Source organism: Vipera berus (assembly GCF_964194415.1).
Source record: "Vipera berus genome assembly, chromosome: 2".
Taxonomy (NCBI): Eukaryota; Metazoa; Chordata; class Lepidosauria; order Squamata; family Viperidae; genus Vipera; species Vipera berus.
In genome coordinates, this window is record NC_138203.1 from 238,515,075 (window position 1) to 238,587,163 (window position 72,089).

Below are 72,089 nucleotides of genomic sequence, written 5' to 3' on the forward strand. Positions count from 1 at the left end.
TATCTTAGGGTTCTCTGTCCCCTTCAAAATACAATTGTGGAGCACTCAAAATTCCCCATTTGGAAGACTCTACTGGATGGCTGAGTTCCACCCTGAGTCTAGGAGGTGAGATGCATTTCATGATTGCACTATAGCAATTCAAGGAATGCAATTTGCTAAAATGGAACAGAAGCAAAAGAAAAAGAGTTGCCAGCAATCTAAAGAAGTGAGTTTGATGAGAGAGCGCCAGAGCTAAAATATACACTGTTTTAGATATAGAGCTAAAACAGTACTGTTGTTGGTGTCTAATTTTGCCGCCTCACCCAACAACACAACCAATGCAGTATTCCAGTTTTTGAGGGGTTGCCACAAAGAAACTTAACATTAAGAAAACCAAGATCATGGCATCTGGCCCTCTCAATTCCTGGCAAATAGATGGGGAAGAAATGGAGGTAGTGACAGATTTTATTTTCCTGGGCTCCAAGATCACCGCAGACGGGGAGTACAGCCAAGAAATTAAAAGATGCTTGCTCCTGGGGAAGAAAGCAATGGCAAATCTAGACAGCACACTAAAAAGCAGAGACATCACCCTGTCAACAAAAGTGTGTATAGTCAAGGCCATGGTCTTCCCAGTTGCAATGTATGGCTGTGAAAGTTGGACCATAAGAAAGGCTGAGCGCCAAAGAATCGAGGCCTTTGAACTATGGTGCTGGAGAAGACTCCTGCGAGTCCCTTGGACTGCAAGGTGTTCAAACTGGTCAGTCCAAGAGGAGATGAACCCTGACTGCTCTTTAGAAGGCCAGATCCTGAAGCGGAAACTCAAATACTTTGGCCACTTAATGAGAAGGAAGGACTCACTGGAGAAGAGCCTAATGCTGGGAAAGATTGAGGGCAAGAGAAGAAGGAGACGACAGAGAATGAGTTGGCTGGATGGAGTCACTGAAGCAGTAGGCGTGAGCTTAAATGGACTCCAGAAGATGGTAGAGGACAGGAAGGCCTGGAGGAACGTTGTCCATGGGGTTGCGATGGGTAGGACACGGCTTCGCAGCTAACAACAACAAAAACACAAAGAAGAGGGGGCCAAATTATTCTCCGAAGCACCAGAGGGCAGGACAAGAAACAATGGATGGAAACTAATCAAGGAGAGAAGCAACCTGGAATTACGGAGAAACTTCCTGACAGTGAGGACAATTAACCAGTGGAAAAGCTTGCCTTCAGAAATCATGGGTGCTCCATCACTGGAGGTTTAAACCAGTCACCTAGAGATAGGGAGCACTTCCTTTCACTGGGTGAGTCTAACCAGAAATGGATTCTTATGTTCAGCGGAAAGTGGGACTCAGCCTAAAGCAGGGGTAGGCAACCTCGGCTCTTTTATGACTCATGGACTTCCTGGGAGTTGAAGTCCATGAGTCATAAAAGAGCCGAGGTTGCCTACCCCTGGTCTAAAGGCTCCCTTCTAGCTTTTTGAAACTTTTTTTTAAAAAAACACCAAATTTGGCAAGCTAAAAATTAGAACATTTATACTACTGGAAGACAGAATGCTTGGAAATATATTTGCTTATCTAGAGTCAGTTAAATGTTCATCTGTGGGGGAAAAATACCCCTCTCTTCAATTTGTGTTTTATTCATCCCTATGGTAGCTACCCAATCACTTTGAGAATATTAGTTTTCGAGACAGAGAACTGGATATACTGCCAACCACTATGGGATGGAAAGTTTTAAGGATCCTTAGTGAGTTCTTAGTAAGAACTTTCAAAGTAATGCCCATTCATGACTTAGAACATTTTTGTGGGGAAACGTGCTCCAACTAATTATTCTTTGCACCACTTGTTTTTCCTGCCTGTTTTAAATGAGTTGGAATTACCTAAGAGCAAAGATAAAACATGACCAGATGTTCTCTAGGGACTCCGCCCAAAGTAGAAATAAACAACAGTGTTTTTAAATAAAAGCCACATCTTGCTTCAAACTACAACCAGGACTCTTGTTTGGGAAGAGAAGCTATGCTACTTAAACCAAAATAAAGTCAATGGAATATAATCATTTACAGATTCTTTGACTATTCCATTTTCTTCCTTCATAATGTATATTCATTCAGATCCTATTACTTATTTATGGTAATGTTACATTAGCCAGGAGACTACAGTGTGATATAAAGTAGTTGTTTGCAAACTGTTAAGTGTTAGTCCTTTCAGTTCAGAGTGCACCAGAAGGGGGCGGGCTAGTTCCACATTGGGAAAGATTCAACAGCATTTTGCAGCAACATTTGGGACTTCTCTCCCACCAAAGTCACCTCACGCTCATGCGTTGGGGAAGGTCTGGCACCGGCTGGATTCACCGTTTTTCTCATTGAATGGGTACCTATTTATCTACTCACATGTAACATGCTTTCAAACTGCTAGGTTGGCAGAAGCTGAGGCAAATGACAGGAGCTCACTCCGCCACATGATGCTAGGGCTCAAACAGTTGGAGTACAGACCTTCTCTAGTGTCATTAAGCCATCTCGCTCTGTTCAGATCCTATAATAACATTTTAAAAATATTTCAGTGAGTGACTGCAAATTCATTTCATTTCATTTATTATATTTGTATAAATTGAAGGTATCTCATGTTTTGGAGAGAGCCATTAGAGCAGGGGTGTCAAACTGCCGGCCCACAGGCCGGACGCGTCATCCGGAAGCTGCACCCACCCCATTGCCGGCAATGGCAAAACCGTCCCGATACGTTGTGTGACATCACGTGACATCGCGAGTTTGATAAGTCTGCATTAGAGTCATAAAATAAGGAAGCATTAAGAGGCCTTCTAATGTATATTTTAGAGTTCCACTTGCATGTTTACTTGTTCTACCATCCCTACTTTCCCTTGTGGGTCAAGGTGATGTAGTGATAGGCAGACTGAGGTTCAGGTTTTTCTTCAGTCAAAGAAAATCCCCCCTCCCCCCCAAGCTATTTCTCAGGGTAGTTGTGACAAAAGTGGGAGGCAGGAATAGTATGGATGTAATCTTGAGTTGAATGAGGATGTATGACTTTTAAAAAAAAAAGAATCGCTCTTTCAACTGTGTTCAATGCAATTGTCTACACCAGACTGATTCTTATAATTCTTATAACTGATAAAGCTGATACGTCTTACTTGCTGGATCTTAGAAATTATTAGCTTAATAACTAGTCCTGGACCACATAATGAAGCCATCCAAGTACTAGCCATTATTTATATTTTATTTTGTATGTGTACATTTCTGTCACCCCATAAAAACAATAATCTGTCTTGAACATGTAAAACAAAACAAAAAAGAGAAGAGTGTAAAAAAAAAGAAGATGGAAATTTGATTAAGCCTGACACTTGTACTGGAGGCGTACGGAAATTCAACCTCCATTTTTCTATTATAAAAATTCCTTTGAGTTAAAAACTCAGTTATCATGGGTCTCTCCGCCAGAAATAAATGAGTTCATTTCCCTGCCTTTGGAACAGCTAAGAGGTCACACAAAGGTTTGTCCCTGACCCAGAATTCACGAAGGTCTGTTCTTCCCAGCACAAAGCTACTACAGAAAGTAAAATTTATCCATCAAACTTCCTCCTCTGACTACTTCTAGGGGAGCCTTCAGAATTTGGCTTTTAAATTTAAGCTGGTCCTTATTTTCAGATTTCCCTACAGTAGCGGGTATACTCAGCAAAAAGCTTTGGCCCAGGAAAGTAGCATAATAAGATGGGAAAGATAGGGATGCTGATTACCCTTCCATCACTGACTGGGGCTTTCTTCTAAATTTTTTTCTCTCCAAAGCACATATTTTATTTTCATTCCTATATACAATCAGGTGTTGGAAGTTTCAATATTTAGGTTCTCTCCCCCCCCCCATTATGTTCCCTGTCAAAGTGCAAGAAAATACACATAAACACAGAGACACATATCCCATCCCCCAAGTTGAACATTAGTGGACAGATTAAAAAATTTAATGCAAAGTAATTTTCGCTGAGCAGGTTGCCATAATGCATGAGGTGTCATGAAGCAGATTTTGCACTTTGTTTCTCTTTTTATGTTTAGGAGTTCAGTGAAAACAGTCCTGGACATAATTTTCCCTCTTTCTTTGTGGGAACATATAGCAGACAGAAAGCAAAATGCCTTCTTTGAAGGGTAGTGGAGACAATGTGGCATCTCATCAAGGACACAAGCTCAACCCTACTGAAAACGGGGGTTAGCTTTCTGGTAGCATCAAGAGACTGTTCAAACCAAGCCACTTTAGTAAGATTCCTTGACTGGTTGAAAAACTGATCAGAATGCTTCACAATCCTTTCCTTGCTGACACTTCAAACGCTGTGATACATGATTATGCTACGTCATTTGTCGCTCTTTTCCAACTTTCAGCTATGCAGTGTTGAGATCAAAAGGGAGGACAATCTATTCCAGTTCAGGAACCTGGATGCCCTCTTTTCAGCATCCTGTTGAAGATTGTGAGAGATTCGCAGGCAGTTTGACACTACGGCTGAAACGCTTTAGTTGCCTAGTTTTGGCTCCAAGCCACTGAGCAACCAAAGCAAGTAGAAGCAAACTGCCAGGAAGCCAGTGCCCAGGAGATCTCCTAGGGCAGTGAGGTAGGGGATGGAATAATTGTCAGGATCCAGACCCTTTCTCCACATTAGTCGCACAATGATGTCAGCCACGTAGAGCAGAATTCCCACCTGCAAGTGAGAAAACAAACAAACAAGTGCAGCAGTCACCAGCATGATATCGTAGTGCTGCCATCTATTCCATCAGCTGTGATAGCTGAAAGTGCACACATTCTACAGCTGAGACAAAATCTTTCCCTTCTCATTTCTTTCCCCTATTTAGAAAGCGTAAAGTATGTATCTGTGTAATTTGGTCAATTGGGATATTGTAATGCGGGGGTCCCCAACCCCACAGATCACGACCACTACCGGGCCTTAAGGCCCTCAGCACCGGGCCGCAGAAGTGGCAGATGGGTGTGTGTGCCCACTGCTTGCACAAATGGAGCTGTGCACACACTTGCCCGTGGCTCACACGGAACCATCGCCTCTCCCCACCACCCCCTCACCCGATCCGCAAAGCCAGAAAAGTTGGGGAATTCTGCTGTAATAGTATGTGGAAAGCTTTTGGGAATCAGGGAGAAGAGATGCTGCTTAAGGAATGGTCAGGTAAGAGACAGCATAATCTGCAGCCGGATCATGGGTACAAGAGGATCACAAGGGACGTTCTCTAGTTTCTTGGTCTCTAAAAGAAATAGGAGAATTCTCCTTCAGACTTGCAAGATCATGTTAATGTAACTTTACAATAAAGCAGAATTAGCTGATCTGGTTATGTTTCTTGTCTAATCTATTTGGTAAGGCTGACAGATATGTCAGTCCAGATGCTGTCTTGACCAGAATCCCCACATCTTGGGCTGCTACTCTTTTGCACCCACCCACACTATCTCCCAAATTCTTGCTGCACCAGTAACCATAGCAGCAATCAGACCAAGACTGGAATCATGGCTTTCTGTATTAGATAGCATTGCCCTGAAGTCAAAGGAAGAGCAATCATCGTACAGTTTACAGATCTGACTGTCAAGCAGGAGAACAGACGATTGGGTACTGGGAGACAGTAGCGGTCATCAGGACTGAAAAGAACAGCCATGATACAATAACAAGAGAGTGGGAAAAATTTAGCAATCAGATTTCTCATTTTAAGAGAAAAGTCACTGCAAAATTTAGGTATTGTTTTCCTTTGGGTTGGCATGGATGTAAAAGAGATCCTCTGGGGGATGAAATGTGGGCAAAGAGTGATTTTGGGATGATGTTAATGGATGGAAAATAACAATAAGCTATGGCCATATCCAAAGCTGAATCCCAAATTCTAAAAGTCAGTTTCTGGTTACCTGCAGGACAGCAGCTGTCAGATAAAGCGCCACAAAAGTGAATGTGATTGCTGTGTGGCCCCCCTGAAAGAGATGTATAGCATAGAGGAACACCAGGTGTCCTGGGATCACTAGCAAGATCAGGACACGAGCTGATTTAGAATTGATACCTGCAAGAAAGAATAAAGATTGTAATTATGATCACAAAGGAAATAAGAGCTGAGTTCTTTGAAAAACATAGTAGGGACTAGCATTAGCAATAGCACTTAAGACTTATATACCGCTTCACAATGCTTTACAGCCTTCTCTAAGCAGTTTACAGAGTCAGCATATTGCCCCCAACAAGCTGGGTCCTCATTTTACCGATCTCAGAAGGATGGAAGGCTGAGTCAACCTTAAGCTGGTCAGGATCGAACTGCTGGCAGTGGAATGCAGAAGTAGCCTGCTATACTGCATTCTAACTACTGCGCCAACACAGCTCTTAATACCTAGTATCCATTATATTTTATTGGTCTAGGCAAAGAAGCAGAAAGTTCCAAAATCATCATTATCACCAACATGTGCATTTATTATATAAATGTAACAAATAGTGCTAGAAGTCCACCATAATAATAACATGGTCGACAACAAACCAACAAACAGAAGCTGTCATGGAATGGAGTGGAATGAGAAATTGTGAAGGTGAAAAATCTATTGTGAAATGGGAACAAAAGGAGAAAGCAGAATCAGAAGAGAATAACAGGCAACAGTAAGAGAAAAGGCGATGGTTAAAAGACTTGGAGGGAGGGATGGAGGGAGAGAGAGAGAGGGAGGGAGAGAGAGAGAGAGAGAAAGAGAGGGAGAGATGTGTTAGGGCTTCTATTCATAAGGAAGGAGATTTATTTTCAAAAAAATCTAACCATTGTCCTTCATATATCATCTTACCTTCAACTCATTCTGTTTCAACATAAAACTGAATATTCTTTAACACAGAGAACTCTCTGCATGTTGTTTTTCAATTAATATTTGCTAATAAGCCTTTTGTACAACCTTTTCATCGTTAGACAATGCATATAATTTTCTGACTGTGGGAAACAAGAATAGTTTTCTGTATCACTGAATGGAGACCCAAGCATTACATGTGGTTAATGGGTACATATTCCCAGTACAGTACTTTCTGAAATTCTAGAGTCCGGGTATGCAAATAGCAAGGGACCAATGGCCTTCTACCTGAAGCGAAGAAGGTGGTACACGGATTAGGCCAATGCTGCCTCATTTTGTGTGGCAGGACTCCAGGCATGCTCCAGAAATGCAGAAATGTGGAGATGCGACTGGCCTGGATAGCCACCAAATTGCCACCAACACCTGCAGAGCCAAAGGACAGAACACAAGCATTATCCCTCTGTACAAGAAAGACAGAAGCTTTGCCGAACGCCACGGAAACATCAGTACGAGTCATGTGGGAGCTTCTCCTTACAGGGGTGGGCAACCTTTGGATCTCCATAGCCCACTATTAACATTTTGTAGCCAAGGACTGCAAGGCCTCGTGGGTGTTTGTTGAGGATATAAATCGGACAGATAGGCTTATAGAAGAATTCTCTTTTTTTCATCTTGGGTTTTTGCAGGATCATAGGCAGTTCTTTCTTTTAGAGGCTTACAATGTATTTTCTGGGTGATTCCTACCACACCATGGCAGCAAACTGTAACTTTTGGTAACTGAAGGCAGAAATAATTCTGAGGCCACTCAGTTCACTCATTCCTGTTCTGGAAGGAAGCTCCTAGTGAAAGCATTTAAATACTGTCACGCTGTTATATTGTCCCTTTCTCCTAATGATTTTACGATAAGAATACACATACGTACATATAATAAAGAAAGTAGAAAGCAAGGTCATCTGAGCCCCACTTTAAAATTCCATAAATAAGGTAGAGGGATCATACGATAAAAGCCTCACCTGGAAGTAACCTCAGTACAACTTAGTTGATATAGAAAAGGAGATGCATCGATCTAGTATTGGTGGTAGTCAATATTTGGCCCTAATCAATACATTTTCAATGTAAGATGAAATTGAGAATTCAGCAGACTCAGAGGGATTTTTCCTCCTTTAGAAACGGACAGGGCTTTTTTATTTTCATTTATTATCAAATTTATTGGCCTCTCACCTTATCATAGGGTAACTCCTGCCTCTTTCCAAGAGGTTAAAAACAACTGCAACAAATTTGGAGGGGGGAGGGGGAAGATGCCACTTTTCTTTTACTTCTGTTGACAAATGTAGATGAAGTAAATTTGACATCTGTTCCACTCAAAATATTGAGGGGGGAGGGGCTGTCCTCTACTTTTCATTGTTTCTCAGAGAGAAACATCTCATCCCCATCCCAGATTCCATACAGAATGCTCTTCTTGCATTCAGAGTCATTAACTTCCCGGCCTTCACAAACACTTAAACTTTGAAGGAAAGATTGGCCCAAGCGCTAGTATTTTTACATCAGCATTCTGCAGAAATTCAGCTTGTGAAAAGTCTTCAAGAACAAGAGCTAATTCTTGTGTGATCTAATATCCTTATTATCTGTCCACGCTTTCACTTCCTTATGCAGAAACAGAAGAAAGGGGGTCTCCCCCTTTTTTTTCTCAGCTAGTAAAGCAGGTTTTATATCTTCTTTCTCCCTGCCTACACTATGTCTGGCAGCACGCTGTACACTGTGAATAACAGCCCCAATCCAAAATCATAGTTCAAATGCCAAGGCACTATTCATAATGTGATTTACACAAGGAAGACCGTCCCTTCCCCAGCATGATCCTCAGCATTTTAGAGGATTCCAGGGTCTCCTTCTCCTGGTGATGTGAGGAGCTGCCACATAACTTTGGCAAGAGTAGCCCTCTCCTCTAGAACCTATTTGGCACAGCCTGTTTGCTGAAGCACTGACGCCTGCTTTTAATTTCATTTCCTCAGAAATGAACACAGCCAGAAGGCTTTTGCATTCTTAATCCACTTCAAAAAGATAAACTAAAAAATAAAAATAAATTGAAGAAGTCACGTCCTTCATTCAGCTGATCAACTGATGTCATGGAAGCTTTACATTTATACACGTGGCCTTTCCCATTCATTTTTTTCCAACTCAAATTGTGCAGTATCCACTGCATATTGATGGAGCTTTCTTTACATAGATCCTGCTCTGAGTTTAGACTGATCAAACTTCTGTTTCATTCTTTTATTTTCTTCAAATTGTTAAATATATCTCTAGGGCAATTACAGTGAAGTTTAAACTGGTATCTAAATCTCAGCATGCAATGCAACTTATCCATTACAAACTCCATGCCTTCATTATATGAATAAGTTGATTTTCTGGACCCATACATAAGTGCTAAGAATACACATAGCATTTGAAGAATTTAATATTCCAGTAAAAATCAATATATTCTTGGCATAGAAACTAAGCCAATGGTGTGTTTAGAGAGTGTTTCTTCACACTGGCAAGTCTAAGATGTGTGAATATCCACTCCTAGAATTCCCCAGCTAGCATGCATGGTTAGAGCAATACAATTCTTCTGTCCAGCAACGTTTCATCATCTGAGTTTTGAATTTAGAATTATTTTAATAAAATGAAGATGTTCCACTGCAGAATTACAACTCTTCTCGTTTACAACCTGCTGATAATCATTAAATTACTCAACTGAGAAGAATTTTAATTACTGAATGTCCTAATACATCCCCAGAGTAAAAATGCTAAATAATATACTGTAATGTACTTTTGTGAGAGAATCAGGGTTTGTTTATCTTTCCTATCAAACCTTGGAACTCCAGTCTTAAAACAATAAAGCAGAAATTATATTTCATTTCATTTGCAATCCTTTATTTTTTTAAAAAAACAACCTTACCGTTGATCACTGGAACGAAAACAGCAATGCCTACAAAGTTTGGTTGTGTTACAGTTTTGTCCAAAATCACTCCACCAAGGCTGTTTCAAAACATACACATTCATTCATTAGTCTAATTTACCAATAGTCTGCATGCAAACTACTATCATCTATTCAAGCATAAATACAACTATACATCATTAGCATAAACTAGCAACACATTCGCAAGTAAGAATTCAAACTTTATGAAAGTTAAGTCAGGAAGTTAAGAAATTTTACAAACAGAACAAGAATTTTAAATTTGCCTTCAGGAAAGAGAGCAGTAAAAGAAAAAGGACCCCCCACACAGACACATGAAAAGATTTGATGTCAGTATATCTGTGTTTGATGAGATCTAAATTCTATCTCTTTCAACCGATAGTGGAAAGCCAATGTAGGGCTTGACCACAAAAGCACCTCCCACTCAGGTTTCTCAGAAACTGTCAGTGGGAAATGTAATAATAATAATAATAATAATAATAATAATAATAATAATAATAATAATAATAATAATAATAATAATAATAATAATAATAATAATAATAATAATAACAACAACAAAACAACAACAACAACAACAACAACAACAACAACAACAACAATAATAATAATAATAATAATAATAATAATAATAATAATAATAATAATAATAATAAAAGTTGGAAGGGACCTTGGAGGTCATCTAGTCCAACCCCCTGCTCAGGCAGGAAACCCTATACCATTTCAGACAAATGGTTGGCCAGTCTCTTCTTAAAAACCTCCAGTGTTGTTCCACTGGTTAATTGTTCTAACTGTCAGGAAGTTTCTCCTTAGTTCTAGGTTGCTTCTCTAATAATTATTATTTATTACTATAGGCCCAAATGAAAACATTACAGGATGAAAACTTATTTATTGAAGATAACAGTTTATAATCTACCATGCTGGTCCAACATAGGTTAGTAGATAGGTTTTTATTTTATTTATCGGTCTTGGGTTGAGAGTGAGTGATCAGCCCAAAGTTACCCAGCTGGCTATTCATATGTTTTACTTATTTGGGGGGGGGGGCAATCATCACCACTCAAAGCTTCAAAATTATTTTCTAGAAGCTAAATCCATGTTTTGAAGCTGATGTTTTTAAATAATGTGTTAGACGATTGGACAAACTGAGGGAAATTAAAAGCTGGAACATTTTTAGTACACTAATTTCAAGACAGAAAGAACTGTGCCTTCTAAGTAATTCTCCTTTTATTTATTTCAAATACCATAAAAAACCCACCTACTTTGGCTTCTTAAAGATTCAAATCTAGATGCTTATTAGTAAAGATTTCACTAACATATTCCAGATAGGCAGAGACAATCCCCAACAAAAAGCCATAATTTAACAAAACTGATTATTATACTGATTTTTCCACATAGCCAGTTAGCAAAGCTCTGTCTTCAGTGATGATTACCTGCTGATGATCATTGCGATTATAATTGGCTGCCATCCAGTCTTCAAGAGTTCAGCAATGGGAGGACTCTGCCGAGCAATAGCAATCCACAAAGGAATCAAAACAATGAAAATGGTGCAGACCATGGGGGACAGATATGTTACATCTGTCAAAAAAAGAAAGAAAAAGAAAAACAGAAAATCCCAGATTTACATTTGAATTTTCAGTTCTGAAAGATTAAATCACATCTTTATTTTGGTAAAATGATTCAATGGTTTTCAACTAAAAACATAGTTGCAGCAATAGGACACCCAAGTCCTATCGCCCTCGGAACTGTATTTGATGGGCATCCTTTTTCAATCACCTGCTATATGAAAAATAACTGGAAAATATATTGGACATGAAAATGAAGATTGTTAAACTTCAATAATAAGAAGAGAAGTGCCTGAAAATGTAAAATAATAGTTCAAATATTTATGTTTTAATGTTTCATTCAAAGAATCTGCAAGATGGATTAAAATTTAGTAATATAAAAGATATCATACATGTAATATTCTGTACTGTAACTGGATTTTGCAGCACTAGATATAGTAAACAATGACATCAATCAAGGTCATAATGGCAATAATTCATCAATAGTAATTCAAAATCCATAGGTTCATGTGGGAGGTAGTTCCTCAGATGTACACTGGAAGTTTAGCATGAATACCTTCATCTTAATTAAGATAAAAATGCTACATTTTTATATAAATGTCATCCTAAAGTATAGTAACTCAGCCTTAATCTTTCAAAGCACTGAATTTGTTCTTCATTTTTTCATAGACTTGGTTTCGAGGAAACAACAACTTATTTTGTGAATTAGTTTAACAAATGGTGTCATACTTTCCTGTAGAATTCCCCGTTACAAAGAGAATTTCAGATTTTCTTCAATTATGACAAATAGTCCAATTTGAAGCAGAAAGCTTCAACCTATGATACCTGATCTGAGGCTCTTACTGTGAAATGTAGTTTCTGCCACACATAATATCCTCATAGCCTGAAAAGTTCCACTAGTGATCCATCTATCCATAGCTATGTCTCTGTTTGCTGCTGAGCAAACCTGGAACTCCTTAGGGAGAAATGGCTTGCACATTGCTGCTCTTCTGGGATTCCCATTTTTAGCCAATGCTTTTCTGATGATAGATTCATGGACATTGATTTTAGCTAAGTCAGGTTTACAGATTTCCAGATGTGGTTTTTGAATTTTTTATGACTCCCCAGTCAATGTTATGCTCTGCTCTTGGGAATAATTGTGACAGGATGGCCACTTTGGAAAAGATTCACTTTTATCTCCAATAATATTTCAATATTTTATAAGTGTCTCACTATTAACCAGTGAGACCCCAGGATTTTGTAGTCCTTTCCAATGGGGATGGGGATTGATGATTTTTTTAAAAATAGAGATCTTTGAACATTTATATTCAGCTGGGAATTATGTGCTGCTGAGAACTTTACTGTTAAATTCAGCCACAATTCTTTAATTAATTCTTTAATTAAGTTTTCATAAAACTGATCTTGCCAATTATACTTTAACTGAACTGACTGAACTAGAGGAACAATTTTTTTCATACCGGCACATTACATGTTGAAAGATTTTGCTTATTAAACAAGTAAAACATGCATCAAATGATGGTGATATTTATTGACTTAGGCTTTCTTTATGTCAATAGAATTACATCATTCTAATAAAACTCAGTGGGGAAGATTTTTATTTTGAAAACCTGAATAAAAGGGCAGATACTTATTTGCACATCAAATACTGTGGTATTTTTATTTGTAATGGCTTAATTCCTGTGGATTAATTTGTCATATTATTTGAACTGGAATTTAAAAAATGGCACAAGTCCAAACAGAAAACCTGAAAACCAGCCATTTAAAATATTATATTTTAATATAATATTTATGCTTTTTAACCAACAGATCTTTACATGCACAAACCTTTAAACAAAACAGGATTTATTGAAGTAATATTATTAGTTTTACGTCAGCCTAACATTTTGCTGGCATCTGCTCTTCAAGGGCAGAGTGACCTTCTTTGTAACTTCTCAGCAGCTCACAGGCAAAAAAACAACAACACCCAAGTATTGGTTCGGCTTTTGTATTCATGGCTGATGATGTCTGATTGGTTCACGTCACAAGAGTCCAAGAAAGCTGGTTCCTGAGTGGTTCCTTGTCTAAGTAAACTTCACTGCCAATGAAATGTCAGAACATTAGATCATGATGATTCAGTATTTAAAGTTCACCATGGCTTGATTGATGCTCACCATGAAAGTTTACACCACTATAATATTGAGAAAATTATCAGAAGGAGGGGAAGATTGTAAAAAAAGATTTTTTTTTAAAAAAAGAAGATTTTTCTTCGTAGGTTGTCCCACTCAAATGGTAATAGAAGTGACTTCCGGATGGCAAGGCGTCGCAGGAGGCAGCCATTTCTCGGCTGTCAGCCTCGCGGCTCCGTAGAGCCGCCGAAAACAGCGCCGATCAGCTGTTCGGCGGCTCAGAAGCCTCCACCTCGGGAGAAGAGGAGGGGGTGAGCGTCCAGGTAGGGGTAGAGCTCTCCGGGGCCGCCAGAACTTAGAGTTTTGGCGGCGGAAGGATTGAGCCCCCCCCGAAGCCTGGGCATGCTCCGGACTGCGAGGCGCCTCTGCTCCGGGTTTTTTTTGGAGCAGAACAGGGCGTTCGCAACCATCCCTGCTAGCAAGGAAGAGTTTTTGAGAACGAGGACGCAGGCAAAGCGATGCAGGAGATTTTGGTGAAGATGATGTTTTGATCTTTAACTCAATGGACTTTGCTGAATCTGTAAGTGAAAGTGCGTAGCTAACAATAGTGGGTGAAAATGGCGGCTATATCTTCTAAAGTTCCTGCTTTGATGCAGCAGTCTTCGGTGAAAACTTCATTGTCCTCTGCATCACCGCCCTGAGTCCTTCGGGAGAAGGGCGGTATACAAATTAAATTATTATTATTATTATTATTATTATTATTATTATTATTATTATTATTATTATTATTATTATTATTATTATTATCATCATCTGAATCTGTATCAGCTTTTACAGCAAAAGATTTGCAGAGTCTGTTGCAAGAGACTATGGGAAAGCAAATGCAACAATTTGTTGAGATAATGGAGAAAAAGTTGGAGGAGAAGTTTACAGAGAAATTAACAGAAATGAGAGCAGACATCACATCTGCAATACAAAGCATGGTTAAAAGTATTGAGATTTTGGATAAAAGAGTGGAAGATCTTGTTCAAAATGATATTAGACTGGAAGCCAAAATGACAGAAACTGAAAATGTGATAGAGAAAATGGATTATGATTTGATTTCGACACAGTATCATCAGATGGAATTTGCTTTAAGGATTAGAGGTCTGAAAGAAAATCCTAAGGAAAATTTGAAGAAAATGGTTTCTGAGGCCTTGGAAGGGGTGTTGGAGCGACCAGCAGATGAAATAATGCAAGATATAGATAAAATCTTCCGTGTTAATTTGTGGATTGCAAGACAAAGGAAACTACCTAGAGATGTGGTGGTTTATTTTACAAAGAGAATGATTAGAAACGAAGTTATCCAGGCCTCCTACAATATTGATTTTGTAATTGCTGAGCAAAAAGTTCTGATTTTAAAAGAGATCCCTGCAAAAATTTTAAGAAAAAGGAAGGAATTTGCTTTTTTGACACAAGAATTGAGACGACGTGATATCAAGTTTAGATGGCAAATACCAGAGGGTATGGTGGTGACCTATGAAGGTACGAGGTATTGTTTTACCATGGTGATTCAGGCACGTGATTTCTACAGTAATGTTTTAAAAGCAGTCCCCATACCATCTTTGGAATCTACAAAGAAAAAAGGTGAGAGAGAGTCTCAACGTTCCAGAGAGAATCCACAAGTTGCTGAAGGGTTAACGCAGACAGATGTGAAAGGTACAGGAGTGGGTCAAATTTCATTACCACTGGAGAAGGCCAGAAATTGGAAGAGGCGTGCTGCTTCTGGACGAATGAATCAAGCCTGAAGATTTAGTCATATAATTGTAAGAGACAATAATGTAATAAGGATTATGGGAATTGGAATTGCTAGAAGGACTAAATATTTGGGAATATATTTTTTACCCTTATAAAATAATTATGTAATATTTTGTGTTGCTTTAGTTTTAAGATGATTATGAAAAGTTAATTGGGAAGATTTGTAGTAGTGTTCTGTAGGTTATGATTTGTTATTTGGATGAAAAATTTTAAGCTTGGAAGGTAATGTATGGTATTTTAAGTTGTATAATACATTAGGAGAAGGGAAGGTTGTATAAATCTGGTTTTAGTATGTTGAAGTTTAGTTGGATAGAAGAATAGTTTTATAAACTTGATATAAATTGTTTTCTTTGTGATCGAAGCTAACTTGTAATATTTTTATGGGTAATATTGGAATAGGTAATAGAATATAAGAATATAAGAACGATGTGATTATATAAAAAAATTTAAGTTTGGAAAGTAATCTATGGTATTTTAAGTTGTATAATACATTAGGAAAATATGAATTTAAAGTTTAGTTGGAATGAGGAATAGTTTTAGACAATTGATATAAATTGGTTTATCTGGGATTGTTTTTATTGGGTATTAGATTGAAAAGTATTATTTTGTATTTGAATAATCATTGATATGATATATATATGTATGTTTGGAATTTACCTATATGAGTTAAAGTTTGATAGTTTAAATAGTTTAGGATTGTTTGCATAAGTTAGATTATGATTGTTTGTATTTTTATACCCTGTGTTTTGGTATTAGATTGGAAAGTATTATTTTGTATTTGTATAATTATTGATATGATATATATATATATATGTTTGGAGTTTACCTATATGAGTTAAAGTTTGATAGTTTAAATAGTTTAGGATTGTTTGCGTAAATTAGATTATGATTGTTTGTATTTTTATACCCTGTATTTTGCTCTGGGAAGTGGGGGGGGAGGGGAAAGGGAGGGAGGGGTTGGGGAGGGGGAAGCGGGTGGGAGGGGAGGGGGTGGGAGGGGTTTTTTCTTTTTTTTTGGTTTGTTAAAGATAAAATGTATTGTAAAACTTTTTAATAAAAAAATGGTAATAGAAGTCAGAGAAGTCAACTTCTATTTTAGTAAAATCTCAGGGCTTTTTTTCTCATAGAACGCTCAGAACGGAGTTCCGGCACCTTTTTTGGATGGAACCTTGTAGGGTAGGCAAGGCAGGTTGTATGACATGTGTGAATTCCGGCACCTTTTTCTTTTACAAAAAAAGCACTGCTCATGACGGATTTATAGATACTGTCATGGAATTAGACCTTCATGTCATGGTGCCTTCATCTGTTTTGGATTTCAACTGCCTTAAGGTTTATGAGAGCTGAAACACAAGAGTTTTAGGGGGAAAAGTTGGTGTGATGCATCATTATGGCAGCTGAAATCCATTTCTTTTAGAATTTTTTCTGGCTACAAACTGAATTGTATCAATTGAGAGTTAAGCTGAGCATGTTCCTTTTTTTCTTGGAAGTGAGTTCATTCCATCTAGCTCAATTTCATATTTCCTTTATAGAAATCCCAAAGTAGCATTGAGATTACCTGACTATTCTGCCTAGAATAAGGTAATACAAATAGTCCAATTGTACTACAGTATAGCTATACTATAGCTCAAAAATTCAGCCCAAAAATTAGGTTGCAAAGTGAGAAATTTGTTAAGTGAGTTTTGCCCTATTTGATGATTTTTCTGGCCACATTTGTTAAGTGAATCACTTCAGTTGTTAAACTAGTTACAAGGTTGTTAAGTGAATCTGGCCTCCCCACTGACTTTCCTTGTTTAAAAGGTCACAAAAGGTGATCACATGATCCCAGGACACTGCAACCATCATACATGTGAATCAGTTGTCAAGTATATGAATGTAAATCACATGACTATGGGGATGCTGCAACTGTCGTTAAGTGTGAAAAATGGTCATAAGTGAGTTTTTTTCAGTGCCATTGTAACTCAGAACAGTCACTAAGTGTACTGTGGTAAGTCGAGGACTGCCTATAATAGAATTATAGAAATGTATTTCAATCTCTGTTGAAAACAACCTATATTCTCAAACAAGGACTGCCCTGAACTACTTTGAGCAAAGAATCCCTCCATTATTTGCAATGGAACATTCCATAGTTGAATAGTCCTCATCTGCAAAAAATTAGCGCCCCCCCCCAATTTTCTTCCATTGCTTAAACTGCTCTAGTCTGCCCTCTCCTCTGGAGATAATCAGTGAATCTGAGCTACAAATAAAATAATTATTACTATCTTAGCCCGCTTCACCATAAGTGAGCTGCAAGAAATTAATTTATTAATTCTCTTTAGTTAGTAACCCTTTCATCATTTTCTCTTTCTGTAATAATATAGCATTGGAATGACCTTGAAAAGGGCAGGAGATCTTGTACAGAAGACAGACAAGACTGCTAGACCAGCAGAAAACAAACATGAGTCAGAAGCAGAAGGAAGGAAGGCTTCGGAAACACCTTGAAACAAACAGAAGAGTGTCAAACATTTGATACCCTAATAATCTTTCTTATAAGATTCTCCACCTGCTCTTTGTAACTGGCCCAAAGCTGGGCTAATAGCAACTCGATCTCCAGTCAAGAATTCCTGAAATGCGCTTTTCATTTTCCTGCAAAAGATGTTGTCAAAGCCTAAAGCCGGTGGGATGAAATCACAAAACCGCATTAATCGCAAAGCAAGCAATTTCAAAGAAAAGAAAATGCAGCCTCCTCTGGGAAAAGCAAGGTATAATTCTACAAGACACAATATTAGATGACAGAAGCTTGCTGCTTAGGAAACAGGTGGAAGTGCTGTATCTCTACCTGGCTTATGAGGGGAGGTGGAGGTGGCGAAATGCTTGAGAAACCTAAGCAAACTCTCTGCTTCCGGTAGCAAGATTTACACATTTTTCAACTCTCTCTTCTATTATTAGAGATACAGAACACTGTAACTCTCTGTACCTTTCAGCCTTTTAATATTTTGCAGAACAGGTACTCCAGGAGCAGCCTGAAGTAGGGGACAAGTTTGTGTCCAAAATTGGGCCTGCACAGTGTTATACAATGAGTTTTATGGAAGTGTTTATGGATGTGTTTTCTGGGTCATATCTCATTGCACATCAGCTGAATCCTGAAGTGCATGAACGTGGCACCAGAGGTACAATACAATGTCCCCTCCTTTTACTAAGGTATGGCGTGATTGCTGCCTTTGAAAAAAAGAACTGGATCCATCCAGAGTAGCCATAAATAGTCACATAACCTGTTCTCGTTTTTTAAAATTACAACTTCCCCTATCATTGTTAAATTCTTCTAAAGGGGTAAACAAATCTTTAAAGATTGAAAATAAAGTACAAAGCCTACAACTCAGCCAGACTTCAGAATACTTTCTAGGTCATTTGAAAACATTTACCTGTGCCTATACCGTTTCATAATATAAAATATTCATGCTTCATATAAAGACAGAATGGGCTGTTTTATATATAAAGTGTCCTGCCACAAAGACTGAAGGGAAGGTGGAATTTGGACACGCTTTAAGTATTTTCTCTGCCAGTTTAAATCTGCCAAAATATTATTTTCTATACAGCTTATATTGGCCCAGAAACCTATTATTATTAAGGCAGGATTAGATAATTTCCAGGATATTTGGCATCCAAGAATGTTGATGCTTATTTGTTACTTTTACCTGTCAAAGAACAATTTCTCTGCATTGGTTATTTGCCTTTTGATGCCTATTCATAAATAAACAAAGGCCATTAAAACTCATTAAGGTGAGCTTTCCATAGACAGAAGAAGATTGTCCATTATTGCATTCCATACTCAGCCTTCCAAGGTATCTCCCATTGATAAGAAAACTATTCCAAAATCATTTTTTTTGTAATGTATTGAACTAGCTGCTGAGTTCCCAAGATTTTCTCATTAACATACCTATATATCTGAAGAGAATACTGCTAATTCCAGCCAGCAGACTAAGAGTAATCAAATCTCCAAGGCTTGCAGCTATAGGAGTAGCAACATTATCTGGATTTATCCCAATCTTTCTTGCTCCAATGATCACACCAATCATCAACAATCCTAGGAAAGAGGGATACCACAGATTTAGAAAGTTTCCAATAAATCTGCAGAATAACAAAAGTTCAGAACACCTCTGGAACTTCTTCTTTTCCAAAGCCCACAGAGCTAGAAGCAGCAGACCGGTATGCCAGGGTCTTTTAAGTGTGACTAGAATGGAGAGATGAGAGAATAATACTTGTTAGCATCTGGGATGCAGTGAAGAGAATTAAAAGGTACTGGGAAAAATAGACCAAATACAGCATCAAAAAGCCCGTTATTGAAAGCATCAGCAGGGACTATAAATAATTCTGTATAGTTTTTAAAATATTCACTCACATTTTTCACATTGGAAAACTTAAAATGGGTATATTAACCACGGAGTTGGGAAGAGAATTTCTACAACTGGATGGCTATGTCAAGGAAAGAGGATCCCTTGCTGAATTATAGTTTCCAGGAGTCACCTCCATGAACCATGCTGCCGAGGTCCCTGGGAACTGCAATTCAGTAATATCTGAAGAGTCACCACTACCCATTCTTAATAGATCTTTGCTTCTATACATCAGCTTCCATACAATACACATTTATGCATTGTTTCATATATCACCTTTTATTGTCGGCTTCTTTCTTTTTGACTATCCCATCAACTATATCAAACCACAACTGGGTTGGTCTTTGATTTCTTTTAGACACATTCATTGTGTCTTCAGATATTTGATTTTAATTAATTCTCTCTCTCTCTCTCTCTCTCTCTCTCTCTCTCTCTCTCTCTCTCTCTCTCTCTCTCTCTCTCTCTCTCTCTCTCTCTCTCTCTCTCTCTCTCCAATGTACTTTTTGTGTACCTATCATTCACTTCTTTATTCAATCCACATTCATTTAGTAGCCATTCATTCTTGAGCCTATCTCATTTCACCATACATACGCCCAGTGCTTTTTTTGTAAAAGAAAAAGGTGCCGGAAGTCACACATGTCATACAACCCGCCTTGCCTACCCTACAAGGTTCCATCAAAAAAGGTGCCGGAACTCCGTTCTGGGTGTTCTATCACAAAAAAAGCCCTGCATACGTCTTTAGAACACTATGCATTCCCCTTACATTCAGTTTACTTTTATGATATATATTACAACTCCAACTCTCAATTCCCTAATATAAAGCAGGCAGCACACTTATATACTTAAGCATTTTTTGTTTCCCACCCCCACAAATGTGCATTCCTAACAACAATCCACATACTACCCACTACCTTTCTACCAAGATTTTCTTGTCTTCAAATTCTTCCACTCATTTCCCCAAACTGAATAAACGTTCTACCAATGTATATAAATTCATCTACTTCCAGTAGGTTTTTGCAACTTATGTACAGTTTGCTATAGTTCACTCTGCTTTCCTTGTCAAACAGAACTATGTTCTTTGATAAATTAATTTTTAGATCCATATTTCTTGCTGTATCATTTCCTGCAAAAGATCTGAATTCTCACCTCACACACAGGATGGTCAGCAGACAAAAGTACACCTACTGTATGTTCATCCACCAAATGACACACTTCAACTATCACCACGAGTTTTCCTTGTACTTTAATCTATGTTACTGTTATTATGCTCCTTCAAAATAGGCTTCACTCCTGATGACTACATGGATAGAGCCATGCAGTTTTCTTTACAATATTTTTGAAAATGGTTTGCCAACATCTTTTTACGATTGAGTGTGACTGACCCAAAGTCATCCACCTGGTTTTGTGCCTAAGGGAGAAGTTAAACTTCCATTCTTCCTGCTTTGGTCCAGCACCTTTAACTACTATACTAAACTTTGTTCTCTTACATTAATCTATAGAGACACTAAATAACCAAAGGGACATCATACATCCTTATTACATTCCCTGCTCAATGTTGGCTCATTTGTTGAGAATTCCATTTAATGTAATTCATGCTTTACTTCTTTTACATGGACTCTTACTGCATTCCAAAGCTATCTTTCAACTTCATGCTTGCTCAAAAATTCCATAATTGAAGCCTACTCACTTTATCGCATGCTTTATCTAAATAACACTGCACAATAAACTTTATCTCATTCAAACATTTTCCAATGACCTCCTGAACAGCAACAATCTGATTTGCACTCATGTATTGCACTTTCCAAAAAATTTTCTCAGTCACCTCTTTGTTTTGACAGCCTAGGAAAAAAACGGGTCATCACCTTAAAACGCTGCTGCTGCTGCATTCATTTTTTTTACATTTATACACCAGCATTTCTCATGTGAAACACAGCAGCTTGTTCCTTCCTCTTCTTTAAAAGTCATATGCTGCTCTCTTGTGGAAGACCTGCACACTTCTTGGAGCAAGAACACTTTGACTATTAAGCCATATTTCAGGAATAAGGCCTCATGATCCTGACAGGATAGGAAAAAAGTTTTAAAGGTGAAAAAGAAAACCCGTCTGTGACAAGACGAGGGCAGAGTTTTATCTAAGCAGAAGTGGTGACCCCAGGAGAAACAACAGAAGGTGGTAAATAAGATTTATGTCAAGAGTAAAAAAACTGAAAGTGAGGCTGTTTCCTAAAAGTCCCTGCACAAAGCCATTTAGCTGAAACTGCTTGCGGATGCTTGCAAGGGATACTATGAGTAAAAGATTAATTTTATACGAAACTAGTATTAAATGGACTCCAGAAGATGGTAGAGGACAGGAAGGCCTGGAGGAACGTTGTCCATAGGGTCGCAATGGGTCGGACACGACTTCGCAGCTAACAACAAAGTATTTTTAGGTGATATAGAAGAATGGAAATTAGTAGCTCCTGCCTCTATGGAACGGATTCAGAATTTATACCTGTTATTATGGTGTTGCTACCACTTCTGCACCACCAAAAACACATCTAAAAAGTGGGTGTCCACTAAACAATGTCATTTTTTTTGGATCCTGGAGTTGTCTAGGGCGCAGGATAGCTCTAACCCCGTTAAGTCTTTTGTAAGACATTTAGACTTCATTTTTATCCCAAATTATTTAGGCTCCATGATTAAGCAAGCTCTGCTGATTAATGCTGCTTAATTGTATTTCTGAGTGACATAGAGTAGGTTGAAAAATCAACTCATACAAACAGGATGGGCTACAGCTCATTCTTCATACACAGGACTCCAGATTTAGTCACTGGCAATTCAAAATAATTCAACATAAAAAAGACTATTCTCTGAAGAACCATAGCCTGAGAAAGCAGACCAGCAATGTGCAGATTTTCTGAGCTACAGATAGCAATTGGCCTTTGAGTATGGAGCCCACACTCCATGCTTAAAACCATAGGGAGGAATAAGACAAAACTAACATTCACTTACATGTAATGAAATTAAAGGTAAAGGTAAAGGTTCCCCCGCACATGCGTGCTAGTCGTTTCCAACTCTAGGGGCCGGTGCTCATCTCCGTTTCAAAGCCAAAGAGCCAGCGTTTGTCCAAGGACGTCTCCGTGGTCATGTGGCTGGCATGACTAGACGCCAAAGGCGCACGGAACGCTGTTACCTTCCCACCGTAGTGGTCCCTATTTTTCTACTTGCATTTTTACATGCTTTCGAACTGCTAGGTTGGCAGAAGCTGGGATGAGTAACAGGCATTAATACAATTATTCTTCATTCAACTATTTAAATTCAGTAGCATTAATCCAGTTATTCTTCATTCAACTATTTAACTGCCCTACTGTCCCACTGAATCTTGCAACTGAAGTCTTTGGAACTGCACCCATGGCTTTAAGGGGCTGCATCTCAAGCGATATGCCTGTAACTAAGCCAGATGGCATATTGGTGTGATCTGGCCCCATTAGAAACATAGATGCTTGGAACAAATTACTGGTTCATGTAGATCAGGGGTGTCAAACTGCCGGCTCATGGGCCGGATGTGTCATGCCGAAACCATGTCCACCCCAGCTCTGGCAATAGGAAAAAAGTCGTGATACGTCGCAACACATCACATGACGTGGCAAGTTTGATACCCCTGATATAGATGGTTATGTATTTCCATACTCCCATCAATTTTTAATTGATTAATTTTAATTTATTTTATTGGGGCTGTTAATTTAATTCTTTTTAACTTTTGTATCGCTGTATTTTATTGTTGTTAGCTGCCCTGAGTCCTTCGGGAGATAGGGCGGCATATAAGTCCCAAAACTAAATAAATAAATAAATAAATTTGTTACTAATACAGTCCATGTGACTTCCCAAGGAAAGAATCCAAACTGTCTACAAATAGTTATAAAATAATGACCAGGAACCAAATGCAAACAATTTGTATGAGGAGCAGAATTAAAATTTCAAAAGCAGGGCCACCTAGTATTCCAAGAATCACGAGAGTTTAAAAAAAAACAACAGCAACAACAACTCACCAAGGAAAAAGGCAGCTACAAATGCTGTTGTCAGGCTGCTGGCACACAACACAATGGCATGGTTTAGCTCCAAATACTCATTAGAGAGTGCGCCTAGAAGGATTGCTGCTACAGCTGCCAGAAGACCTATCACAGTGGCTTGTACCTGTCAAGCAGAAACAATGAAGAACAGAACATCTCAAGAGGCTGCAGTGGAGATCAGTTCAGAAGCATTTCTTCAGATCTCTTTCCTAGATGGAAGGCATGAACGTGTTAATGTGTCGAGTGTCCCCAACAGCATCACCCAAGGATGATTAAGCTTTTCATGCAGAGAAAAGCAGTGTGTGTTTTTGTCCTTCACTTTATCTTTGCCAGTTACTCTTTTCATAGTACAAAGTTACTTTTCAGACAGACTTATGAAAGTAAGTTCATGTGTGAAATAGCCAATCTGTAAAACATGAAATGAATTTCACCCTCCACAGGCTTCTGTTGAACGGACACCTTATTAGGCAATTACTTTTAGTCAGCTGACAAATGTTTCCTTAAACAACAAAAAGACTGAAACCTCATCTGAGAAGGTGGTGTGGAATTAAATATCTGGAATGCAATAAGGACTATTTGTGAATCATTTGATTGGAACCTTAAACTCTTAACCTATAGTAATTCAGGTGATGTTGAACTGTAAGGTGTAACAATTCACTTTCGGGATGCTGAGAGCTGTACTTCAGCAATAGTTGGTGGGACAGCACATATTTCCCTTTCCACAATCTCATCAATTAAATCCCCTATTTAACAAAGTAATTTGATACAGTAATAAATCAATAAATGTTTTTAGCTATTGTCAGTATTTTATACTTCATGACACTTTGTGGGCGTTTGGTTAAATGGGTACTGATCTGGGAGAAATGAAAGCCAAAAATCTAACCCTGTGTAATCAAAATGTTGTTGCTTTGCTAGAGGAACCTAGATATCTTTGTTGAAAACCAGGGATATTTCACAAATGTGAAATGAGTGTTCCAAATCATACTGAAAAATTAATGGCCTATGAGTCCCATGACCCATTTTAAAACTATTAAACTTAATTGGCATTCTGAGTAACATGGAGTAAATTAAACAGTGATAGGAATCATCACTGTCTTGACTAGTAAAGAGAATCTTCTGTGTAGGCCTTTCCAATGTCTTATAATACCTCACAAACCTGTGGCTGTAGGAATCGGCTGCTTCTAGACTGACAGCTCCTACTGCCACCAATCAAAAGGTAATATGTAGTTACTCTGACTTTTCCTCTAATCCTAATTTCTGTACAAAAAAAAGCCAGACAAAAGTAGCTGGAAACAGAAATGCTATAAAAGCTGTGATGCCTGGACCTTTTCCCTAAAGCATGTGAAAAAATAATCACCTCATTAGGAAACAACTAACATCAAGAGTTTGTACAAGAAAAAAGCAGTAATAAGTGAGGATCAGATTAATTATCCAGGGGCTCTAATTGACTAGTATTATTCAAAAGTTTCCATAAAAAATTTAGACTTGCTTACCTGAATCAAGGCCATATTGCAAATAACCATTTTCCATTTTTCCTGTGTATTGTCCATCCGGCCAGTATTAGCCTGAAATGCCCAGGAGACAACATGTAACTCTTATGCAGGGAAGGAGAGCTCCTGATGATATAAGATTGCCCCTGTGCTTTGGCAGGATTGTGCCAGGGCACCACTATCAGTCTCTTTCATTTTCATCTTTATGAAAAACCGCTAGGGATATGCCTGCAGGGAATGGATTTCTTTTTCCTTCCAACTGGCAATATGACCAGTTTAAAAATAGATTTACAAAAACCGTGGCCAGTTTGGAGTACAGTTTGGATGCACACAATCAGGAGGTACAACTGCTAATTGTCTGAACTCCATACTCATCTCCAAGGCAGGCGCCATTGGACTTTATCACAGCAGCTCATAGAAGGAGTAACCCGATACTCATACTAAGCTACAATGTTCTACCCAGAGCTAAAAATGTTTCAAATCTCTGGAAAAAAAGGGAAGAACATTTGCAAGGTTTGGGAATTCTGAACAGGGTAACGACATTTGTTTAAGTAAATAAGCCAGGCTGATAGCACTTTGACTTCTGGCCTAAGGATCAGAGAGAAGTATGGAGACCTTAAAATGGCTGGGCTGTCCTTGAATTGCTGTGCTCTCTTGGGGAATGTACTCTATACTTTAATGGTTTAAGTGGTTTTTTATGTTTGTATTGTTTGTATGGCTGTTTCATTTTTTAATTTTTTTTGGTACTGTTTATGTTTTAATTGTAAACCACCCAGACTCAAGAATATGAGATAGGCAACTATAGAAATTGAATGAATGAATAAATAAGGGAATTACAGTCAGACAAAATATGCAAACCTCCTAAATGCTGCTAGCAAACAAACTACTATCAAGATGGATATTTTTAACTCTTCGGATCAACCTAAATGATTGCTTAACAAGTATGTGTCATTAATTCAAGATGCTGGGCTTAATTCAGAGGCATGCACATGCAATACTAGCTCAACTGTCCTAAGCCAACACAGTACAGGTTATCTTGGGATAAAAATTATTATTGCAGGTTCGCATCCCACCAGGCTCAAGGTTGACTCAGCCTTCCATCCTTCTGAGGTAGGTAAAAATGAGGACCCAGATTGTTGGGGGCAATAAGCTGACTTTGTAAAAATGCCGCTGGGGGGGGGCAAAAGCCCTAATAAGCAGGCATATACATAGAATGAAGGCTATTGCTAAGCACATTTGATTTGTGCTTAGATTGTAAGCCGCCCTGAGTCTTCGGAGAAGGGCGGGATATAAATGGGATTAAAATAATAATAAAAAAATAAAAAAAGTTATCTTGGAATATCGTGCTCTTGATTTGTAGCTTTTCATCTTAGTCAAGTTAATTTTAATATCCTTGTAGTTATGATTTTACTGTACTGTAAACCATCCAGAGTGAGGATAGTGGATGGTGAGATGGGTGGCATGCATAAATAAATAAATAAATAAATAAATAAATAAATAAATAAATAAATAAATAAATAAATAAATAAATAAATAAATCCCTTCCCTTTCATAATCATGGATGGCAAATAGTACATTTGGCATGCTGTTACATTAAAAAGAGAACATAAACATTTTATTGTTAAGGTCACATTAATAATAGTGAGGAACTTCACTCCTGTCTTTCTGTAGATCTAGATCAGACATGTCAAACACAAGGCCCGGGGGCTGGATCTGGCCCGCAAAGTGGTTTCATGTGGCCCACGAAGCCATCCTGGAAACAGTGAGGGAATGGCCCCCACTGCCTTGGCCCTGGCTCAGAGACCCTCCTTCTGCCAGAGACCCTCAGATCTGTCCCACTCCTGCCCAGGCCCCCATAGGCACCCTTGATGCGAACGATGTAGAGCTGGCCACGCCCACCCAGTAGGCCATACACACTCTAGCCACACCCACCCAGTAGGCCACGCCCACCCTGGCCACACCCACCCAGCCCCCTTAGGGCAACCGCAATGCTGATGTGGCCCTCAATGAAATTGAGTTTGACACCCCTGATCTAGATGGAGGTCTTGTGGCTTCATCTCTAAAATGGCTCCCTCAGACCTTTGCTCAAATATATTATTGGATACCTAAAATATAATTCTTTCCAAATATGTGGTACAGTAGAGAAACCAGAGACACAATTCTAACAGAAATGTTGTTCATGACCACCATGGAACGTAAAATATACAGACCCAACCTACTTACGATAAGAACTACTGTGTATAGGTGATCACATGTCAATACCTTTCTTACCAAACAAGAACTCTGAATCCTTCTCTGTGTATTAAAAGACAACATAAAGAGGATACTTACAGCTGTAGACAGTCTAGATGCCAAGGTCATTTCAAGATTGCCTTTCAAACCAATCAGGGCTGGAATCAGAATATACATTTCTCTGATTTTTATAAATACTTTCCAGTGCTGAAAGGGAGAGAAGAAAGCATTCATTGTGATATTAATTGTAACATGAACATTCATACAAGCTTTGAACTACTGTACTACATAGATTTCCCAGCAGCTCTGAATTGTATGCTGTTTTTCAGTGTTTTCAGTGTTTTTCAGTGCTAAATACCTAAGCAACAATTAATAAAGAAAATTGAAATAAATCAGCATTCTTGTGACAATTCTATAAAAGTATATAACAAAATTAAAGACAAACTATTTTTTATTGGACCAAACATGTATCATGGAAACTAATTAAATAGTTCCAATGACATCATTCAATCTTTCTTTGCACATCCACAACTTCAAAATCAGGAAAATGGACGTTAACTGCTATATTTTCATTTTATGGATCAAAAAAAAAGCAACCACAACCATAGAAAAAATGAAACAAAACAAAGCCAAACCAACCCTTCTCTTCTTCTTTGACTATAGCACTGCAGCTGCTTTCTCCAGAAAACAACTTTCTTCTAAACTCTCCAACTAAGATCCTGATGGTCAACTTCTGATGGTCAAATCCTCCCCTCTTCTGCCCCTTTTTCTCCTCTCTTGGACAGGACAAGAAAGACTTGGGGAGAATTGTGGCCATTTGATAAGATAGTGAGCATAGCAATCAGGGTTACTATACCCCATACACAACAGTTACTTAAGAGGGAGGTTAAGGAATGGGATTGTGTGAGGGCTCCTTCTAGGGCAAGAGCCTCATAGCAGCTAGTGTGTGGGTAGTTGTTTGTACTCCCCACCTTGAGTGGAAGCTAGGTGGAAGGGTTTTGGGTGATTGGTCCGCTTCCGAGTGGCCAGTGAGAGGGACCTGCTGGGAGAGAAGACAGTGTGGTTGTTGCAGGGGGCTGGAAAGGGGGAGAGATCTTTTGCTATAGCGCCATAGAGGTTCCCTCCCCCTCACTGACACCCCCCTCCCCCCGGGATGTACAAATACGAGTTCTCTAATGTTATGATCTACTTGGTGGCCAATACTGCACAACAAAGTTGTTTTAGATTGAAGAACACAAAGTTCAAGAGTGTGTTGCATTTGATTATAAATGACTTGAAAGTGAAGAGGAAAAAAACATAGTAGAAAGTGAAGTTTGGAGTGATAAGAGGTTTGCGTAAGCCTTTTTCCATTCCTTATATGTAATGCATTAATGGACTATTTCCTTTTCTGTTTTTTGCCTCTAAATCAGAGACACCCTTAAAGTGGCAGAGAATTTCTACAGGAAGTATTTTAAAAAACAAACACAATAAACATATTATTGACTATCATTCCTATGCCTTTTAAATTACAAATAAACCTGAAATTACAGGACTGCCGTCTCACTTTTCAACCTGTTCTGCTTTATTAGCAATCAAGCAGGGAAATAAATGTTCCTAATGATAACATAATGGGCACAGTCCAACCCACTGATATCAATGGGGCTTCTCCCTAATTAGGCATAGAGTGTTCTGTGACTGAGTAATCATTCCTTGGCTGAGTTCACACAACATGCTAAACCCTAGTCAAGTTTAACAAAACATAACATAGCTTAGCAAAACACAAGTTTCCTATGTCCAAACAAATAAATCATATTATGGTTTAACATGTTGACTTGATTCACACAACATACTAAGACAGAGGCTAGGTCTAAGCAACCTGTTGAACCGTAAACTATCCAATTGTGATTTAACCCAGTCTAATGTTTTGCACACAAATCCTGCACTCTTTGCATGAGTATATATACACAACTGGAGGGTTGTTGTAAGGCCCTATGAAACAAAGCAATCATAAACAAGAATTCTATTTATTTAGAGGACATGATATATGAAGAAAATTATTTGGGCCAGTGAGAGTCATTCAGCCTTAGACTAGGAAGTTCAAAAGCATAGATCCACTAATTCGCTGCAGTAGCATTCAGGTCGTCCTTGACTTACAACCATTTGTTTAGTGACCATTCAAAATTACAACGGCACTGAAAAAAAGTGACTTAGGACTATTGTTCACACTTAACAATCATTGCAGCATCCCCAGGGTCAAAATTCAGATCCTTGGCAACTGGTCCATATTTATGATGGTCGCAGGGTCCCAGGGTCACATGATCACCTTTTGCAAGCTTCTGACAAGCAAAGTCAATGGGGAAGCCAGATTCACCTAACAACTGTGTTACTAACTTAGAAGTGAACTGATTCACTTAACAACTGTGGCAAGGAAGGTTGTAAAATGGGGCAAAACTCACTTAACAAATATCTCACTTAGCAACATAAATTTTGGGCTCAATTGTGGGTGTAAGTTGAGGACTACCTATAGTAAATTATGCTCCATAAACTAAACTTCAGTGAGATGGCTTTCAACCTGCAGTGGACTGATTCAGACTGATAATAAATGACACACACACACACACACACCTCTCTCTCTCTCACACACACACAAACCACTCACACACACATATACACACTCCTTTCAAACAACCCCAGGAGGACAAGAAAAATATATTCTTAAGAATGAAAGAAAGTTGTAGTTTGCAGTTGAAAAGTTAAGTAAAACAAAACAAAATTTTAAAGGAAAAAAGTGGCTAGAATTGGCCTAATAACTGAGAGTATCTTGCAAGGAGGATCTAATGAGGACCAGGAGTTGCTGTAACCCAGCTTTTCCACAATAACCTCTGCTGGGGTTTTCCACCTAGATTCTGGGCCACATGAGCAGCTTCCTTGTCACAAAAATCCACCCAATGCTGGGAACACAATATTCCTGACACCGCATGTGATATTTCCAAGGCATTTACATTTTTCCTAACATATTCTGGCTTGTGGCTGATGAGTATGTTCTTGGATCAGTTCAGTCCTAGTATTTCTCCTCCAGGACACTTAGAAAGAACAACAGGTGGACAATGAATAAGAGCCTTTCATCCAACTCAGTCTGTCCACAAAGACTCTCTGGAGAGCCCTGACATTCTCACAGAAGATACTTTTCCCCCAGGCAGGTAGAACAAATACTGCACCTAGCTCCCACGTAGCCAAATTAAAAATAGATGCTCGCAGTCAGCCTACCCCTCATTATCAAGGAAGTTGAAAGAACATACATACTTGGAGAATATCCATCACCAAACCAGCAGCAACCAGGCCTAAACCTGCCAGTATATACGGCCCGAAGATCTGTGATGCAATGGAGAAGCATGTTTCTGGAAGGAATCCACTGGGTGATCTGAAAAACTTACAGGTAAAACCTCTGAGTTTCTTCCCTCGGAAGCGCAGCTCCAATTTCAGCTCCGTGACTACCATTATTGAATGCCGTTAACCCATACTAAAGAAGCAGAGGACAAAAGGACATCCCAAAATTGGAGTAGTCTTCAATCTTCAAACAGAGTTTCAAGGCACCTTTGGGTTACAGTTACCCCACCACGTGTTTCAAAAATCCGATGTCCTTTTTTTTCTTCTTCCACGGGAGAGCAAAGTTCGTTTCCAAAATGTATTCAGATTAGCTGAGCTTGGTTTCCACTATGCTTTGAGTCAGTTTCCAGCTATCACGACCTGGCTGAAAACCAGAAAGACTGGCTGAAGCTAGGACACTGAAGAGTTACCAGCATAAATAGTGCTAGGTTGTGCTGGAATTGCTTAAAATACTTCAGTCACTTGTGTCCTTTCTCCTCCACTTACAAAGACAGTAATTGAAAAGATAAGCTTGCAGGGCCGAAATAGTCACAGCGCCATCAAGCTCACCCTGTGTGACGCTGAATCTTTCTTACTGTTCTAAGGCAAAGAAGAAAGTTTACTTCAGTTTTCCTTTCTTTTTTTGCTTCCTCAAGGTGAAGAAAAGTCATTAGGAACAGGAGCTTAATCCCAACTACAACTACCAAGATTACAGAAGAGCTCAGAGGGGAAAGTAAAGGAGAAAATCGATGAGGCTATTCTAGTTAAAAGGCACTTTTCATCCTTTCTTTTCTTCTGATTTCCTAGCTCTGCTTTGGGTACACAACTTTAGAAAACAGATAATCTGTATCTATCTCTAAATGACTTGACTTTCAGAAATCCTGAATGAACACCAATGAGGTTCAAAAGCCAGCACCCTTATCTGCTGTCATCAGTTTAAATTCAGGTACTCTTCAGGCTTTGTCTCTTTGCAAAACTTGTAATTTATTCAGTTATGTAAAAAATTACATTTGGGATTTTCCTGCTTTGGTCAATTCTTTTTAAAAGAAGGGAAAGAGCTGTCATAGATTATACAATAATCCTTTGGATGCTCTTTGCTAGCTCAAGGCCAGTAAGTAAATCTCCTTCACAGTTCTAAGTTTTCATGAAAAGGATACAGCAATAAATGACAAAATCCAAATGCTCGGTTAATTAAAATAAACCAGGAATATCCAGAATTAGAGAATATTTTTTTTCCTTTAAATGATGTTTCACATCTGGTTGCACTACCCTGGAATCCGGATAAGCAGAAATTTCAAAGGATAAAACTTCCTCTCTTGACTCTATTTTTTTCCATGTGACCTTTCTCCAAACACCTTAGAATGACATGCATCCTCATAACTTTGTGAGGCAATTTAAACTGGAAGTCCATGATGAATATAGAGTCATTCTGGGTGCCGCAGAACCCAAAAGGGATTTAAACCCAGTCTTTGCAGTCAGCCTTTAACCCCACCTCAACATTGTCTGCACCACACCAGTCAATCAATTCGATAGTAGTCTGGTTACTACAAATAAAACCAGCAATCTTCCTAAGGCATGCTGGTTGGTCTAAAAAAAGCTTTCTCTGATAACGTGTTGAGCTTAATCCAAGAACTCTATTTGCTTAGCTGCTTTCTTTCCCACACTAAGGAGGTACAGAGGAGGTTGAAGAAAGCTGGGTTTAAATTTATAAGTCCTGTAACCAGCATTAATTGAGGAAGAAACTTGGAAAGTCACCTTCAGACATGAGCTTTCTACACTGGGACAGAAAATAAAAGAGTCACAGTCTTTTTGTTCCCATAGATAGCCACCCTCCAAAATCCAGGGTTTGTTGCCCTTGTTTCCTTTTATCCACTGAAAAATTTCCTTCAGGATGCACAAATCCACCCAACACAGAAAACCCAGCACATGAATGGGGATGGTCAGCTCTGATGAGTATAAGGGAGGAGAACTGGCAGTTGGAGCTCAGGATTCTTTCTGGGAGGGGGGGAGGAAGGTCAATGAACTTCATCCTTTATGAGCCAGAGTAGAAAAAATGGCCTTGAAGGACAGGAGGAAGTGCCCCTACCAAGGTAATGATCAGATAAGAGGGGCTCAAGTCCACACCAAGAAACTAATTTGAGAAAATGTTTCAGACAAGCCCTTCTCAAGTTCACACGAATATAAAGTTGGGGTTGGGGGAAAGCATATTGAGACTTACAAGATTCTGAGGACTCCTGTTGGGAAACTCCCAGCCAGGCAGGGAGAAGGGGTCAAGCAGGGAACTAGCCTTGAATCCTTGCACAGCAGCAAGAAGTCTGACCCAGACACCCCCTTAAATTCCATGAAACCTTATTTGATTGTTCCTTACGAAAGGCAAGCAATCTGGGGAAATTCTTATGTGTTATTGGGAACACAATAAAGTTGCTGACTTGGACTTTTCACAAATGTATCTGGTTGCTTGCACCAGACAGGTCCTAAGCTATATGTGCCATTGGTTTCTTGGTCTGGTCCACCTTGTAGGGCTGCCCCAATGGATGGAGGCTGGCTACGTTGCTTCCCAGGTTGTTGCTTTTCTTGAAAATGGGGCTTATAGAATAACTCTTTTGAAGAGGAAAAAGAGCTGCAGTCAAGGCAATGGTCAATAAGAGAGCCCAAAGCAGGAATACAATTTGAGATCCATTTCAGACTTGACCCTCCCTACTTCTCTGCCATAAAGATAGAGAAGGAGACATATTTAAGGTTGCAAGGTTTTGTCACTGCAGTTTTAGTATTCATGACTTTGGCGTTCAAGTCTGGTTTACCCTGAAGGGATGACACAATGGATGGGGCAGGGCTGTTCTTCCCTAGGCTGCATCGCTTTCCTTGGAGACAAGAGATGGTACTCTTCTACTTTTGATTAGTGGTTGAACTCCTAAGGTGCTTACCTTTAGCTGCATATCTATAGTAAACCCACATTTACTGAGCTGCAGTGGCGCAGTGGTTAGAATGCAGTACTGCAGGCTACTTCTGCTGACTGCCGGTTGCTTGGCAACTCGGCAGTTCGATTCTTAGTGTCTCAAGGTTGACTCATCCTTCCATCCTTCCGAGGTCTGTAAAATCAGGACCCAGATTGTTGAGGGCAATATGCTGACTCTGTAAACTGCTTAGAGAGGGCTGTAAAGCACTGTGAAGCGGCATATACTGCATGCACAATTCAGGCAAGTGAGTATTTTGACCATATCATTTTCATGCATATTTTCCACCTCCAAGACGTATAGACTTGAATGCTTAGTGGATATAAGCATATCAGATGATGTGTACACCTTGAACTTCTGGGTGCTCCAGGTAAGTTGCCGTTCTGGAATATGACAGCACTGGAGGATAATGGGTTCTTGGTAGCTTCACATTTGATTCTTCTCATGTCTTTGCCAGTTAATGTGTGTCTTTTTTTCTCAAAACATTTCTTGCAACCCTTTTGACTATTTGCAACAAAATGTTTGATGGTCCTGTGATCACACCCCAATATGTTAGCAATTTCAAGAGTGCTGCTTCCCTCTGAAAGACTTTTTACAATTTTTGACTTTTCAGAGTCAGTTAAATCTCTTTTTTGGCCAATTTTGCCTGAGGAAAAGAAACTGCCTAATAATTATGCGCACCTTGATATAGGGTGTTGATCTCCTTAGGCCACACCCTCTCTCATTACACAAATACACTTCATCTGATATGCTTATATCCACCAAGCATTCAAGTCTACACAGCTTGGAAGTGGAAAATATGCATGAAAATGATGATATGGTCAAAACGCTCACTTGCCTAATAATTGTGCACGCAGTGTATAAGTCTAAGTGATATTGCTATTGCTATTTAAATGGAAGACATTTTGTAGGAATGCTTCCAAAACACCATGATTACAGCTAGAATTCCCAATTTCTATCCCTCATGCCTCCTATTAGCCACCTAAACCATTTACATCCCGATCACTGTAGCTGTGCCAATGAATAGAGTCTGGTAGTGCTCAAGCATTAAGCAGTCTGGTGGCTCTGCTCTTTGCTATTTTTCTTCATCAGAGACTGAGCCACGTGCAGTTGTTAAAGCTGGATGTTCAAAGAGGAAGCAAGTCCAGCTTTTATGAACATCTATATCTTGGGTGTATGGATCTATTGTTCCTTACTATATACCAAACACTAAGTAAGCATCATGAACAAGTAGTCCTCGCTTAACAACCCTGACTGAAACTGGTAAATCTGCCTTTAAGTGAAGCTGTCATGAAGTGGGAAATTGTGTGAGCATATCTGTGCTTTTCAACTGGAAAGAGACAAGAGTACTGAACTTAGATTCACACCTTAAGCTTTTGTTTGCCTCCTAAGTACCACCACCTGCTCTTTGGAATGCTTGAGCGGCTGCTTTTATCTTGATTTTTTTCAATCACATTGAAAGCAGTGCAGTTGTATTGGCAGCATAGAAGATGTCAGAGTGTTGCTCAGCTTATTGTTTTGAAATCCCTTTTTCTCCAATCTCTTCACTCTCCAAGGAGGAGGAGGGGGAAAGAAGCAAATGATTTCTGTAGGCAATCTCTCCTGTGCCTGATCCTTTCTGCTAGTGGTGTGATCACATTGCTTTTAATGTGTAGAAGATTAAATAGCTTACTCTCTTGAAATCCCTCTCCAATCTCTCTGCTGGGATGAGGAGGAAAGAGTTAGGCAAAGGAGAGACTGCCTGCAGAAATTGCTTGCTTGCCTCCTCCTGCCCTACAAAGTGGAGAGATTGGGGAGGAAAATATTTCAAGCTGTTTGCATAGAGTACCCAAGGCTCCCCACCCCAGGCTGCTGGTGTAATTGCACTGCTTTTGATGTGTAGAAGAGCAAATAGCTTGACCTTATTTACAATCCCTTTCTCTCCAATCTTTCTGTTCTGCAACAAAAAAAGAAAAACAATCCACATATCTGGCATAGGACAACTCATACTGCCTGCAGTGGTGATCTTCTGACTGAGGGACATTGCAAAAGTTGTAAATGGGCCACAGAATGATGTTTTTCAGCACCATTGTAACTTCAAACAGTTGCTGAATGAATGGTTGATAAATGAGGATTACCTGTAAAGCCTTTAGGTCAGAGGTCCCCATCCTTTTGGGCACCAGGGACTGGTTATGTGGAGAGAGGTTTTTTCGCGGACTGGACGGTGCATGGTTTTGTGTGCTGCCTGCATCCTGCAGATGGGGCTTTGCTTGTTTGTGCAGACCATGGCCTGGTACCGGTTCACGGACTGGGGATTGGAGACCCCTGCTTTAGGTAATGAATCAGCATTCAGAGAGCAGCAGTTAATGAAAATTCATTTTGTGTCATTAGTATCACCACCACCATCCCTAGAGAGCTATCTGAAATGCTTTAAAAGGGTTTGGATTAAATGATCTCTGAGTTTCTTCCAATTGTCTGACTGTTACTATCATGAAATAAGGTATCTTCAGTAAAAAGTGCTGTTACCAAAGAAATAGTAATATTATTTTTCTATTAATACACCAGAATAGGAGCTTTATTTTCATTACAACACCACTGAGCAGTGCCGCTATCCATATAAAGAGAGGGAACTAGCAGTTTAGTGTAGTGGTTAAGGTGATGGCTTAGAAATGGGAGACTATGAGTTCTAATCCAGTCATAGGCTTGAAATCCAGTCAAATACCTTGGGCCAGACACTTTCAGCCCAACCCACTCACAGGGTTGTTGTTGTGGGGAGAGTAGGAAAAGGGAGTATTATATATGTTCACCACCTTGAGTTACTTATAAAATAAGAATGGTGGGATAAAAATCAAATAAATAAAAAAATGTATATATGTCTATCACAATATTCTCTTTTAAACATTTTTTTCTATCCTTCCTGGCATGTGAGATGACATGTGGGGGGCTTCTTGTGCTGATTAATGCTTCTCTGTGGGAAGGGTTGATGCCTCAGGCTTTTAAAGAGTTTGTGGTCTGCCCTCTTTTTTAAGAAGCCATCACTAGACTCCACCGTATTGGATAATCTTCATCCTTTTTTTTCTTTTAATAACCCTATAATCCCTTAATTCGGGTATAGTCGGAGCGACTGGGTAGAGCTGAGCACTTACTGGCCGGGTCCCCTGCCTGACGCCTACGCGGAGTTTGCAGCATATATTTTCTCTTTGTGTGCTGAGAGAGAAACATTCACCACAATTTAGGATTGAACTTGAAATATATGGCATGCCATAGAAAATTGCTGCTTCGGACATTTATCCATTCAAGACAGGAGAATGTTTTCTAATTTAAAACTGTTGGATAACCCATATATTCCTGCCTTAAACTTTAGTTTGGAAACTGAGCACAGGCCTATTAATTACTTAATGATGCATTTACAAAGTATTTCTCTCTCTCTCTCTCTCTCTCTCTCTCTCTCTCTCTCTCTCTCTCTCTCTCCCTCTCTCTCTCCCTCTCTCCATTAATAGCTCAGCACCTTAAGAACAGTCTTTCCTCTACTTTCACTTTTAGGCCAACTCATGAGGTAACTTTTTATATGATACCTTTATTATATTACTTGCATATCTTCTCCAGCCCACAAAGCAAAAAGAGAAAGGTGCTCATCTCTGCTCTAACTGAAATCTGATTATTTATTTATATACCTTTGCTCTTTAGGCACAACGTTCTTTAGGCTAACTCTTCTCTTCCTGTACTCTATAAAATGTCATGCACAATAATGGTACTATGTCAATAAATGGTAACATCACCAACTTGATAAACTGGAAAAACCAATTGGGAAATAAACTGGGTTTGCCAACAAAATCAATACACTTCTGGAACATTAAGCATAACCCTCCTCTAGGTAATTGGCTAAATCATTTTAACTTTGGAGCACTACTAAAGTCTGTTGCAGGAGAGAACCACAAAGTCTGAAGAGAAGAAAATACACGCAGAATCCCACACCAGTCTCCACATATTCAGGAGGCAACTAAACTCACATTAGTTCAGCTGGTATAAAATATTCCGAAACAGGTAAAATCTTATGAAACTCAGTTGATTTCCTTCATGTGACACAGTAACATGAAATTAATGCTAGGGAGAAATTTGAACTCTGGCCCAGAGAAAACAGGCAAAAGGCTTTTTAATGTCAACCTATCAGAAAGACAAGGGGGCAACCTGACCTCTTACCTCGCTAGTTAAATAAATTTGATAATGCAAGCAAGGATTTCAGTGCTGAAAAAGTAACCTATTAGAATAAACTTAATCAAATTGCTTGTTTGAATTTAAAAACAAGAGGCTGCTTTTATTTATTTTATACAGTTTATCTACATTTCACTCCAGTGAGACTCCATGTGGTGTACAACAGTAAAAAATAACAGTGCATGATCATATAAAAGAACAGTATTGAAATAAAGTCTACGTCTCTCAATTCATACTGAGTTCCTTCAATTAAATATTTAAAGCAGTATTTGTTGCAGCAAGATTAGCCTCTCCGATGATTTGTTTTAAAATTATGCTTGCTTTGGGAGCTTGCTGTTTCATCTTAAAGTTATTGCACAGAAGACAGTTTGCAAATATAAGATTATATTATATTATATTATTATATTTGGTGGAGCAGTGGGCTAATGCCTCCTTAAGTAACACCAGCTGCCTGCAATTAGTGCAGGTTCGCATCCCACCAGGCTCAAGGTTGACTCAGCCTTCCATCCTTCCGAGGTAGGTAAAATGAGGACCCAGATTGTTGGGGGCAATGAAGCTGACTTTGTAATAATGCCACTTGGGGTGTGTGTGAAAGCCCTAATAAGCAGGCATATACATAGAATGAAGGCTACTGCTAAGCTTGTAAGCCGCCCTGAGTCTTCGGAGAAGGGCGGGATATAAATGGAATTAAAATTAAAAAAAACAAAAAAAACCAAAGAAATCAGTGGGAATTAGCAAAGAAAAATATGGAAAAACATAGGATCATCGTTAAAAAAAATACAGGAAATGACAGAAGTTTTATTTGGATCACATGTAATTGAACATGACATTAGACTGTTATAAACCTTTTTAGCTGGAAACAGTTACAGAAAAACTCCCCCCCCCAAATCTAGAGCCTTTCAAATGCATTGGACTGTCACTTTCATGATGCCCATTGGTGTGCTAGCTGAACTATTACGGAAATTTTAGTGCAACCCATCTGGAAGACATAAAAGAAGGCAACTGTAAAAGTTCTTGTACGATCCAAATGCAGGCACACCTGCTGTACTAAATCCTATCTACCTTATATTCAAATGCAGAGTAGAACATACTCTCAAAAGCTGAGCACGTGTACAATTATTTAGATTTAAATCCGAATTAATTTTAGAAGCTTAGTCCCCAGGGTACATGCACAGCAACCAACCAAATGCACACGGTCAAACTTCTTAGGCAACCAAATGCAGCAAAGGAGATGCCCAGAATTTCCATTCACCTTACCTGAATGTAATCCAAGACCATCCCTGCCAGGACCATGCCCATGCCTGCCAGCAGGTAAGGCAGGAGCACCTGGAGGCCAATCGCCAAGGCCGATTCCTCCTGCAGTTTTGCCATGGCCACTTTTGCCTCGGGAGGCTGCTTCTGAGGCAGGAGCAAAGGGCCATCCTCTGTGCTCTGGCTGCCAAGTTTGCTTTCTTTGTGTTTACTCTTGCTCTTCGCTTTCTGCCTGGATCGCTCTCCATTCCTAGCTCGACCTTCTTTCCGACGCTGCCGAGTTTCTTCGCCTTTCATGTTGATTTTTCCCATTCAGGAGTCTTTTGAGGAGTGGATATGATGAGGCCCAGGACAATTAACCAATCAGAAAATAAGCAAGAGGAAGAAAGCGATAAGATAGAACATCCTATCATAATATTTAAAAAGAGCATCCTGGTATTCTTTTTCTTTTGAAAACCATCACTTCTTTTCCAAACTATGCCAGCTGTTGCAGCTCTTCCCATGGATACACGTTTCACCAAAGACCTACACAATCTGCCCACTTATTGATGCAATGGCAACTGAATACTTCTTCTCAAGAGCTTCCGAGCTTCTCAGAGAAACTATGGCCCATTCCCCTGTTAACTAATAAAAGCAATGCACATGTTACCTAATATATACAGCCTACCCAAATCCAGAAATCTGAATTTCTAAGGCTATTTATGTGGGACAGATGGAGTTCAGTGAAATGAATGCATCTGTGAAAATCAAAGCTACTTCTTGGGTGCCAAAGTCATGTCATATATAATTTATTTATCCAGTCTCTGAAGTCAATGCCCTTCAGCTTCTTGGATCCGAATTCCCATACTGTCTGGGCATAATTAGAGTTGCATTCAGAATAAAGAGTTAAAAGGGACCTTGGAGGTCTTCCAATCCACCCGCCTGGAATCCAATCATTCAAGACAAATGGTTGTCCAATCTCTTTTGAAATCCTCCAGTAAAGCCACAGCCACAACTTCTAGAGGCATGCCACTCCACTGAGTGTTCTCACTGTTAGGAAATTTCTCCTTAGTTCTAGATTGGATCACTCCTTGATAAGTTAACTCAGTTAACTTAGAGGGCAATATACTGGGAAATCTGCATCTATTCACCTCTTAGATCAGGGCACCAGAAACCAGTTCCGTGGAGAGAGGTTTTTCTGTGGACAGGAGGGGGTGAGGTTTCGAATGCTGTCTGCATCACATGGATGGGGCTTTGCTTCTTTGCACAGCCCAGTTTCTGACATGCCATGGACCTATGCCGGTTGGTCTTAAGATCCTGTCCCCCCCCCAAATATGCAGTTTCAGCTTCAAAAGTATCTTTCTCAGTAACTGGACACCTATTTACATAGGTCCTACTGCACCATTTCTATAGGTTTCCCATTCTTGTTGCTGATAGGCAATTATTGCATTTTTCATTACTGTTTTCTGAATAATATTTTTGAATGTGCAGAGTAACAAACGTAGCCGGGACATTCTGAAGGAGGGAAATACATTCCTTTCTGAGGCACTTTAAAGTTGTGGAAAACCAGCAGGTTTGCTGGAGTGAATTGTTACTAACTTAATGTGAGACATCCCCAAGCAGTGAAAGATTTGATGAAAGAATTTTGCTTTCCATCTTCCAAACTGCCAATTAAATCAAAAAGTACATCAAACTAAGTAACCCTAGTAGCCAAAACTAATAGCCTAACAGGATTCCTTCAGTACTGCCAATGGACTTCTGATTTAGGATCGAGCCCATCAGATTTGTAAGACTGATTCATCTCTCAGTGTCAAAAAGGATGAGATTGTTTCTGCAACTCCAGATCTTCCCTCATCGGGAATGACAGCAACCAGGGCAAGGAATTGCATAGGATGAAGGAGAAGCGATATGACTGACTACCTGTTCCCTTTCCATCATCTCCTACTTTCAGGTTCCTTCGTGATACTAAACAAACATAAAAAGCACTTTATAAATAATGATCAGCAAGAAGAGAGTTATCCTTCCCATCTTGCAACTTCATCATAGAAGAACAGAACCGGACCGAGATGAATGGAAAGGCCAGGAGACTCCAAACGGAGCCATCAGGTTAAGGAAGCATCTGCTCTCAAGGGATCTTTTCACAAAGCCCTGGAGGAGAGAAACACCCCTCGCGATCCCTGGCCACTTACCCGGCGCCTTTGTCTTTTCTCGCCAGAGTCTACCGCCCCCTGCGGCCCGAAAGTGGCACAGCGCGCATCTGGAGCTCAACCAAATGAGGACAGAACGCGCGCAAATGGCAAGGCGTGGCCTCGTCCACATCTGGAACAGCGGGTTCCCCGGCGCCCTGGACCTCGCCCGGTCGCCTTTGTTGAGACAACCCCCGGCCGAGGCGAGCGGAAAAGGAAGCGCCGAGCCAGAAAGGGAGGGAAGGAGGAGGCGAGAGAATTGCGGGGGGGGGGGGGAACCCGTGGGCAGGGACGGAGGGATGGAGAGGGACCCGCTCCTCCGCCGACACAGCGTGGCGACCTTTAGGCGTTTCTCAGCCGAGTGGGGGGGGGGGGCTGCCCGGAGCCTGTTAGGGAAGCGGCCGAGGATTGCTCAGCCGCTGCGGCCTCCTTCCGGCAACGCTACAGTTGCCGCTCCAACTTGCAATGCAATCGCTTTGATTTGCTGGCATATCCAGGAAGTGGAGATAATCGGTGATTTACGGGGTGGGGAGGAGAAGACTCCGCCCGTGCTGATAGGTTCACGTTAGCCTTCCCCAACCTGGTGCCCTCCAGATGGATTTGACTAGGGTGCCGCATCTGGGTTGGGAATTCTTTGCCGTCTTCCAGTGGCCACTCGAAGGTTTGCTACGCCGTGTTTTGACTTCAAACTCTCAGGAATGTGGTGGAGTTGGGAAGATTGGTCTCCAGTTTTTCTCTACTCCCGGAATGGAAGCCATAGAGCAGGATCCGATCTGGATCGGTCACCGGGACCAGAGGTTTTGTCTTCCGAGCTTTCGGACTCGTTCTGGAGCCCATTCTCAGGGCACTTCTCTGCGTGCTTTGGGTTAAATACCACAGACAGAACAGCCCAAAGCACGCAGAGAAGTGCCCTGAGAATGGGCTCCAGAAGAAAGCTCGGAAGACAAAACCTCTGGTCCCGGTGACCAACCCAGATTGAACGCTGCGTATATTCTCCTTCATTCTTATTTATTTATTTATTTATTTATTATGGGACTTATATGCCGCCCTATCTCCCAGAGGACTCAGGGCGGCTAACAACAATAAAAAACCAGCAGTACAAAAGTTAAGAGAAAATTAAATAACAGCCCCAAATATTAATTACACAGTTAAAATTAAAACTTTTAAAAACCCATCATCAATCCAGGTCAGCCTGATGGAAAAAGAACGTCTTGAGGTCGTGGCGAAAGGACCGGAGGTCCGGGGCCATCCGAAGCTCAAGGGGGAGTTGATTCCAAAGGGCTGGTGCTCCCACAGAGAAGGCCCTCCCCCTGGGGGTCGCCAGCCGACATTGTCTGGCCGACGGCACCCTGAGGAGGCCCTCTCTGTGTGAGCGCACTGGGCGATGGGAAGTCGTCCCGGCAGCAGACGGTCCTGCAGATATCCCAGGCCTAAGCCATATTTTCCTACATTACTGGGACTTTGCAGGAAATCCCACTAAGAATTGATGTAATAATAATTGGTCTTTAAAGTGCTGTATGAGACTTTCTTTGGAGGCAAAATTTCTGAGAATGAAGCCTTTTGTACAAATATGAATTATGTTTTTTAATTTTTTTTAAAAGAAAACTTGCTCTGAGAACAGCAACTGTGAGAGGGAGCTTGGAGGCCTAATGGACGATCACTTGACCATGAGCCAGCAGTATGCAGCAGCCAAAAAAGCTAATACAATCATCAGCAGCAGCCAAAAAAGCTAATATAAACAGAGGCATAGAATCAAGATCATGCAAAGTATTAGTACCGCTTTATAAGACCACACCTGGAATACTGCAGCCAATTTTGGTCACCATACTACAAAAAAGACCTTGAGAGTTTGGAAAAAATTCAGAGAAGAGCAACTAAGATGATCCAAGGCCTGGAAACTAAAACATACAAAGAACGGCTGCGGGACTTGGGCTTGGCTAGTCTAAAGAAAAGAAGAAATAGGGGAGACATGATAGCAGTATTCCAGTATCTGAGGTGCTGCTGCAAGGAAGAAGGCATCATACTATTCTCCAAAGCAACAGAGGGCAAGACAAGAAATAATGGTTGGAAACTGACCAAAGAGAGAAGCAACCTGGAATTAAGGAAAAACTTCCTAACAGTGAGGACAATTAACCAGTGGAACAGCTTGCCTCCAGAAATTGTGGGCGCTCCATCACTGGAGATTTTTAGGGAGAGGCTAGACAGTCACTTGTCTGAAATAATATAGCTTCTCCTGCTTGAGCAGGGGGCTGGACTAGAAGATCTCCAAGGTCCCTTTCAGATTCTAGTCTAGTCTATTCTCTTTGTCTCCAAAGCAAGAAATAGATATTAGATAAAGGAAAACAAAATTTTCTGCTGAAAATCATGGTATATTGATGAAAGACTGTCAAAGACAAAGTGATTCCAAATGTCATTTGGATTTTTCTTTTTCCCTTTTCAAGTGAGATGAGATGGAGATAGTATGCAGAATGATCTTAAAACCAAGCCCCCACTTTTTTAGAAAGAAAAGGAAAGAAAGAAAAGAGAATGAAGGAAGGAGAGAAAGAAAAGGAAGGAGAGAAGAAAAGGAAAGAAGAAGAAAAAAAGGTGGAAATTCTGAGGGGTATGAATTTGAAATTCTGAAATTCTGATGAATTGTATTACTTCACACAACAGCTGCCACTAAGCCAATTGCTCACAATATAGCTATGTTTGTTGCTATAAGTATGCTCCAATCAAACAAACAATGCCTGTAACCTCAAAGAGAGTCATTTAGCAGAACTGCTCCATCTGGAAAAACCCCTTCTGGTGAAGATGTATTGCTTAATACTTGTAGTAATAGTTTTCCTTTCCTTCCAGAGCACGCTGTGTTTGAAGGATGTTGGGATATTGCATCTTCTATTAAAATTAAGTTGGAAGAGAATGAATGGGTACTTCAAATCTTAATATTCACATTTCTGTCACAATTTACAGAGAACGAAAATCTTCCTCAATGAGTGAATGGAAGTATAATGCATATACTAATAAAGAGGAACATAATTTATACCACAAAATGACAACCAAAACTAGTCACAACATCTTTATGTATTAACAGGACATGCTTGTTCTATCATTACCTGTTGGTCTCAGGTTGGGTGTGTCAGTATCTGTTGTCCAAGCCAGCACAAACATATTTGTGTACTTGTAGGTAATATAATTGCAGCACTAAAGCACACGATACCACTAGATCAGCTATACTCATGCAACATGAATAGGAATCATGCTATCGCATTTCAGACTGAAGAAATGTTACCTCCAATCCTCAGCTACAATGACAGCTTGTGCTAAAAAAACGGCCAGTTCAGAAAATGAAGTGAATAGGTGAAAAGATTTTTAAATTGTGTTTCATGGGATCCCCTGTCAGATTATCACTTGAAAGCCAATTTCTCCCACCCACCCCTCTCTAAGACACAGCATTCTGGAGGTGATGGTAACTGAAAACTGCAGCTGCTGTGGACTCTTTTTCGTGACGTCACTTGTAAATCAGGCAGGCTTCAGTTTCAATCCACTTAGCGTTTCTCTACATCTTTTCAAGGGAAGTGTCTCTTTGTATGATCTGGGGCAGGATGAGTCTCTTCCCTCCCCAAAAGAAGAAATGGAGGCACCCAAAGTTGCACATTCACTCATATGAGCTGTAAGGAGAGCAAGCTTGGATGAGTGAGGATTGAGATGGTGTGGGAAGCTATCCATGTTAAAAATAGGGTTGCTTCACCAAGGCAGTTTTTAGAGCTCTACTGCTATCGGTTTTCATCTAGCTGAGCTCCAAGAAATGGGAAATGCCTTGAGCAATGCAGAAGAGTCAAGGGTTGAGAGAGCAGCTCTGCTCTGTGCACAAATACTTTGGCACTTGTAATGCTTTGATATAAATCATTTTAAAGAACACCAAGAAACGTTATGGGTTACTGGTTTGACCAGATTAAAAAAAGTATAAAACCAACGCAGAGAATTACCACCAGATGGATTCGTAACCGGCTGACCAAACGCATTCAATGTGTAGTCCTTAATGGAACTGCATCTACAGGAAAGGAGGTATGCAGTGGGGTGCCCCAAGGCTCTGTTTTAGTACTCTTCAATATCTTCATCAATGATTTAGATGAGGGGACAGAAGGGGAAGTCATCAAATTTGCAGATAACACCAAACTGGCAAGAATAGCCAACACTCCAGAAGATAGGCTCAATATACAGAAGGATCTTGATAGATGTGGACACTGGGCGCTATCTAACAAAATGAAAATCAATGGTGAGAAAAGTAAGGTTCTACATTTAGGCAAGAAAAACCAAATGCACAGGTATAGTATAGGTGGTACCTGGCTCAACAGTAGTAACTATGAGAGGACTAGTGGACAATCAATTAAATATGAGCCAACAGTGTGCTGCAGCTGCCAAAAAAAGCCAATGCTGTCCTAGACTGCATTAACAAGGATAGAATCAAGATCATGTGAGGTGTTACTACTACTTTATAATACCTTAGTAAGATCACTTAGAACAGGGCTTTTCAACCTTTTCACCCATTATTCCACTTTTAGGATATGGCAACATCCGAGTACCACCAATCGCCTAGCAAGGTGTCAAAAACTTGATGACCAAAAAAAAAGGAAAAAATTGATGAAGTACAGGTAATCCTTGACTTACAACAGTTTGCTTAGTGACTGTTCGAAGTTACAATGGCACTGAAGAAAGTGCCCCCCAAGTCACAGCCGAGCAAGACGCCTGCCCGCTCGGTGGCACTCTTCCTCCTGTCCAAGATTTTCATTGTTGTGAGCATTTCTGTTGAGGATTGGCAGCGGGGGTGGGGTGGGGTGGGTGTTTGGTTTTTATTTACCCCCCCCCCATCTGCTGGGTAGTTGCAGCAGGTTTTGGTCACTTCACATGACCCTGGGACACTGTGACCGTCCTATCTGAATGTAAGCATCTGAATGTAAATCACAAGACACTGGAGATGCTGCAACATTCCAGTTGATCGGCGCTTCTTCTGGGCTCAGCAGAAGCACCAGGATCAGTGCTGAGCTCCAGCTGGAGCCTGGCGCTGATCCTGAGGCTTCCCCTGAGGCCTGACAGCCCTGAAGAAGCGCTGATCCTGGCGCTTCCACTGAGCCCTGCAGCTCCAGCCACCTCTCGCTCAGGCTTGTGCGGTGCTGCCACTGGTTCAGCTTATTCCCATCCCCTGCTACCACTTTTCTAGGATGGTCATGTACCACCTGCCAGGTGCCAATGTACCACAGGTGGTACCTGTACCACTGGTTGAAAAGCCCTGACTTAGAACAGGCATGTCAAACTCATGACGTCGCGTGACATATCGTGACTTTTTCCCCATTGCTGGCAATGGGGTGAGCACGGTTTTGTCGTGATACATTCGGCCTGCGGGCCGGCAGTTTGACATGCCTGACTTAGAATATTGCATCCAATTTTGGTACCTATAAAAAAGATGTTGAGACTTTAGAAAGCGTGCAGAATAAAGCAATAAAGATTAGGGGACTGGAGGCTAAAACATAAGAAACAGTTGCTGGAATTGGGTGTGTCTAGTTTAATGAAGAAAAGGGCAAGGGGTGACATGATAGCAGTGTTCCAATATCTCAGGGGCTGCCACAAAGAAGAGGCCAGGACAAGAAGCAATAGGTGGAAATTCATCAAGGAGAGAAGCAACCTGGAACTAAGGAGACATTTCCTGACTGCACAATTAATCAGTGGAACGACTTGCCTTCAGAAGTTGTGGGTGCTCCAACACTGGAAGTTTTTAGAAAGAGATTAGACAACCATTTGTCTGAAATGGTATAGGATTTCCTGCCTGAGCACGTAGTTGAAGTAAAAGACCTCCAAGGGCCCTTCCAACTTTCTTATTCTGTTAAAATACTGAGCCAGTTTGATCTAGTGGTTAAGGCACCAGGCTAGGAATTGGGAAATCATGAGTTCTAGTCCTGCCTTACATATGGAAGCCAGTTGAATCACTCACTCTCAACTCAACTCATATCATAGTGGGAAAATAGGAGGAGGAAGGTCTGTTGAATACATTCACCACCTTCAGTTAATTGTAAAAAATAATAAATGTGGGATACAAATAAATATAAATGAATACATTAAAAAACCAGCAGGGTATGTAATAAATTGTCAGTCAACTCCAATCTGATCTAGACAGTCTGGCCCTTTGAAATGGCCTTGATTATTCTGAAAATTGTTCAGCTTTTTAAACCACCTAAGCTTAAGCTGCAGATCCCTTGGATTCATTTTCTGTGGTTGCATCACATAACTGGGCTTAATTTTCTTTCTACCTAGCAGAACAATCAAGATGACTTTCCAGCTTTGCTATTGTGAAGATTGTAACGCTTCTTTATTTCTGCTTTCTCCCAGACCAAGAGTAACTTCCCATGGACAAGAGAAGTTAAAGAGACAAATGGCTTTCTCTTCAATGGTAGAGGGAAGAACGCTTTTATTTTCCCCAAATTCTGAAGTCAGTGATGCTTGTCACTAAGCAAATACGAAGCGGCCTCACTTTTCATACTGTGATGAACTTTCAACTGCTTAATATATAGACCCATCATTCTGTTCCTTTCAGAGTAAAGTAATGTTGTGCAAAGAGAAAAAAAGGAGTGAATTGTAATCTCCCATTGTTACTGTTGTGAGCTTTTCTTGATTTTTTAGTAAAGTGAACAGAAAGACCTCATCCATCTCCTCTGGTTTTCTAAGCAATGTATGATATACTCCCACAACAATATGGGAGTATATTATATCAGTTTGCATAATGCAAAGACTGATCATTATTGGTTGTATTGTCAGGGTTTAATAATGTGTTTAAAAATTGGGCTGAGTAATTTCCTCTGTATGTAACATATGTTCTATTATTTCTCATTTTTGCTGGTTTTGGGCATTTCATTCCTTTGGTTATTTTAAAATTATATATTAAAACATAGTTAAAGTTCCAACATTTTTTTTCACAAGTGCTATTGCTAAGTTGGATATTACCCATCCTACCTCCTTGTATTTGATTTTTGCTTCCTAGGTGAAGAGCTTGGTAGCTGTCCGTTAAATTTCATTTTGTTATTTTCAGTTCATTTCTTTGATTTATCAAAACTTTTTTTGAATTTCAGTTCTGTCTTCTACACCATGAGATATTTTGTCTTTATGTCTTTTGGCATGAGATAATGGGTTGTAATTTGCATAGTAAAACTTCCTTCCAGACTGCACCATGGGCTGTGGTCAGGTGCTTTTAACCAGGGCTTTTTTTCTCGTAGAACGCTCACAACGGTGTTCTGGCACCTTTTTTTGCAAAAAAAAAGTTCCCTCTATTGGCTTTTGAAAGCCGATTGGGGGGGTAAATCTTGGCTCTTTTTTATGATGCATGGACTTCAACTTCCAGAAATCCTGAGCCAGCCATGCTGAGGGGAAAGAGAGAGGTTTCCAAGCTGAGCAATGCTGGATCAGGAATTCTGGGAGTTGAAGTCCTTGAGTCATAAAAGAGCCAAGGTTGCCTACCCTGCACTAGAGGAGGACATTAAAATTATTTACAAGGTTACTTCTTTAGGAACTAAACTTTTAAAATCTAAAACAGCTAATTCAAAAAAGCCAACAGGAAAGAACCTCACATTTTTCATCTGCTTCTGTCTTTTGGAAGGTAAAATTAGATAACAAAATAATCTATTTCCTATGTTAGCATCTCTGCAATGAAATCAATAAAGGTAACAGGAAAGAAATGAGACACATTTTTCTCAATGTAATATGTCTAATTTAGCTGATGCTAGAAAAAATAGTATCTTTTGTAAATACTCTTGAAAACTATGTTGAATCTGTAACCATCTATTACAACCTAACCACTTTAAACAATTCTTAAGAATGAAATATTCTTAATTTGGACTTTACTTTTACTGTTTGGACTGTTGTGTGTTTTGTAAAATAGATTATTTAGAATCTAGTTATGTTGCACTTCAGTCTTTAAATAATTAACCTAGTATATACATAACAATATATGATGTTTTCCATGGTGAGCTTAACATCGATAACAACATTTATTAAAAAGGCTAAAATAATTTCTGGTGGTATTATCTGTATATTAAAATTTTGTTTAGTCACAATCTTTCACTTTTCACATTCTGGACAAGCAATGGTCATATATACTAGCAAAAGATGTTACATATGTGCATAAGTGTAGTCAGTAGCATATGCCTTTTTAAAAATATCAAACATGCAAAGAAACAAAAATAAGTCCAAAATATCTGTATTACATCCAGAAATGCCAACTTTGCAACCAATATTTCTCATCCATAACTATGGCACCCCAAGGATACCTGCATACATGCAAATGCTTCTCTGGGATTAGTAACGCAGCAGGGATTGCTTTTTCCTTCCAGTAATACAGTTGCAAGAAAAAGTATGTGAACCCTTTGGGATTACGTGGTTTTTTGCATGAATTGGCCATAAAATGCGCTCTAAACGTCATGTAAGTCACAACAATAGAAAAACACAGTCTGCTTAAAATAATACTACACAAACATTGGCTGTTGTCATGTTTTAATTGAACATAAGATGGAAACATTCACAGTGCAGGGTGGAAAAAGTATATGAACCTTTGGACTTAATAACTGGTTGACCCTCCTTTGGCAGCAATAACCTCAATCAAACGTTTCCTGTAGTTGCAGATCAGACCTGCACAACGATCTGGAGTAATTTTGGACCACTCCTCTTCACAAAACTGTTTCAGTGTAGCAATATTCTTGGGATGTCTGGTGTGAATCGCTCTCTTAAGGTCATGCCACAGCATTTCAATCGGTTTGGAGTCAGGACTCTGACTGGGCCACTCCAACTCAATTTTGGTTTCATCTGTCCACGTTTGAAGTTTGCAAAAGAGCACTTGGATGTTCCACAGCACTACTGGCAAAATATACTGTGGACAGATGAAACCAAAATTGAGTTGTTTGGGAAAAACACACAACACTATGTGTGGAGAAAAAATGGCACAGCACACCAACATCAAAACCTCATCCCCACTGTAAAACATGGCGGAGAGAGCATCATGGTTTGGGGCTGCTTTGCTGCCTCAGGGCCTGGATGGATTGTTATCATTGATGGGAAAATGAATTCCAGAGTTTATCAGGACATTTTGCAGGAAAACATACGACCATCTATCCGCCAACTGAAGCTCCGCAGAGGATGGGTGATGCAACAGGACAATGACCCAAAGCATACAAGTAATTCAACAAAACAATGGCTTCAACAGAACAGAATACGCCTTCTGGAGTGGCCCAGTCAGAGTCCTGACCCCAACCCGATTGAAATGTTGTGGCATGACCTTAAGAGAGCGATTCACACCAGACATCCCAAGAATATTGCTACACTGAAACAGTTTTGTAAAGAGGAGTGGTCCAAAATTACTCCAGATCGTTGTGCAGGTCTGATCTGCAACTACAGAAAACGTTTGGTTGAGGTTATTGTTGCCAAAGGAGGGTCAACCAGTTATTAAGTCCAAAGGTTCACATACTTTTTCCACCCTGCACTGTGAATGTTTCCATCTTATGTTCAATTAAAACATGACAACAGCCAATGTTTGTGTAGTATTATTTTAAGCAGACTGTGTTTTTCTATTGTTGTGACTTACATGACGTTTAGAGCGCATTTTATGGCCAATTCATGCAAAAAACCACGTAATCCCAAAGGGTTCACATACTTTTTCTTGCAACTGTAGATACATCACACTTGTTGAACGTGCACACTCGTTCACACACTCACTTACTGCCCTGATGCTTCCAAATGCCATTTGATCATTCTCTCACTCACCTACTTGCCCCATCGCTTCCAAACGCTTCCAAATGCCACTTGCTCGCTCACTCACTTACTGCATTTGGAAGCAACGGGGCAGTAAGTGAACGAGTACCAGTGCCGGAGGCCATCAGCTCTTTGGTGTCGGAGACCACTGCCACAAGGAACACAGCTCACTGCCACAAGGAACACAGCTCTGGTTCGGGGTTCGGAGCAGCTCCGGGTGGGGGCTCAGCACGGGTTGTGGCGTGGCAACTGCAGGGAGGGGAATCCCCATGGCGGCTGTGGGGAGGGGAATCCCCGCAACATGTGGCTCTGAGCTGCAGGGTCAGGGGTGCAAAGGACGCTTCCAAATGCCACTTGCTCGCTTCCAAATGCCACTTGCTCGCTCACTCACTTGCTGCATTTGGAAGCAACGGGGCAGTAAGTGAACGAGTGCCAGTGCTGGAGGCCATCAGCTCTTTGGTGTCGGAGACCACTGCCACAAGGAACACAGCTCACTGCCACAAGGAACACAGCTCTGGTTCGGGGTTCGGAGCAGCTCCGGGTGGGGGCTCAGCACGGGTTGTGGCGTGGCAACTGCAGGGAGGGGAATCCCCATGGCGGCTGTGGGGAGGGGAATCCCCGCAGCATGTGGCTCTGAGCTGCAGGGTCAGGGGTGCAAAGGACGGGCAGCAACGCTGTAGCAAGACACTGGCATCACTCCCAGTGACAGCACCTCTGAGTTCCAGCACCTTTTTTTTTTTTTTAGAAAAAAAAGCACTGCTTTTAACTATTGTGATTTTAAGGGCTTGTTGGAGTCCTGCTTCAGTGGACTTGTACAGCTCAGCACCTAATCAAAATTCTGTTTGTTCCACAAGGAGGTGTTCTAATGGCCTATAAAATATACCTATTTTAGACAGCATTTTGCCATTAGCTGTTATGAGTGAGAGATTGGCCATTTTACCCAGATCAAGTGCAAAATAATAATTATATAATGTTATTTCCCATGTCTTCTAACAAAGTAAATGACCAAGGGTTTAATAAAAAGTACGATGGAAGCAAATTTTGTAAATGGATTGACTGTGACCAACAGTTATATTTTCTTGGCTACTGCAGTCAAATCAAAATTCCATTTGTTGTTTTTGTTCTTACTGTTCAAATATGTAGCCATTATAACACAAGAAAGCTGTTACATATGGAAATGATTTGAGATCACACAGACTTAATTCTTGGAAAAAAGTATAAATAAAACATTTCCACAAAATTAGTAGCAGGAAATTCAGATTGTTTTGTTTGGAGTGCTCATCTCTTCAGTTGTCATCTGTAAAAACTTAAATAAGACCTCCAGGATTGGGGCATTTCAAAGACTGTGAGATCTTGAAAAGGAACGGGATCTTAAAAAAGAGTATATATGTTACTGGCAATGTGTGAGAATCTGGCACTATGTAGAATGCCTACGAAATCTCTAGAATGTGTGACATTTTTAGGCAAAGATTGAAATGTCTGTGTTATTTTAATATGCTATATACTTTCCCTAGGCACTGTGTATGATACCTAGATATTATGCAGAACGACAAGTGTTATGTACATAGGGGATGTCACACAATGAGAAGCCACTGACACCACCAGGTGGCAGGGTGCTCTGCCAGGATTGGCAGGGCATCCTTTGGTGGGAAATCTGGATATTGGGATTGGTTCGAAGTATACCTGGCTAGGTATATAAAAGGGGCAGTAGCCCTTTGTTAGAGTTAGTCTGTGCTGAAGCAATAAAGTGTACTATGTGTACCCTGTTGTCCTGAGTCGTCCATCTTGGCCATGCGGTCCAGAACTCATGATCTAACAACAAGAACTATTTAGGCAAAGAGAGTCATGAAAAGAATTAGGGTTAACCCTAACCTAATCCTCTATTGAAAAGACCTATATGAAAATGAAAGAAAAAGTGCAAAATTTAATACAGGACTTTCTTGCTGAAATAAACAAGGAAAAAAGACCAGTATTGACCTACTTATTGCAACAACTAAGGCTAGAATGGCATGTTAGAGGGGAGTATTTTATATTTTGCTGGTTTCCTTTTGGCATTGCATAGAATGCCTAGGAAATGTGTGAAATGTTAAGCATTTCATACTTTGATGTCCCATTTTTGGCATTCTATACATTTCCTAAGGTAAGGGACGCGGTGGCTCAGTGGGTTACGACACTGAGCTTGTCGATCATATGGTCGGCAGTTTGGCGGGTCGAATCCCGAGTGCCGCATAACAGAGTGAGCACCTGTTACTCGTCCCAGCTTCTGCCAACCTAGCAGTTCAAAAGCATGTAAAAATGCAAGTAGAAAAATAGGGACCACTACAGTGGGAAGGTAACAGTGTTCCGTGTGCCTTTGGCGTCTAGTCATGCCGGCCACATGACCACGGAGACGTCCTCGGACAAGCGCTGGCTCTTCGGCTTTGAAACGGAGATGAGCACCGGCCCCTAGAGTCGAAAACGACTAGCAGGCATGTGCGGGGGAACCTTTACTTTTACCTATACATTTCCTAGGCATTCTATAAAATGCCCAATTTCACACACACACACACACACACACATATACATATACAGTATAACATTCTTCAGCGTATGCTATTTGCACTGTACATAGAGCAACATTTCCTAATCATCTTTACCCAGTTCCTATAACTCTCAGCCAATACAGCTTTTCTGGATGAGAACTATAGTTATATCAGTTTGAGGAAGCTAGGTTTTAGATGGCTATAATTTATCTATAAAGTTTGTTTGAACTCAACTTTATCTTTTATTGTCTCCTCTCAAAACTTCCATAGAACAGAAGAATCTAGCTAGGGAGATAATAATTGTGATTTTATTTTTCATCTCAATTCCGTTTATCAAAAGTAATACTCTGGTATTTTTCATTTTCTTAATTTCAATGCATTCAAGCTAAGGAAAGCAGGGAGAAGCAAGATGATGTAACTGTAAATAGAAAGAATGCCTAGCTTTCAAAGAATCACATTTACAGGCCAGTGTTACATGAGAAAGATCAACTTTATTTAGAAAGCAGCATTATAACAGGAACAATGTCTGCTTTATTTTATTTAGACAGCATGGTGTTTCCTTTATTCTCCTAGAAAAAGGAGGTAAAAATGCAACACCTCTTTGATACATCCTTTGCCCCCTAATAGCCCATAAGCTTAAAAATGTCAAAAGCTGATGCATATGTAGAACTATTTGGAAAGGCTCACTTTAGCTTTTCAGGTCAGAAGTGTTGCAGCAGAAGAGAAATGGAGTTCCCTTTCCTGTATGGAGATACAAGTGTGCAGAATTTCCAGAGAAGACCATGAAATGCAAGACCTGGCCATTTCACTTGTGCGTGACACATTTCTATATAGCATGAGCATCTCCTAAAATTATGAATCTCTGAGAGGAGCACATGAAATTTAGAGGAAAAAGATTTTTTTAAAATAAAGAACAAGTTAAGAAACAGCCTAAATGCTACAATAAAGCAAATGCATCCTTAATGCTCATATTTTGTTTGCATCACACAGCAATTAAATACTGACATTTTTTCCCCCCTTGAAACCTGAGCAAGGGGAACAGTGGAAGGTAGATTGTGAACATTTGTATGTAAATGACTGCTATTTTATGTCAATGTTGGTCAGAGAATAAATCAGGGATATGTGAAGTCTCCATGGTTATTTACTGCATTTATGGATAAATGTTTCAGGAATACTTGTGGGGACATTAGAGGAATGTTGATTGGGAATATGATTGTTTGTATAAAGGTAGTTCTCAACTTATGACCACAATTAAGCCCAAAATTTCTGTTGCTAAATGAAACAGTTGTCAAGTGAAGTTGATCCATTTTACTACCTTTCTTGTCACAGTTGTTAAGTGAATCATTTAGTAACATGGTTGTTAAGTGAGTCTGGTTTCCCCATTGACTTTGCTTGTCAGAAGTTCGCAAAAGGTGATCACATGGCCCCAGGACACAACAGTCATCATAAATATGAGTCAGTTGCCAAGCATCTGAATTTTGATCACATGACCATGGAGAGGCTACAATGATTGTAAGTTTAAAAAATGATCATAACTCACTTTTTTCAGTGATGTAACTTTGAATGGTCACTAAATGAACCGTTGTAATTTGAGGACTACCTGTACTTTTACACAGAGATAACGTTACATTGTTGGTGAAGAGCCAAAATGGAATACAGTGATTCTCAAGCGACTTAATGATGAAACAAAAATTATATAGATTTGAGCATTAATTTACTGATGGCCAATATAGTTCTACTTGAAAGCGAAAATGGAGTGAACAAAAGCAAATTAGAAAACTAGAGTAATTCAGATACCATCACAGAAGAGAAATTGTATGGAGATATTTTAAAGAGTGCCAGTGATGATAGCAAAATAGCACATTGGGTGTAGTCTGTTGCAAGGAATGAATATGAATAGATAAAAATGGCTATGCTGTAGAGTACGCTGTCCAGTTTCTCTTATATTGAAATAGAAGTTGGATCAGTGGTGGGATTCATCCAGTTCGCATCAGTTCGGCAGAACCAGTAGCTAATTTTTTATTGCCCAGGCCCAGAATGGACTTCTGGAAGCGGCATCCACACAGAGAACTGGTTGTTCACATATTTGAATCCTACCACTGAGTTGGATATAGCAGGAAAATCAATAAAGTATATTAAATGTGATGGGAGATGAATTGTTATAAAGAACTTGATCAGTAGGAAAGAAGAACATTCATGTCATTTGAAGAAAATGTTTAAGAATGAGATAAATGGAGAAGCTCTTTGTGGTTTGAATAAGTTGGTGAAATCCTAAAAAAGAGAAGAGACGAGAAGTCTAAAGAATAAAAGGCAATGTAATGAAACTATAGATGTGACAAAAACAAGGATGAATTTGCAAGGATACATAGATAGGTATAATAAATAATGTTTATGTAAACTGGAGTTAGCTAGATTTCCTTTTTCCCCCTCTTATGTTCTGCCATTTACCAGATGCTTTCACTCTTTTTTTGTATTTTGCATAGCATTGCTTACCCCAAAATGGAATAATAGCCTTCTGGGCATGTATTGTATGGTTGTGAGTATATTCGAACGAAATAAACTTTTCAAGAAGTGCATGAATCTTCAGTTGCCTGTAGGTGGCAGCATTAGAATATGAAACCCATATTCTAATCCTCGGAGAGAAAGAAAATACAGAGAACTAAGGGGAATTCCGAGCCTTCAGGGTTACTACAGTAGTATCTGCTTAACTGCACTACAGTTATCCCATACTGCTTGCATAGATTGTGATGTGACTTGTTTCCACATCCCGGTGGAATGGGACTCAGGCATCTGACATTCAGATGATAGCTGGATTTTCTGATTTATTGCTCATTGGCTCAGCTTCGCAGTACAGTACAGGGGTCTTCAAACTTGGCCCTTTTATTTATTTATTTTTTTTAAATTCCATTTATATCCCACCCTTCTCCGAAGACTCAGGGCGGCTTACAAGCTTAGCAGTAGCCTTCATTCTATGTATATGCCTGCTTGTTAGGGCTTTCACCCCCCCCCCCAAGCAGCATTATTACAAAGTCAGCTTAATTGCCCCCAACAATCTGGGTCCTCATGAAGTCCTTATGACTTGTGGACTTCAACTCCCAGAATTCCTCAGCCAGGCACGCTGAGCTGACCCCTGCCTCAGTATATCTGGGTCCCATGCTTTCAAAAACTGACTATACCCTTGGTTGCTGGAATGATCATAGACTCACATGATGCTGTGTTATACTGAAGTGTTGCACCATTTTCCCGTGCATCTGTTTATTTTCCATTCTTTCAATTGTGTTTCTATCATCCTAGATCAGTGGTCCACCAAATAGTGCTAAGCTCTCTGGAATCAAAGGCTAGGGCTGACTGGAGCATCTCCAACGTGTAGTGCAGCAAGTAATAGTTGGAAATAGCTATGTGAGTTCAGTCTCGCAGACTGATAGTACTGAAAAGTTCAACATTCCCCAAATGCTAGTTACTGAAGCCCATCTTGGAATTGATTTGAGTGGGATGGAACAATTTATGGGCAGATAGACCTAGCAAGGAGAATATGAAAAATTGATAAAGAAATCATGAACCAAATGTCATTGTAAGAATGAATGTACAATATAATCTTTAATAAAAAGATAGATGGCATTACAAAAAGAAACTTATGTAGTTTCTATACGTCTGTGCAGAGCGCATATGAAGGTGTTTGAAATATAATTACCAATTGGGGAATGTAAATATATTGCATTCCAATTGCAATTGCAATTGGTAGTGGGCTACAACTATGATAATCAAGTACATCTATGATAATCAGCTGATGGGAACTGCAGTCCACACACTGACATTATTTCTTTCCCTGATCTAGAGTTGAGATAGTTTTTATTTGGGTATATTATTATCATCATCATCTTGTTTTAATTCTTTTTTATTTATTTGAATCTTTGTAATGTGTTATTTGTAATCTAGAGCAGGGGTCTGCAACCTTGACAACTTTAAGACTTGTGGACTTCAGCTATGCTGGCTGAGGAATTCTGGGAGCTAAAGTCCACAAGTCTTAAAGTTGTCAAGGTTGCAGATCCCTGATCTAGAGTCATTTAAGTGAGGCAACGTTTTAATTGATTAAGTAAATGTATGAAAGAAAAATATTGGGTTTAGGAAGCCTTCTTTGCAACTGAATTGAGAAGGTCTTCCCTTTGCTGCTGCTATGTGGGAAGATGCTCCCTTGTCCACTTCCATTAACACCAGCAGAGTGTCCCACAGGAGACCCAACCATCCTGCATGTAACCTCATGGAAGAAGTTTGTTCAGCCATGTGATTTTAAAATTAGCCTCCGTGGACTTTAATGACAGCCCCGTGCAATCTGATCTGGTAGTAGCCAAGCAAATGGTACAAAAAAATAAGGAAAATTGCTTCGAAATTATGTGGTCTGTGTCAGATCTATTTTCCCCTCTTTTTTTCTGTATGTCTACAAGTGTGTATACTTTAAAATATTCCAAGAACTATTCCATACTGCAGCAAAGAAAAATGCTCTTACAAATGGGTCTATTGACATTTCCTTTTTTCTGAGAAGAGTATTGTAACGCTGAACATTTAAGGTTGTTGGCCAATGATAACAGCAAGAAGAAAAATGAGCATCAAAAACATTCAGCGATAGATTCATAAGATATGCAGTGTGCCCAGAAAGCATATGATTTTGGTGTGGTCAAGAGTGTGTTTGTCACATAGCTCTCTCTGTTAAGGAAGGGGGGAGCATGGTGTTAAAAGAGCTCTGCACACCCCCTCCAAGTCCCTGGGCAGTCCTCCAGCCTATGGGTTAGCATTGCTGCTCATGAATCAGCCTCTTTTGCAAAATTGCCTCCCCAGCTTGTTTACTTGGAAACTAAGTGCTTAAGGAACAGGGTGCTTTTCCATGCATAACAATGATCCCTGTTTTAGATGGTCTCCCTTTGCTTTCACTCATATTTACCAAGGGAGGCATATGTGTGCAAGGAAGCCTGTCTTTGCAAGAAATTTCCAGGAAACTGACCCAAAGAACATGAGAACATTTTCATTTTGAGACTGAGCTGACATTTGATGGTGCCAACATTTTAACTAACACGTACAAATGTGCCTGTTTTTTGTCCAGGTCTAGATAGATAAGAGAACTTAATTAGTAAAACAATCAACTTTTGTTTGGAATTCTCATTGCTACAATTGCACAAGGATTTAATGGTCTGGTGGGAAATACTGTGATGAATTTTGGGGCCCCCGATGCTTCTTCATAGAGAATAGACTATAGACTATAATAGCAGAGCAGACCATAGCTCCTCCTCCTCCTCCTCCTCCTCCTCCTCCTCCTCCTCCTCCTCCTCCTCCTTCCCCTTTTTCCTCTTCCTCATCCAGCACACATCCATGTGGTTTTCTTGGCAACAATTTTATAAGCGGTTTGCTTTGCCTTCTTCCAAGGTCAGTTGGTTTTTGTGCCTACGTAGGACTAGATTTCACAATCTCTACAGGACGCTGTAATTCAGATCTGGGTATTTTATGGACCAGAGGCCACATCCGGCCCTTCGGCTGCCCTTGCCTGGCCCATGGCATTGATGGCATTGGTGGCACCGATGGCAGGGAGTGCAGCACTGGTGGCAAGGGTGGGGCAGTAGCAGCAGGAGGCAGGGCAACAGTCGGGGGGCTGGGGCAGTGGCAATCTTCTACAACAATCCCAGTGTCTCACGTGGCCCTTGGAAAAATTCATTGCCCAGCCCTGCTCTAATTGTACACATGTGAACCATTAGAATCCAGTGGATATAATAGGATTTTGTTTTCCAGCCCTAAGGATTAGGATGTCACGATACACAGTACCCGTCTCTGGTATTAGCTCAGCATGCTGGATTAGAATATAAAAAAAGGAAATATCATTTTGCCCGTTCTCTGACAAAGAGTAAATGAAAGGGCAAAGTCAGTTAATCTTGGTACTCACATCTATTGTACATATTAACCATGAGCTGTCACCGGGGTGTGTGTGTGTGAGGTTATTGTTTTTGGTTTTTTCCCTATACTGTGTTTATTGTTTGTAAGCTGCCTAGAGTCAATGTGAGTGAGTAGGGGCACTGTATAGAATTAAAAAACCACACAATAACAATAAAAAACAATAAGCCTCCCCATCCCCCTGGCAACAACACATGGTTAATATGTACAACAGACATGAGTACCAAGGTTGAATTTTAGAAAATATAAAATTTATAAATAAATAAAATAAAATAAATATTTGGATGTCAACCATGCAGCTTATACTTGGGGTGGTAAGTGATCTGAATTGAAAAATATTAAAATGTGTTAACTCAACCTGTTAAATTCAGGCAGGCTTTGAGTCAATTAATGTAGAATCCCCAGTGTCATTTTTGGAGGTAACTAAAGATCGGTAGGAGTGAAAATAATTAACCATGGATGCCTTTAAAAGTGCTAATGTTTCGGAGGAAAATTCCAGTATTTTTTGTGGCTTGTTCTTCATTACTGTGAATGATTTGCTTTTGATCATAGTGATGCTGTCTCCGATAACTGAAATGGGCATACAATTTTACGCATCAGGTCTGCTTAGAAAGTAATTGGTCATTTAATATATTATTCCATTATTCCATTTAATAATGGGTACCAACAGCCAATAGTGAACCAATGTATTGTAGCAATGTACAAAATAGCAATTAGTAGTAGTTCTATTCTCACTGGTGCCTATTAAATAGAACATCAAGAAAATGTTTTGTTCTCATTATATTGCTGCTGATAAGTAGAACCCACAATTCTAAGGCTCGTGGTTTCTGAAGCCACCAGATTCATGGTCTCGATGTGAAAATTTCACTGCCCTGCCAAGTTTCTTGGCCACAGCCCCATTTGAAATACTGCACTGCCCCCCATCTCTTTTCTCCTGATTCACATTAGATTGCTCTCCAATCTCCTACTATGCTGACAAGAGGGTTTTTTTTTAATAGCCTTATTTCCATTTGCACTTGGTAGAAGTAGTCCTCAACTTACAACTTGTTTAGGGACAGTTCAAAGTTAAAATGGCACCAGAAAAGGTGATGTATGACCGGTTTTCATGTTTACAACCTGTTGCAGCATCCCCATGGTTGCCTGATCAAAATTCGGCAACTAGCATGTCTTTTTGGACAGTTGCACTGTCCTGGGATCATCTGATCACCATTTGTAAACTTCCAACAAGCAAAGTGAACGGATTTGCTTAACAAATGCATGATTCACTTAATAACTGCAGTGCTTTGCTTAACTGCAACTGTGGCAAAAAGGTCGTAAAATGGGACACAAGTCACTTAACAGCCGTCTTGCTTAGCAAAGGAAATGTTGGGCTTTTTTAGAAAAGGCTTTAAGTCTTTTTCTGCCTTTATGGGAAAACAGAAGTAATTATAATTATAAGCGGAATTCTACAACTTTCCACACAATTCATTTAGTAGTGGCATGTAGTAAATAATATAGTAATATGGTTCAATAGCAATATGATGATCTGCCATCAGGGTTACCACCAAAAAAATGGAAACAAACAAATGGAAACAAACAGTGATAACTATCTGGAAATTGTACAGGGCATTGGTTGCCATTGAATCATCGGGCATAGTTTCAGGTTGTAATATGGATATAATGTAAAAATGGTGTTGATCAGTTGCTTCTGATGGATATAATTTCTCTAGAGCTGTCTGTTCAGTAACAGTTTCTTTGAGTAACTGTAAGCTTATACTTGCTGTCAGTGATAGCATCAGGGGATCACTGTGGCTCATGAGGTTGAAAGACTGGACTCATAATCGGAAGCTTTGCGTTCAAGACCCGTTGATGCTGTGGGGCAGTGGTGAGCTCCTGTCTCCTGCTCCAGCTGCTGCTGACCCAATGATTTGAAAGTAGCCGACTGTGAGTAGATAAATGGCTATCACTTTGATGGACGTGAAAGGAACCCCCATCTGAGCATCCCACAGGCATCAGTGACATCACTGGCAAATCTTTTCACCACATACAAATATTAGTAGTAGTGATAGCATCCAGTAATTTTGCCTTCTTTTGGCCTCATTTATTTATTTATTTATTTATTTATTTATTTATTTATTTATTTATTTATTTATTTATTTATTTATTTATTTATTATATTTGTATACCGCCCTTCTCCCGAAGGACTCAGGGCGGTAAACAGGGCACATATAAATAGAGAATACAAAAATTAAAAAGGATTAAATAATAGCCCAGATACAAAGAATAACAATATAAAAAACCCCATTAAAAACCTAACATCCCCCATCAGGCCAGGCCAGCTTGTTCAAATAAATGGGTCTTCAGACCGTGTCGGAAGGAGCGAAGGTCCGGTGCCATCCGGAGCTCGACCGGCAGCTGGTTCCATAAAGCCGGAGCGCCCACAGAGAAGGCCCTCCCCCTGGGGGCCACCAGCCGACATTTTCTGACCGGTGGCACCCTGAGGAGGCCCTCTCTGTGGGAGCGCACAGGGCGGAGGGAAGTTGACGCCGGCAGCATCATTATCATTGTCTTCTGTTATTTTTTTAGTTTTTCAGATTTTATCAAATGGCTTTTCCTTTTAGCTTCACCTTCATTATCAGTACTTCCAGGGAACAGGCAGTTTTTACTTCCCTAATGTGGGAAAAATTATTCTTCTTGCAGTCCTGAAAATGCTCAATAATTTTCTTCAGCACACTGAAGGAAGCAATTTTTCTTGGTTCAGCTTTCTGATATCTACCTCTGTTCTGATTGTTGCTTCCTGGTCATACAAATTCTTAGATCAGCAGATAGAGTTGCATGGTACACCCATGTTTATAATCTAAAAAGTGTGATTTACATACTTGAAAGCCTTAGTATAATCAATAAAGAAAATAAATAAATATCATTTTGATATCCCCTTGCCTTTTTCATTATCCATCAGATGGTATCCATGTAATCTGGTGACCCCATTTCTTCTGAATCCATTTTGTAGCTGTATTCATTGCTGAAATCCATTGTAAATCATGAACATTATTATTAAACTTATACTGCCAATATAAGCACAGCACAAGACATTGTGGGCTGTTCCCTGACACCACTGGATGACAACGCCAGGGCTCGTTGCCTTGGAAGAGTGAGGAAGATTCTCAGGGATGACTCACACCCTGGACGGTATCTCTTTACTCTCCTACCATCCGGTAGGAGATATAGGAATATAGCCAGCCGTACCAACAGGCTGAAAAATAGCTTTTATCCGTGGACTGTTAGGCTTTTAAATGGGACATAATCTTATGCAGAATTGACTTGGGAGGCCGGTGTGTGGTGTAGTTGGTTCACATAGTGTGGTGGGATGGAGGGTTTGTTGTCACTGTGTGTTGGGGGGAGAGAGCACGGGGGGAGGCTCAGCTAATCTCAACGTACACATGTTGTACTTTGACAATAAAGGTTTATTATTAAGCTCTCTCAGCAATTTATATTAAGTTCTTATTTAGAATAGAGCTGGAAGGGACCATAGAGGTCTTCTAATCCAGCCCCCTGCTCGAATAGGAGAACCTATACCATTTCAGACAAGTGACTGTCTAGTCTCTTCTTAAAAACCTCCAGTGATGAGTTCTGAAGGCAAGATGTATTCTCACTGTTAGGAAGTTTCTCCTAATTCCAGGTAGCTTCTCTCTTTGGTCAGTTTCCAACCATTGTTACTTGTCCTGCCCTCTGGTGTTTTGGAGAATAGTATGATGCCCTCTGCTTTGTGACAGGCCCTCAAATACTGGAATACTACTATCATGTCATCCCTATTTCTTCTTTTCTTTTGACTAGCCAAACCCAAGTCCTGCAGCCGCTCTTCATATTTTTTTTAGTCTCCAGGCCTGGGATCATTTTAGTTGTTCTTCTTGAACTTTTTCCAAAGTCTCAACATCTTTTTTGTAGTATGATGACCAAATTGGTTGCAGTATTCCAGGTGTTGTCTTACTAAGGTTTTATAAAGCGGTACTAATACATCACGTGATCTTGATTCTATGCCTTATACAACCCTGGAATGTATTAGCTTTTTTGGCGGCTGCTGCACACTGCTGGCTCATAGTCAAGTGATTGTCCGCTAGGACTCCAAGCTCCCTCTCACAGTTACTGTTTTTGAGCCAGGTCTCACCTAATCTTTATTTATACCTTTGGTTTTTCCTGCTTAATTGTAAAACTTTGCTTTTCTCCACATTAAAATTCATTTTTTTGGATAGGGCCCATTGTTCAAGTTCATCAAGATCTGTTTGGAACCTGAGCTAGTCTTTTGGGGTATTGGCTATTACTACTAGATTAGAGTCATCTGCAAATTTGATGCATTCCCCTTTGATTCCCTCATCTAAGTCATTGATGAAGACATTGAAGAATACTGGGCATACGACGGAGCCTTGTGGTACCCCACTGCTTGCTTCTCTCCATGTGGATGTAACACCATTGAGGACTATTTGTTGAGTATGATTTGTCAGCCAGCTACAAATCCATGTGATGGTGATGTTGTCTATTCTGCCTCTTTCTAGCTTATCAAGAAGTAGGCAGTGGTGGGATTCAAATATGTGAACAACCGGTTCTCTGTGTGGATGCCACTTCCAGAAGTCCATTCTGGGCCTGGGCAACAAAAAAATAGCTACTGGTTCTGCCAAAGTGGTGCAAACTGGCTGAATCCCACCACTGGAAATAGGTTGTGGTCTACTTTGTCACATGCCTCACTGAAATCTAAGTATACTGTGTCAAGGCATTTTGCTGGTCTACTAATTTAGTCGCTTTATCAAAAACTGAAATAAGATTGGTTTGGCGTGATCTGTTTTTAACAAACCCATGCTGGCTATTAGTTATAATTTTGTTTGCTTCTAGTTGTTTTCAGATCTGTTTTTTATTTTATTTTCCAGGATCTTCCCAGGTATTGATGTTAGACTGATTGGTCTATAGTTTCCTGGGTCTGTTTTTTTTCTTCCTTTCTTGAAGATGGGAACCCCCGTTGCTCCAGGATTTGAAAGATATGGTACAATGTTTCTGAGATAACATCTGCCTGGTCCTTCAGAACTCTGGGATGTAATCTATCGGGTTCTGGTGATTTATATTCGTCAAGGTCAGATAGGTGTTCTCTTACCATTTTCTTGCTTATTTTATTTTTTGTTTCTAGTTTATCTTTCACAGTATTTGTTTTTGGTATGTTGTGCTATAATTTCTTTTTGTGTGAAGACTGATGCAAAGAATGAGTTAAGCAGCTCTGCGTTCTCCCTATTGCTTGTTACTTCCTTGCCATCTTCTCTCTTTAGCGGACCTATAGTTTCCTTGACTTTTTTTCTTCTTATTAATATGTTGAAAGAAACTTTTTATTATTATCCTTGATTTCTGTTGCAAGTCTTTGTTCATTCTGAGCCTTTGCTTTCCTGACTTTGTATTTGCATGTTCTGGTTGTCTGCTGATAATCAGCCTTAGTCATGTGTTCCTCTTTCCATTTTTTGCACTTGTCTTTTTTGTCTTTCAGTTTATCTGAGAGATCTTTGTGCAGCCATGCTGGTTTCTTCTTGACTTTCTTGTTTTTCTTTTTCAGTGGTACTGTGCTGGACTGGGCTTTTATGATAGCATTTTTCAGAGTTTCCCATGCTTCTTGAGTTGTTTTCTCCTTTAGGATTTTCATCCATAGAATCTTTCCTAGGTTAGAAAGAGCTGTTAAAATCAGCAATTTTGAAGTTTAAGACACTAGTTGAATTGTTTTCTATTGCTTGTGTTTGCATTATACTGAATTCCAATATGATGTGGTCACTTTCCCCCAAGATTCTGGCAACTTCAACTCCCTTTATCACTTTTTCTCTATTAGTAAGAATTAGGTCCAGTATAGCTTTACTTCTAGTTCCCTCCTCTACCTTTTGGATAACAAAATTGTCGGCTAGGTTGGTTAGGAATCTGTTTGATCTCCTGCTCATTGCAGAGTTTGTCTCCCAGCTGATATCTGGATTGTTATGTATTGGGCTCACTTGTAATACCATGTGGTTAGCTGGAGCAGCTAACGGCTCTCCAGCAACCCAGACTCCAGGTCTCCAGTGCTGCTATTGGCTGTCCCTAGGCGGCAATGGTTGCTTTAAACCTATTGGCTGCTGCCTAGGGGCTAGGCTATAAATTGCTGCTAGTTGCAGCCCAATTCTCAGTTCAGATTCTGCAAGAAATAAACCATGAGTTTTCCTGAACTCACTTGCCTCGTCTTCTTTCCTGCACAAAGAACCCGCGACATAACATGGATAGTTGAAGTCTCCCATTACTACTGTGGCATGCTTTCTACATACATTTGTTAACTGGTTGGCAAAGAGTCCATCTATTTCTTCTGATTGGTTGAGTGGCTTGTAATATACCCCTATGGCAATGTCAATTCTTTCCCCTTTTATATTGACCCATATAGATTCTGGAGGGCTTTTATCTTTTATCAGGTACATTTCTGTACATACGTAGTATTCTCTTACATATAGTACAACTCCCCCTCCTCTTTTTGTAGTTCTGTTTCTTTTGAACAATTTGTATCCATCCATCAGTCCATTCCAGTCATGGGTTTTGTCCCACCAGGTTTCTGTAATGCCAGCTATATCATACCCACCCTCATGTACTATTTCTAGGTGAGGTTCCTATTCACGAGGAGAATGCATGCACACAAATAGCTTAAATAGAGTATCTACATTTTTTTTTATTTTGCATATTCACAGCAATTTGCTTCCTTTCTCTGCTTCTAGATTTAGTTTGGTGGAAAGTCTGGAATCTTCAGGAAGATAGTGAACAGTGTCCATTTCTAGAGCTGGACATAAAAATGGATCTGAGATGAAAAAACCCAATAATACCATGCTCAGGAAGAAGGCATGTGCTATCTGGGAGTGAATGAGAAATCTGTGAATGGAAATTGCTGCTTTCTCTGTGGAAAAATCTGCAGCTGCTGTTGAGTAGCAAGAGGCATGCAGGTTGTCAACATTCCATGTTTGTGGCCTGTTCCTTCCTGGGGCTGTTGGGAAGCTTCAGGCATCTCAATTAGTGGGAACATATTACAGCCTGTAATCAGGGTCAGTTTAATACAGGAAGTTCTTGACTTGCAATACCTACTGGGATCAGAATTTCCACTTCTAGTCAAGGCAGTTGTAAAGTGAGTCAGGCCCGGTTTTGCGACCTCTTTTTGCCATGGTTGTTAAGCAAATCTGGTTTCCTCCATTGACTTTGCTTGTCATAAGCTGGCTGGGAAGGTCACAGATGGCAATCACATGACACTGGGATGCTGCAGTCATTGGAAATACATGCCAGTTGCCAAGTGCTTAAATTTTGATCCCATGACTGTGGAGACGTTGCAACAATCTTAAGCATGAGGACAGTCATGTCACTTTTTTGAGTGACGTTGTAACTTTGAATGGTTACCAAACACAAATGGTTGTAAATTAAGGACTATCTGTGCACATGCAATGTGAAGCTGAACAACTCATTGTCATTCCTCAGAGGCTAAACTGTACAAAGACAATAATGGAAAAATTCTTTCTCAGACTGATTCCTCACTTGGAAACTCTGGGTTTATGTTTCCAGGGGCAAGGCTCTTTGTCTACCTGTTACTTTTGAGATGTGTAGAGGTACAGATCCCAGTCCTGAATAGCAAGCTTGCATTTTGCTAATTAAGAAAAAACAACCAAGGATGCCTGGGTATAGATGGATAGATGGGGAAAAGCAAGAGAAAGGTTGCTGCTAGTGTCAAGGCTGTGGTTATGCCCAACATCACTGAAGTGCAGTGAGATGTATAGTTCTGCAGCTGGAGCACAACCCTGGCTCTCAGGACTAAACTCTCCTAAACTCTCTGATCTTGACACTGATAACTGAAGAGTTAGCAGAGCTACTGTTAGTGTAATTATGATCCGCAAGGAACAGGCTGTGCTTGGCCTCAGCAGAGGCAAGAGGAGTACACATTTGGTTTATAAATGGCACACATGGTATGTTAGTTATGTCTGAGCTCATAGGCAAACCCTCAGAGGCAGAAGATGATTTATTATTGTTTGTAGGATAATTTTAGGCTCTTTGGGGAACTAGAGTGCCAGGAGAGCACAGCCACATGCAGCACAATTGTCTTAAGAAGGAAGACTGGCAGAAATGATCATTTCCCTGAAATAAGAATTCCAAAGCTGATTTGTGGCCATTTATTTATTTACTGGCATTTTTAATCCCATTGAAAAAAGATTCTATATCCATCAAAATCTGTTAAACTATAAAACAACCCCATCCTCAAAGCACAACTTGACAACAATATGCAATGTCCTTCATCCCATAGCACTGGGGAAAGAACTGTAAGGGGGCTACTGTTTGGGCCTCTGAAGGGAAAATACTTGACAATACAGGGCTATATCCAAATAACCCCATACTCTACCCTTCTGCTCTGATTTCACATAGGGGGAGCCCTCTCAACCCTAATATAAGGGCTGAACCAATTAGATGAGTCAGTGGTACCTGAACTGCCATAAAACCAGCAGTTCAAGTTTACTCAGAAGCTTCTTGGTAACCAAAGTGATGCCTCCAAACCAGTGTTAAATAGCACTGGCAGCTCTGATCCTGCTTCATTGTGCCCTTTTTGTACTTCATGGCAGAGGTTGATTTGGGAGATAATTTGGGACCAGGAGCAGATGTAGAGAACTCCAGAAATGACCTTGGAGAAGCTATACAGAAACAGTATACATATGTAAACATGTTTTAAACCTCGAAAACAAACCAAACGTTAGGAAGAAACTCAGACTAGCTCTGCAATGCCTCACTCTTTCAAACCCATGCTCTTCAAAGGGGTGATTGGGCACCATGCAATAGTTGTCAATAGTTGAAAAATGGTGGGCTTCTTCAAGAGGGGATGCACCCCTTCCTCCATCAAAACAAGGACATAATCCCTTGCAGGACCCGTGTCATGTCTTCCACAGCACACACATGGAGTCCAGGCCAAAGTGAACCACAATGATTTCACCTGTAAAATGTGGTCCAAGTTCTCATGGAGGACTCGGGGAGATCTTCCTCCTACCATTCCCCCAAAGGGAGCAAGTGACCCTACATGAAACCACTGATTGAGGCGGCTCTTATTGTTCTTGAAAACAGTAACTTTTGAAGTACCAGCTGCTGGGAAATAATTATGCTCGCAGGCCTGGGGCACTACATGCACCAAGGTTCTGCTGCCCGGCTATACTGTTAACAGGCCAAATACCTTTCTTCATATGTACTCAAATTAGACTTTGTAATGTTTTAATGTTTTTATTGTTTTAAAACGGTTTTAAGATTTTAATTGCAATATATGCTTTTGAACTGTGAGCCACAATTTGCTGAGATGAGAGGCTATAGAAATCAAATAAGAAATAAATAAAATGTGGAAAGAGGTTCTCCTGCCCTGCTTAGGGGCCACTGTTGGCCAGGAATGGCAGAACATGATGAATTAAATAGGCCATTGGCCTCATCTGGCAGGGCCCTTACATTCTGATCTTCATCATGAAGTGACCCTCAGTTGTGTATGATAGAATCCATTATGTAAAGGAAATCACTGCATGCCTCAATAGATGATCATCAACCTCTTATAGTGAAGTATCACAGCCCTTCATCTCCTACTTTGCAGCTTTTTTCACCTTTTCCAGTGGTGGATTTTTTTTAAAAAAATAATTGTACAAGATGCCAAAGGCAATTCCCATCCATGAACTTAGTAATGGCAGTTAGTAGTTATTTAGGACAAAATTGCAGCAGCAGTTAATTGTGCCATAGTTCCATTGTTGTCTGCTTCTGTTTAAACTACAACACTGTTTTCATTGGTGTTATGGGGACATTCTGTTTCCATAGCTTAGGGTTTGGAAAAGAGAGCATTTTGTCTCCTGCCAAATCAACCCCATCAAGGAACAGCCATCACTCATGTGAAAAATCCTCAGTGAGCAGAAATCATCAACAATGAAAGAATTATATTATAGGGAAATGACCCAAAAGGTGCAGAAAGAACTAAAAAAGAAGTAAGAAGTTGGTATGTTTAATAATAACAATGAACGGTTTTTGATGTTTAATCCATGAAAGGCTTGGCATAATATCTTTTTGGCCCTGCCAAGAGAGCCCTGGATGTCTTTAAAATGCTTCTTCTTCCATCTTGTCCATCACGGTCAAATTCCTATTTCCAGTGTAATCGTCTAAATTTTACCTAGCTGTAAAATGATTATAATTAATAATATATGATTTGTATTTTCCTTCTCAGTTATTGGAAATCCAGGGCAAACTCAGTTCAATGAAGTGCTAAGATTCTTGAATAGATGAAGTCTTTTTATTTTGGCATCTTTTAACAATTCTAACAAGATATGAGAATTCAACTCTGAAAAATAAGTCTTGGTTAAAAAAAATTGAAAATTTATTTATTTATTTATTTATTGATGGGATTTATATCCCGCCCTATCTCCTGAAGGACTCAGGGCGGCTCACAATAAAACATATAATAAGTGCATAAATCAAGATAAATGAAATTGAGAACATCAGTGCAATAAAAAATTAGAGAATTTAAAAATGAATTAAAAATACTAAATATAAATTAATTAAGATGCCTGTCAGTCTAGGTCAGCTTGGTGGAACAGGTGTGTTTTGAGGCCGCGGCGAAAGGATTGGAGGTTTTGGGCTATCCGAAGCTCAGGGGGGAGCTGATTCCATAGGGTTGGTGCTCCCACAGAGAAGGCCCTCCCCCTGGGGGTCGCCAGCCGACATTGCCTAGCTGACGGTACCCTGAGGAGGCCTTCTCTGTGTGAGCGTACTGGACGATGGGAATTTGTTCCCGGCAGCAGATGGTCCTGCAAGTATCCCGGACCTAAGCCATGTAGGGCTTTAAAGGTAAGTACCAGCACCTTAAATCTCACCCGGAGGGCAACTGGTAGCCAATGCAGCTCCCGCAGGAGGGGTGTAATATGGGAGTATCGGGAAGCTCCCATCACAACCCGCGCAGCTGCATTCTGCACCAGCTGAAGCCTCCGGGTGGTCTTTAAGGGCAGCCCCATGTAGAGAGCATTACAGTAATCAATACGGGAGGTAACGAGTGCGTGGGTGACTGTACGTAGGGCATCTCGGTCCAAAAAGGGGCGTAATTGGTATATAAGACGAATCTGGGCAAATGCCCCCCTAGCCACGGTTCCCATGTGATCTTCAAAACTGAGTCGTGAATCTAGGAGGACGCCCAGATTGCGTGCTTTATCAATGGGAGGTAACATCTCTCCTCCTATAGTCAGAGATGGAACCTCTTGGACTAAACGAGATGACGGTATGTACAGCCACTCAGTCTTGGCCGGGTTGAGTCGAAGCCTGTTTTCTCCCATCCAAATCTGTACCGCTCCCAGACAACGGGACATCACATCGAGGGCATCACTGGGTTGGTTCGGGGTGGAGATGAATAGCTGGGTATCATCAGCATATTGATGATATTTCACCCCGAAGCTACGGATGATCTCTCCCAGCGGCTTCATATAGATGTTGAACAGGAGGGGCGAGAGCACCGAACCCTGAGGCACTCCACAATTAAGAGGCCTAGGGCTTGACCTCTGCCCTCCTGCCAACACCGTCTGCGAACGGTCCGAGAGGTAGGAGGAGAACCAACGCAGAACGGTGCCTCCCACTCCCAGCCCCTCAAGACGACGCAGTAAGATACCATGGTCGATGGTATCAAAAGCCGCTGATAGATCTAATAGGACCAGGACAGAAGAATAACCTCTATCTCGGGCCCGCCAGAGATCATTCACCAGCGCGACCAATGCCGTCTCCGTGCTGTGCCCCGGTCTGAAACCCGATTGGTACGGATCTAGATATTCAGCTTCCTCCAGGTTCAAAGGGAGCTGTCGTGCCACCACGCTCTCAACGACCTTCGCAAGGAAGCGAAGGTTGGAGACAGGACGGAAGTTGTTTAAAACAGCTGGGTCCAGTGCCGGTTTCTTGAGGAGGGGCCTTACCACCGCCTCTTTCAAGGCAGCAGGGAAGTACCCTTCACTCAGTGAGGCATTGATAACTGCTAGGAGCCAGCCTCGTGTAACCTCCCGAGAAGCATAGACTAGCCAGGAGGGACACGGGTCCAACAAACATGTGGCGGCACTTAGTTTCCCCATGATCTTGTCCACTTCATCCGGAGTCACAGGATCGAACTCTTCCCAAATGTACTTGGCCAACTTCATCGTTTTCCTCTCGTTAGATACTGCCCAGTCAGAGTCCAGACCAGCCCGAATCTGAGCAATTTTGTCCACCAGATATTTACTAAATTCCTCAGCCCGTCCATGTAGGGGGTCCTCTCCCGTCTCTTGACTTAAAAGGGAGCGGACCACTCTAAATAGGGCGGCCGGGCGATTATCTGCGGACGCAATGAGGGTGGTGAAGTAGGCGCGCTTTGCCACCCTCATTGCCACAAGATAGGATCTAGAAAAGGATCTTAACTGTGTTCGGTCAGACTCGGACCGACTGGCTCTCCAAATGCTCTCTAGGCCCCTTCTCTGGCGCTTCATCTCCCGCAGGTCCTTGGAGAACCAAGGAGCGAGTCGGGACTTGCGCCGGGTCAGAGGCCGCAAAGGGACAACGCGGTCGAGCGCCTCCGAAGCAGCCTGTTGCCAGGCATTAACTAAGGACTCGGCCGGGTTGTGGGAGAGGGAGGTGGGAATCGGTCCAAGCGCCATCT

At 40.3% G+C, this 72,089-nt stretch overlaps 1 protein-coding gene across 4 annotated transcripts; it reads right to left on the reverse strand.

The window, feature by feature from the left end:
- Positions 1 to 3,173: 3,173 nt before the first annotated feature.
- On the reverse strand, positions 3,174 to 44,575 carry SLC41A3 (solute carrier family 41 member 3). 4 transcript variants are annotated; one of them, XM_081315908.1, is made up of 11 exons: positions 44,470 to 44,575; positions 39,040 to 39,353; positions 27,392 to 27,499; positions 25,064 to 25,135; positions 23,550 to 23,694; positions 19,071 to 19,217; positions 11,124 to 11,268; positions 9,676 to 9,755; positions 7,032 to 7,166; positions 5,844 to 5,992; positions 3,174 to 4,650 (listed from the first exon to the last, which is right to left on the reverse strand). In XM_081315908.1, exons 2-11 carry the CDS (start codon positions 39,343 to 39,345, stop codon positions 4,465 to 4,467), a joined length of 1,473 nt encoding a protein of 490 aa, XP_081172034.1. In that variant the 5' UTR covers positions 39,346 to 39,353; positions 44,470 to 44,575; the 3' UTR covers positions 3,174 to 4,464. The 4 variants fall into 4 exon arrangements, with proteins under 4 accessions (XP_081172034.1, XP_081172033.1, XP_081172035.1 ...); XM_081315907.1 differs by lacking the exon at positions 44,470 to 44,575 and adding an exon at positions 41,202 to 41,635; XM_081315909.1 differs by lacking the exons at positions 39,040 to 39,353; positions 44,470 to 44,575 and adding an exon at positions 35,709 to 35,895.
- Positions 44,576 to 72,089: the final 27,514 nt, after the last annotated feature.

What these genes read in the sequence shown, in the direction of transcription:
- SLC41A3 (XM_081315908.1), bottom strand. Translation starts at nt 39,345, where the DNA reads ATGGGAAAAATCAACATGAAAGGCGAAGAAACTCGGCAGCGTCGGAAA. An exon ending in TTTCGTTCCAGTGATCAACG is followed by an intron (nt 7,167 to 9,675) that starts GTAAGGTTGTTT and finishes TTGGCTCTGCAG; the next exon opens with GTGTTGGTGGCAATTTGGTG. An exon ending in TACCACCTTCTTCGCTTCAG is followed by an intron (nt 5,993 to 7,031) that starts GTAGAAGGCCAT and finishes TCTTTCTTGCAG; the next exon opens with GTATCAATTCTAAATCAGCT.